The 72,089-nt window shown below is 43.5% G+C and overlaps 1 protein-coding gene across 5 annotated transcripts; it reads left to right on the top strand.

Moving 5' to 3' along the window:
- The first annotated feature begins 18,848 nt into the window (after positions 1–18,848).
- On the top strand, positions 18,849–64,672 carry ZNF41 (zinc finger protein 41). 5 transcript variants are annotated; one of them, XM_058712273.1, is made up of 5 exons: positions 18,849–19,005; positions 35,217–35,463; positions 48,004–48,146; positions 48,407–48,502; positions 58,258–64,672. In XM_058712273.1, exons 2-5 carry the CDS (start codon positions 35,447–35,449, stop codon positions 60,276–60,278), a joined length of 2,277 nt encoding a protein of 758 aa, XP_058568256.1. In that variant the 5' UTR covers positions 18,849–19,005; positions 35,217–35,446; the 3' UTR covers positions 60,279–64,672. The 5 variants fall into 5 exon arrangements, with proteins under 5 accessions (XP_058568256.1, XP_058568251.1, XP_058568253.1 ...); XM_058712268.1 differs by having other exon boundaries at positions 18,850–19,005; positions 48,020–48,146; XM_058712270.1 differs by lacking the exon at positions 18,849–19,005 and adding an exon at positions 19,537–19,634 and having other exon boundaries at positions 48,020–48,146.
- The last annotated feature ends 7,417 nt before the right edge of the window (positions 64,673–72,089 follow it).

Below are 72,089 nucleotides of genomic sequence, written 5' to 3'. Positions count from 1 at the left end.
AATCAATCATGCCTAAGTGATGAAGCCTCTATAAACTCCCAAGATGTTGGGAGAGTGGTGCCTGGAGACCGCATGGAAGCTGGGTCCCTAACCAGGAGTTTAACCACTGGTAGAATCCAGAGTCCGCTTGCTGCTCTGAAAAGCAAGCACTGGGGCAGGTGGGTGAGTGGTGCCGGGCTCTGCCCTTTACTGGTTGAGATTTGGGGCCTGGCTTTGGCCTTGGCCTCCTTGATCTCCTCAGCGGAACTGAAGCGGTGAAGGCAGATAAATTCCCCACCCCCAAACCTGGGCAGCTCCCCCAGGCTTCCAGCAGGTCTCAGACGGAGCCCGCAAAGCAGGTGTGATTAATACTTTTTTTTAAACTTTTGTTTTAGTTTATTTCTTTTGAGAGAGAGAGAGAGAGAGCGAGTGAGGGAGGGGCAGAGAGGGGAGAGGGTGGGAAGATCCGAAGCCAGCTTCCTGCTGATAGCAAAGAGCCCAATGCGGGGCTCAAACCCACAAACGTTTTTTAACGTTTATTCATCTTTGAGAGACAGAGCATGAGCGGGGAAGGGGCAGAGAGAGGGAGACACAGAATCGGAAGCAGGCTCCAGGCTCTGAGCCATCAGCCCAGAGCCCAACGCGGGGCTCGAACTCACAAACCGCGAGATCATGACCTGAGCCAAAGTTGGACGCTCAACCGACTGAGCCACCCAGGTGCCCCAGTTCTTTTAATTTTTGAATTCACGGGGTGAATATACAGTGGAGGCACTGGATAGAGACCACAGTGCTAGATACAATATACAAAGCACAGTAAAAATCGATTCTAGGTTTTAGTCACCCCGAAATACTGGAAATACCATGAAATTCTGAGTAAAGCTAACGAGTTTCAGTTTCAGGTCTTCCTCTTTTTAGATGTGAAAATAGAAAGAAGGTGATTTTCACTTACTCTGTCTGAAAGATGGGTATGAAAATTCCTATCTGTCAATATAAAGGTATTTTCAGACCAAGAGTACAGAGAATTTACCATCAATGTTCTGGGCTTGAGAAAAATATTCGACAAAAGTCTCTAACCTTAGCACAGAAACCTCAAAATAAAGGAAATGGTAGCAAGAAATGACTCTTGTAAATTAGGCATAAAATGAAATCTAAATGGATGACAACTGGGCATTTAATATAAATATTCTCTGCTCTAAGAGAAAAACACAATAGTCAAGGACTTAAATATTTTTATTAAAAAATAAAAGACAGTGGCGCCTGGCTGGCTCAGTCAGTAGAGTATGAGACGCTTGATCTCAGGGTTATAAGTTCGAGCCCCATGTTGGCTGTAGAGATTAGTAAAAAATAAAATCTTTGAGGGCTGCCTGGGTGGCTCAGTAGGTTAAGCGTCCGACTTCAGCTCAGGTCATGATCTCGCGGTTCGTGGGTTTGAGCCCCGCATCGGGCTCTGTGCTGACAGCTCAGAGCCTGAAGCCTATTTCAGATTCTGTGTCCCCCTTTCTCTCTGTCCCTCTCCTGCTCTCTCTCTCTCTCTCTCTCTCTCTCTCTCAAAGTAAATAAACATTAAAAAAACAAAATCTTTGAAAAAAATTTAAATACAATATAGATAGAGAAAGCCATATAATACAAAAGTATAGCTTAAGGGGTTATTATACCAAATGTCCTTATAACCACTGCCAAATTCAAGAAACAACTTTGCCACTCACCCCAGAAGCCTCATCCAAACTGAACCAACCCATCAACCATTACCCTGACTTTATAGCAATTATTTTCTTGCATTTCTTTATTGTTTTATTGCCCGAGGGTACATTCCAAACATTGTGGTTTGGTCTTCTGCTTTAAAAGATATTGTTAGGTGTTTGGGGCACCTGGCTGGCTCAGTTACTGAGTTGCTCACTGTTCCTAGGCCTCTTGGGCAGATAGGGCTAGAAAGTGCATGCACGCACACACACACACACACACACACACACACACACACACTTCTTATTTTAAATACACTATCTTATGACATCATACTGATATTTCCAATTTAAACTCAGGAATACAGATTTTTTGGGTTTTTAACCTCTTGTATATTGTATCTGTGTTTCCTTCTTCCACATCAAAAATAAAGGGTTCTCGAAGATAACAGGGGCTGACAGAATACACCCTAATTACTCATTTATTTTATCCCACTGTGTTAGGGGTTCCCAAGACCAGCTCACATTTGGTGGCTCAGTCGGTCGGGCATCAGTCCTTGGCTCAGGTCATGATCTCATGGTTCATGAGTTCGAACCCCACATCAGGCTCTCTGCTGTCAGCGTGGAGCCCGCTTTGGATTCCCTGTTTCTGTCTGTTTTTGCCCCAGTGGTTCTCTCTCTCTTTCTCAAAATAAATAAATAAACTTCAAAAGAAAGAAAAACTCACAGGTTTGAACATATAGTTGTATTCACAGCTAAGTTTTAATACAGAGAAAGGATTTGCCGCAGGAAAAAAAAAACAAGAGAAAAAGACATAGGCAGAGTCTAAAGGATGCCATGCACACAGGCTGCCTTATGCTGTCTCCCTCCTACGATGGGTCATGCACAGCTCACTATTCCCTAGCAACGAAAATACAGTGACGAATATGTGATGTTTCTGCCCTGGGAAGCCATTAGAGATTCAATGCCCCATTATTGCGGGGCAGGTCACTAGGCACTCTCTGCCTAGCACATTCCAAAATTCTAGACTCTTAAGAGGAAAGCAGATGATGCATAAACCATGCTGTTTGCACAGTCTGGGCACAGTGAACCGTTCTTATCAGTTAAAGGATAGTGGGAGCAGTCCCCAAATCCAAGGTCCCAGCCAAGTGCCAACCTCTCAAGCAGGCCTTTCAAAAGATAGCAGTCTCAGGCCTGCTGTGTTAACCCCTTGGCCAAGTCAAGTTTACAGCAAAATTATCAGTAGGACCGCATGCAGCAGGGTGAGACCGGCCTGTAGTATTGACCTCATTTATACACTCCAGGGGTCCTAGATTTCACCAGTTCAAACAAATTCCAGGGGCACCTGGGTGGCTCAGTCGGTTAAGCATCCAACTTCAGCTCAGGTCACGATCTTGCAGTTTGTAAGTTCGAGCCCCGTGTGGGGCTCTGTGCTGGCAGCTCAGAGCCTGGAGCCTGCTTCAGATCCTGTGTCTCCCTCTCTCTCTCTACCCCTCTCCTACTCATTCTCTCTCTCTCTCTCTCTCTCTCTCTCTCTCAAAAATAAATAAACATTAAAAAAATTTTTTAAAAAACCCCAAATCTCATTAACCATAAAGATCCATCTTAGAAAGCCAGGTGGCTTCCTCCTTACATTTCTATTTTAATCCTTTTTGACCTGGCTCACGGCGTCCATTCAGACACAGCATAGCCTGGTGGGGAAGCGGAAGCTGATCTGAAAGCCTTCCAGGCCAAGACAGTGTGGGGCTAGTCGGTGCACACACAGGAAGTGCAATCCAGAGGGCACACGTGGCACCCCAGGAAACAGTTTACACTTGTTAGGGCCCCCCCCACCCCGAGCAGGACAGACAATAGTCAGGAGGTATGGGTTAACAGGTCCCCAGTGTGGCCTCCCACCCAGTCCAAACCACAGAATTACATTTAGCTCTTAGTTCCAGAGAGACTGCCTGAAGGCAAGCCAGACTCCGTCGGTTCTGCTTGCCTGAGACATATGCCTGAGACGTCTGTCCGCCTTTTCTTTTTTTTAAAATTTCTTTTAATGTTTATTTATTTTTGACACAGAGAGAGACGGAGCATGAGCGGGGGAGGGGCCGAGAGAGAGGGAGACACAGAATCGGAAACAGGCTCCAGGCTCTGAGCTGCCAGCACAGAGCCCCATGCGGGGCTCGAACTCACGAACCGCGAGATCATGACCTGAGCCGAAGTCGGACGCTCAACCGACTGAACTACCCAGGCGCCCCCGTATGTCGCCTTTTCATGAGTGTGGACAACATCTGGAGGTGTCAGCACCCTGGCAGATGTGACTTGGGCTCAGCAGTCACTTTGCATTCAAGGTGCTCACAGCAGCTTGGAAATGAAACACCAAGGGGGCATTTTTCTTCCGGAAGAGGGGAAGCTTCCAGGAACACTTCAGAAAGGCAAAGGGCGCTAATGCCCTCTGTACTCCCTGGCTCCTCCCCGGATATTTACTTATTTCTCCATGGTTACACCATCAGTGTGTCTCACTCAGTGACCTAAGCTTACATTTCCCAAGCATTTTATTCTCCACCAGACCTTATTTGTCTGGAAGGGTTGCGTGCAACAAGGACAGAATCATTTTCCCAAGAAAAACATTGTTATACAGTTTAACCAGAAAGATGCATCACGTCCAGGAACTGGTCAGGAGAAATTCTCAACTTTCGTTTTCTTTTCTTTTTTTTTTTCCAAAATGGGTTTACATAACTCCCACTCTTTTGGTCCCGATCGTGTTCCCAGTGAACAGCCTAGAAAAAAAATGCTGGGGACAGCTGCATTTGATAAGCAAACGGCTGGCAAATGCATGTGTAGCAAGAGGGAGATGAAGAAAAGAGAGTCAGGCTATCAATTCAGGGCTACAAACTGCGAGGAATCTAGAACTTTGAAGACTGCAAGTCAACAGCAGTGAGACATCTCCAAGAGAGGGTCGGGAGTCTCATCTGTAGGGAGTGGGTGAAAGGTTACATTTCCTGTGTGTTCCCTCACAGTCCCCATATCAGTAATCTGAAGCCAATCCGAGAACAAGCTGTCTCCTGTCGGCATCTGTATGATTTTCCAATATATTCATGGGTCTGTTTCTGATTTTTTTGTTGGCTTGCTTTGTTTCTGCATTTCTTGAGAAAAATTGGCAGTTTTCAGAGGGGAGGGGTGGAGGATGGGTGAAATAAGTCAAGGGGGTGAATAAATATATACTACCAGTTATAAAATAAATGAGTCACGGGGTGCCTGGGTGGCTCAGTCGGTGAAGCCTCCGGCTTCGGCTCAGGTCATGATCTCACAGTTCGTGGGTTCGAGCCCTGCATCGGGCTCTGTGCTGACAGCTCGGAGCCTGGAGCCTGCTTCAGATTCTGTGTCTGCCTCTCTCTCTGCCCCTCCCCCACTCATGTTTTTTTCTGTCTCTGTCTCTCAAAGATAAATAAACATTAAAAAAATTTTTTTAATTAAATAAGTCACAGGGATGAAAAGTACAGCGTGGAGAATATAGTCAATAAAGTGCAGTAACGCTATACGGCGACAGATGGTGCCCATACTTATGCTCACACCATGGCGAGCATCACACGATGTATAGAAGTGCGAAATCACCACGCTGTCCACCTGAAGCTAATATAATATCGTGTGTCAACCCTAGTTCAATAATAAAAAACACATAATAAAAAAAGCTCAAATATCCTACTCACTTGGCATCCACAATATTTTCTTTCTTTTTTTAAATATTTATTTATTTTGGGGAGAGTGCAAGGCGGGGAGGGGCAGGGGGAGGAGGTGCTGAAAAGCTGTCAGCAGAGAGGCCACCGCGCGCGCGACTCGAACCCTCGAACCATGAGACCATGACCTGAGCCGAAGTCGGATGCTCAACCGACTGAGCCACCCAGGCGCCCCTCTACGATATTTTCATAGCTTATGGCCCCACAGAGGCTGTCTTAAATAGGCGACCGGTCCAGAATCTGAGTTCTTTTCTTTGAGATATGCTTGCAGTCCTGCACAACTCATGGACGGGCTGAAAACAGCTGCAGAAGCCAGTATCAGTTTTCAGCTCAGAGTCGGGCCCAGGCAATTAGGGTCTGGGGAGTCCAGGATTTTTTTTTTTTTTTTTAAGCCAGCAGCCTTTCTTCAGGAGCAGCAAAGCCCAGACAAGGAAGGGGACAGCTGTGTTCCCAAGTCCCAGTGCCAAGCAATGCTTTCCCAGTTGCTCTTTTTATTTTGTCAAATTTTTAGAGTCCAAACAGACCCCCTCAAACATACAAACATACATGTTTGGGGCTGGGACACCAGCACACTAAAAGCTGAGTTTTAAATCTCCTGAAGTGCCATTTTTTTTTTATGTTTATTTTTGAAAGAGAGAGAGCAAGCACGAGCAGGAGAGAGAGAGGGAGAGAGAGAATCCCAAGGCTCTGTGCCTCCCTCACAAAGCCCGATGCAGGGCTTGAACCCACGAACTGTGAGATCATGATCCGAGCTGGTCGCTTAACCTACTGAGCTACCCAGGCGCCCCCCCCACCCCCCTCCCCTGAGGTGTCCTATGTGGAGATTGCCTCTTTTCACATCCTCCCTTTTTCCACGGTCTTGTTCTGTCTCCAGTACTCAAAGACTTTAAACTGCGATCTGCCCACAGGCAAGACGAACGAGGGGGGTGTGATCCATCAACACTTTTTGTTTCATTTATGGCTTTCCTCTACCTGCCTAGCACTGATGAAACGTCTAATGTCTTCATCAATTGTTATCAGACCCCCCTCCCCCACCACCATGCGGTAGCCCCAGAACCCAAGGTCTTTGGAAAAATCCCTCTTTTTTCCTCAAACCCCCAGCTTGTAAAATCAGCATTTACAGGGTTAACATTACAGCTGCCAGGAGGAGATCCTTGCAGCCCAGTCAGGAGGGGCAGCTGCTAAGCCAAAGAAAAGGCTGACGTGTTTTTTTGTTCTTTTTTTGTTTGTTTGTTTGTTTTGCCCTTTTTGTCCCTCTGGCTTATCTAAAGCCTTGCTGCAGCCCTCGGATCCAATTTAGCTGTTTTTCTTCCAGCTGGAGGAGAGAGCAAGACAGGACTAAACATTTTCCGTCCACCCAAAAATCCACCTGCAGGAATTTGGGGATTCTTTCCCCTCCTTGTCTTTAACTCATGCAAAGCTCATTTTGTGCGTGGGGGAGGGATATTCGGGGCCTTTCTCCTCAACTTGGAGGACAGAACGAAAACCAAAGCCACCTTCTGAGTTGTTCTTTTTCCTCCCTTTAGCCAGCAGGACCAAGAGTAGCCAAGAGAGCCAACAGAGCCAAGTGCAGCCCTGTTACTGTTTAATACTGTAGGTCACTCCACAGCCACCGAGACACCAGGATTTTGTCATCCCCACCCCCGTTCCATTTTCCTAAATTTTCAGTGAGTCCCACTGCTGCCACCACATCCGGTGATTAGCTAAAAGGACTCATAGGACTCGGGGATATAGTTGTACCCATGGCTAAGCTTGATAACAGCATGTAACTATGTGGTAGGATCTGCAAGGGAAAAACAAAACAAAACTGTCTTCCTCCCACGAGGGGTCACACACAGATTGCTGTTCCCCAGAAACAAAAATGCAGCCATACATGTTTCTGCCCGGAGAAGCCCCATTAGAGACCCAGTGCCCAAGATTAGTTATTCTTGGGACTTAGTCACTAGGCACCCTCTGCCAAGCACGTACCAATATTCCAGATTCCCAGCACGAAAGCAGATGTTTGACATACACCACACTGTTTGCACAGTCATGGTGCACATCGTGAGCCATCCCTATCAGTCAGGGAATGGCGGGAAACCTCCCGAAATCCAAGTTATGAGACTCCAGCCAGGGGGCAAACCTTGTGAACAGGACTTTCGGAGGACGGGCTCAGGCTTGCTAGTGCGTGCTCTCCAGTCTCAGAAAAACAATACTAATTGCACCACTGATTTAATTGCCACGAATAGTTTAAAGACATGAGCATATTCTTTCCCAATTGTTTTTATTTTTTTAATGTTTATTTATTTTTGAGAGAGAGAGAGAGAGAGGGAGAGAGAGACAGAGTGTGAGCAGGGGAGGGGCAGAGACAGAGGGAGACACAGAACCCGAAGCAGGCTCCAGGCTCTGAGCCATCAGCACAGAGCCCGACGTGGGGCTCGAACTCAGGAACTGTGAGATCATGACCTGAGCCGAAGTCAGATGCCCAACTGACCGAGCCACCCAGGCGCCCCTCCCCCAATTATTTTCGTGGTTGCGTTTTTATCTACACTACCTGAGCCGCTACATACTCACCTCTCCATTTGAACTACTATTTAGTCTTACTCCTTCGTTCAGTACTTACTGTACCTTAGGTCAAAGACTCCTGGGTCATTGTGGTTTTCTGAAGCTTGTTCTTTCATAGATTCCTCAGAAAGGAATGATGAGGACAATATTCCTTCAGTTTTTGCATGTTGATAACATTTTGTTGAAAAACAGCTTTTCTTGGTATAAAGTTCTTGGCTCACATTTTCTTTCATCCTGCTGTCAAAGTGTGATGATCTAATTTTCTTACCCTGATCTATCACTTGCTCTTTTTCTTTTCTAGCTGCTCAAAGATTTTTTTTTCTCTTTTTCTTTATTTTAAAGTGCAATCACTTACGAGGGTATGACGTAGTGGTGTTCACTCTGGATGGATATGCTCATTTTTCAGTTCTTTTTCCTTTCAGTTTGGATAGTTTCCATCACTATGCCTTCGAATACATGAATCTTTTCTTCTGCAATGTCTAATCTGTTGTTAATCCTGTCCGTGCATTTTTTTTCTTTTTCTTTGTTTTTTTCCATCCATGCATTTTTCATTTCACATTTTATAGCTTTAATCTCCAGAAGTTCTATTTGGGCCTTAATATGCTTAATCTAGGCTTCTGAACATTTGGAATAGAGTTATAAGGACCGTTTTAATGTTCTTCACTATTGATTCAGATTCTCTATCATTTCTGGGTCAATTCGAATCAATTTATTTTTCTCAAAATTATGTATCATGTCTCCTGGTTCACTGGATGCCTGGTTATTTTTTACTAGGTGGCAGGCATTGTGATTTTTATCTTGCTTGGGGCTGGATATTTTTGTATTCCTATGAATATTGTTCAGCTTTCTTCTAAGACACAATTCATTTGTCTGGGAACAGTTTGATTCTTCTGGGTCTGGCTTTTAAGCCATATTGGGCACGAGCAGAGCAGCATTTAGTCTAGGGCTAATTTGGTCTCCACCGCTGGCCTCCTAAATCGTCTACTTGATCCTCTGTAAATTATGAGGCTTTCCACTCTATCTAGTGAGATCAGGAACTTCTGCCAGCCCTCTGCAAACTCCAAGGATTATTCCCTCTAATCATTTCTGGTGGTTCTTTGCCCAGCCTTGGGTGGTTTCCTCACATGCAAGAGCTGAGGAGTATTTAGCCGAAGGCTCAAGCGGGACCCTCTACAGACCTCTACAGCTCAGCTCTTTTCAACTCTGTGCAGCTTTCTCCTCTCTAGTACCCTGTCCTTGAACTCCAGCTGCCTTGGTCTCCTTGGACTCCCGAGTCCATCTCCTTAACTCAGGGAGAGCACCGGGCTCTGCCTGGATTCCCCTCTCAGGGCTGTGATGGGAAACTCTATCCGGGCTGAGATGTCCGTAGAGCTCACTTCATTTGTTTCAGGTGAGAGGGTAAATCTGGTCCCTGTGACTCTGAGTCAGAAGCAGAAGAAAATCTGGCATGCTCTTTCAGTATGCAGGGGCTTTTTTATTCCAGAAAGTTTTATGGAATTATAGTTTTCAGTATTTCTTTTGTTCCCTTAATCTGGTTTTCTTTTCTTTTTTTTTTTTTTAATGTTTATTTACTTTTGAGAGAGAGAGAGAGACACAGAGGACAAGTGGGGGAGGGGTGGGGGGAGAGGAGGGGGACACAGAATCTGAAACAGGCTCCAGGTTCTGAGCTTTCAGCACAGAACCCGATGCGGGGCTCGAACCCACAAACCGTGAGATCATGACCTGAGCCGAAGTCGGACACTTAACCGACTGAGCCACCCAGGCGCCCCGATCTGGTTTTCTTGTTCAGGGACTCTGATGGTGTAACAATTAGATTGTCTCTTTCTAACTTGATGTTTGTCATTTGTTCTCAAATCTTTTTCTTTTTTATTTGAAGAAACACGTTCCTGCTTGTCACCTTCTACTTCTCTTAAGCCATCATGTGTTGTGTGTATTTGCTTTGTGTTCCTTGTAGTTTAATCTTCTATCCTCAAATGATCTTTTTCTTTTATTTCCAAATATTTCCTGAGATCTATCAAGTCATTTCTGAATTTTTCTAGTACTTATTTTATGTTCTCCATTATCTTACACCGTTTCCTCTTTTTTTGAAAGATTTTATTTTCAAGTAATCTCTATACCCAACACGGGGCTCAATCCCACAACCCCGAGATCAAGAGTGGCACACTCCACCCACTGAGCCAGCCAGGCGCCCCCTTCTGTCATTTTCTTAATGTCTCTTAGCTTGTTCAAAATAGCTGGTGATAGCTTTGATCTGTTCTGTTAGCATGTGTTTTTGGCGTGCTTTTATTGTCTCTAGGGATGGTATTCTGCCCCTGATTCTTTAGCCTTCTAGCAACATTGTATGGGATTTCCCCTCTGAACATTGTTGTAGCTCTTTATACAAAATTGATCTTCCTTAACTTTTGGAGGGAGGTGGGGTTCAGGGTTAGCTTCTTAAATGTCAGAGCTCCCTCTTCTGTTGTTTTTGCATAGTGCTAAAAATTATGGCAACCTGTTTCTGAGAACTCTTGGCTCTATTTACCTACTATTATCTGGACATTCTCTTTCCTTATTGAGGTAGGCTGAGTTATGTCTCCCTGAAAGAAACCCATGTTCTAACCCCGGAAACCTGTGAATGTTACCATGAAAGGACTTTGCAGATGTGATGAAGGATTTGCAATAAAGAGATTCGCCTGAACTATCCAGGTGGGCCCTAATTGCAGTGGAAAGTGCCTTTCTAAGACGGAGGCAAAGGCAGATCACACAAAGAGAAGAAAATGAGACCATGTAGGCAGATATTGGAGTGATGGGGCCACAAGCCAAGGAATGCCAGAAGCCACCAGAAGCTGGAAAGAGCAAGGAGTGAATTTTCCCTTAGAGCTCCCAGAGGGAGCATGACCCTGCCAGCACCTTGATCTTGGCCCAGTGATCCTGATTTGGGACTTCTGGCCTCCAGAACTGTGAGATTATAAATATCTGTTGTTTTAAGCCACCCAGCTTTGTGGTGACTTGTCCCAGCCACAATAGGAAACAGAGTTTGGTACTGGAAGGATGGTATAACTATACCAGATTTCTAAAAATGCAAAAGTGGCTCCAGAATGGGGTAATTGGGTAAAAGAGGCTGGAATAATGTTAAAAAGCAGGACAGAAAAGGCCTAGGTTGCCTAACACAGACCGCTGGTGGAAATATAGGTGCTGAAGGTGCTGCTGGTGAGGGCTCAGAAGTGAGGAGCATGGTGGAAAAGCTTATATTGTCTTAGACAATATATATAATATATAATATAGTATAATATATTAATATATGATGTATATTAATATATATTATAATATATAATGTATATTGATATAATGTATGTTAATATAATATAGTATATATTATATATTAAATAAAATATTGGCATAAATATGAGCATTAAAGGTGCTGTTCATGAGGGCTCTGAAGGAAATGTGGAACATGTTATTGGAAACTGGAAGAAAAGCGATTCTTGTTATATCATAACAGAAAATGTAGCTTAATTGTGTCCTACAGTGATATGGAAAGCAGAACTTATAAGCAATGAACTTGGATATTGAGCTGAGGAGATTTTTGCCCCAAGTTTTTATTAACCCCCAGCTTGTCAGCATCCAGTGCAATATTAGTTTCAGGCGTAGAATTTAGTGATTCATCACTTACATACAACACGTGGTGCCCATCACAACATGTGCCCTCCTTCATCCCCATCACCTGTTTAACCCATTCCCCTCACCCACCTCCCCTCCAGTAACCCTCAGCTTGTTCTCTATAGTTAAGAGTCTGTTTCTTAGCTTGCCTCTCTTTCTCCCATGTTCATTTGTTTTGTTTCTTAAATTTCACATATGAGTGAAATCATACGGTATTTGTTTTTCTCTGATTAACTTATTTCACTTAGCACTATACTTTCTGGCTCCATCCACGTTGCTGCAAATGGCAAGATTTTGTTCTTTTTATGGCTGCGTAATATTCCATTGTACATATTTACCACTTCTTCTTTGTCCATTCACCAGTCGATGGCCATTTGGGCTCTTTCCATAATGTGGCTATTGTTGATAATGCTGCTATAAACATCAAGGTGCATGTACCCCTTCGAATCAGTATTTTTGTGTCCTTTGGGTAAATACCTAGTAGTGACATTGATGGCTTGGAGGGTAGTTCTATTTGTAACCTTTTCAGAAATCCCCATACTGTTTTCCAGAATGGCTGCACCAGTTTGCATTCCTACCATGAGGAATTCCCCTTTGTCCACATCCTTGCCAACACCTGTTGTTTCTTGTGTTGACTTTAGCCATTCTGACAGGTGTGAGGTGGTAGCTCATCGTGGCTTTGATTTGCATTTCCCTGATGATGAGTGATGGGGAGCATCTTTTCACGTGTCTGTTAGCCATCTGGATGTCTTTGGGAAAATGTCTATTCATGTCTTCTGCCCATTTTTTAACAGGATTATTCGGTTTTGGGTGTTGAGTTTTATTAGCTGAGGAAATTTTAAAAAATTTAATGTTTATTTCTTTTTGAGAGAGAGAGACACACACACACAGAGTGTGAGCAGGGGAGGGGCAGGGAGAGAGGGAGACAGAATCCGAAGCAGGTTCCAAGCTGTCAGCACAGAGCCCGATGCGGGGCTTGAACTCAGAAACCGTGAGATTGTGACCTGAGCCGAGGTCGGTCACTCAACCGACTGAGCCACCCAGGCACCCCTGGTTGAGGAAATTTTTAAGCAAAGTGTTGAAGGTGCAGCCTGGTTTTTACTTGCTGCTTATAGTAAAAAGTGAGAGGAGAGAAAATGAAGGAAGAACTACTAAGTAAAAAGGAGCCAGCACTTGATGATTTAGGAAATCCTCAGCCTATCAAGATTGCAGAAGGTGCTAAAATTAGGAGATTCACTGTCAGGAAAGCATGTTCTGGAGATGGGGCCAAGGGTGTGGCCATACAACCTTCTACTAGTACTGAAGAGATTAAGCATGTGATTCATGGAGCCCCTCAACCTTCACAGCAGAAGCCAGGAATAGAGAGGGGATTAATGAAGAAAAACCTGTGGACGTTCCTCTTCTCTAATGATGTGAATCCCTGTGACATACACAGGAGACCTGCAAGGTTTTTGAGAATGTTAGACCGTCAGAAACACTGCCAGTGTGGACCAAAAGGGACAAAGATAGAATAACGTGAAGAAAGGCTGTCAGAGTCCTAAAACCAAAAAACAGTTATAAAACTACTCAGCTTATTTTTTTAATGTTTGTTTTTGAGAGGGAGAGACAGAGCGTGAGTAGGGGAGGGGCAGAAGGAGAGGGAGATGCAGAATTGGAGGCAGGCTCCAGGCTTCGAGAGATCAGCACAGAGCCTGACATGGGGCTCGAACTCGTGAACCATGAGATCATGGCCTGAGCCAAAATTTGGACTCTTGCTTTGGCTCAGGTCATGATCCCACAGTCATAGGATCGAGTCCTACCTATGTCGGGCTCTGCGCTCAGTGTGGAGCTTGCTTGAGATTGTGTGTGTGTGTGTGTGTGTGTCTCTCTCTCTCTCTCTGCCTCTCTCCCCAGCTTGCACACACACACACACACACTCTCTCTCTCTCTCTCTCTCTCTCTCCCCCCCCTCAAATAAAAAAAATTAAAAAGAAGATGATTCTAGAAATGCTAGTATGGTTTAATATTTATAAGTCGGTCAACATAATTCATTACATCAATACTTTAGAAAAGCTATATAATGCTATTAATATTTCAAAAGTATATGGTACAATTCAGTGGCCATTACATGAATGATTAAAAACTCAAAATAGCAATAGAAGGAAACTACTTAAAATTCACACAACCATTTTCCAAAAATCACCTGAAAACTTTATACTAAATGGTAAAATGTTTAAATTATTTCCATTAAAATTGGCAACAAGATAGGGATGTTCTCTACTACATGTATTATTCAACATTATTTTGGGTTTGTTTTTGTTTTCTTAATTTTTTTATTTTTTATTTTTTTAGCATTTATTCATTTTTGAAAGGCAGAAAGAGACAGAGTGCAAATGGGGGAGGGGCAGAGAGAGAGAGGGCGACACAGACTCTGAAGCAGCCACGGACCATGAGATCATGACCTGAGCCGAATTTGGCTGCTTAACAGACGGAGCAACCCAGGCGCCCCTGTTTTCTTAATTTTTGTTTAATGTTTATTTATTTTTGAGAGAGAGAGAGACAGAGAGACAGAGAGAGACAGAGTGCAAGTGGGAGAGGGCCAGAGAGAGAGGGAGATACAGAATCCGAAGCAGGATCCAGGCTCTGGTCTATCAGCACAGAACCCAATGCAGAGCTTGAACCCACAAACCATGAGATTATGACCTGAGCCAATATCGGATGCTTAACCGACCGATCCACCCAGGCGCCCCTCAACATTATTTTGAAGGCTGTATTTCAGCATTGTCCAATACCACTGTCCAGAAATGTTTTATATTTAGTGCTGCCCAAGACAGTAGCCACTAGCCATATGTAGCTATTGAACATCTGAAATGTGGCTAGGTAACTAAGAAACTGAATTTTAATTTATTTGGCTTAAATAAATTTAAATTTATTTGTTTGTTTATCTATTTATTTAGGCTTTTAAAGTTTTTATTTTAAGGGGCGCCTGGGTGGCTTGGTCGGTTGAGCGTCCGACTTCAGCTCAGGTCATGATCTCACAGTCCGTGGGTTCGAGCCCCGCGTCGGGCTCTGTGCTGACAGCTCAGAGCCTGGAGCCTGTTTCAGATTCTGTGTCTCCCTCTCTCTGTGACCCTCCCCCGTTCATGCTCTGTCTCTCTCTGTCTCAAAAATAAATAAACGTTAAAAAAATAAAAAATTTAAAAAAAAAAAAGTTTTTATTTTAATTCCAGTTAGTTAACAGAGTGTTATATTAGTTTCAGGTGATTCAACACTCCCATACATCACCCGGCAGTCATCATGACAAGTGCACTCCTTAATCCCCATCACCTATTTAACTCATCCCCCACCCCTTCCCCTCTGGTAATCATCAGTTTGTTCTCTATAATTAAGAGTCTGTTTCCTAATGAATTTAAAGAGCCACATGAGCCACACGAGCTACTGTGCTGAAAAAAGAAGAAATAATCACACCAAATATTGGATAAAAGAGAGAATATTATCTGTATCTGATATCACTATACAATTAGAAGACTTTAGCGACTATACTAAGAAGCTACCAGAATTGGTAGGTAGTTTTGGTAAGGGGCTGGATATAAGATAAAATTATAAAAATAGGTATTTTCATCCTATACTAACAGTATGCAGATAGGATTAGCCAACATAAGCCTTGACAATTACAACGAAGGTATGGTAAATACCTAAGAACAAATTTAACCAAAAAAGACAATGGACTTATAAGAAGACTACAAAATGTCATTGCAGTATATAAGACATAATCAAATAGAGACACATGAAATAAAAAACAGTAACTCTTCCCAAACTATTATATTAGGGTAATAAGCTCCAATCAGAATCCCAATAGTTTTGTATTGTTTATTTATTTTGAGAGAGAGAGAGAGAGAGAGAGAGAATCCCAAGCAGACTCTGGGTTGTCAGCACAGAGCCCGATGTAGGGTTTGCATACACGAACCATGAGATCATGACCTGAACAGAAACGAAGAGTCGGACGCTTAATGGACTGAGCCCCCCAGGCACCCCAACATTCATTTTGAAACTCCATCTCAAACTTCAGAGAGTTCTTAGAAAAATAAATTCGCAAGAAACAAAAATCCTTTGAAATTCGGTTACAGACACAACAGAGTTCAGATCAAGCAAAACATACTTGCAATGTTGTATGACAAAAGTGATATTTCATTCAGTGGGTACAGGGCAGTGTGTCCCATGAACAGTGCCAGCTGATACTGCTGAATTTTTTTAATATCTTTTTTATTTTTTTTTTAATGTTTATTTTTGAGAGAGAGTGAGTGAGACAGAGTGCAAGCAGGAGAGGGGCAGAGAGAGAGTGAGACACAGAATCCGAAGCAGGCTCCGGGCTCTGAGCTGTCAGCACAGAGCCCGACTTGGGGCTCGAACTCACAAACCGTGAGATCATGACCTGAGCCGAAGCCGGATGCTCAACCAACTGAGCCTCCCAGGGGCTCCTACTGCTGAATTTTACCTGAACCTTGTGATCCTGGAAAACAGCTTACTGCAAAGAACGCCCCTTCCCTACGTGACTTAGGACTCATGGATGCTCCTGTTGTTTACCTATGACAAGGACAGACACCTTCCAAATTCCCATTCCTTGCCTCAGAAACACTGATTTAATCAGAACAAGATGCTGGTAGCCAAACTTCAGTTGAGCTCCTCTCTTTCCTACAGGCTCCTGAACTCTGCTCGTCCCCGCCCCTGAGAAAACACAAGAACATGTGGAGCACTGCTCCCTCTTCTCAGCCTCTCCTGGGTGGGAATCCACTGACCACAGTGGGCACTTTCCAGTCAGATTCTACTGGCCATTCCCCTGCTTAAGCAGCTTCTCCTCTTACAGATTCTGCTTAGCTCGGCTTTGCCTCCCCCTTACCCTATCTATAAAGGAGAAGCCTTTTTGTTTGGTTTGGAGATAATTGCAGATTTCTGAAATGGAAGCTTTCTCCCTTTTTGCAACAGTCTTTATAATTAATATCTCCCAATCTAAGTCACGACTTGTTTTTGACGCAGCAAAAACAAAGCTTGACCTTGACCTCATACCGTAGGCCACAGTAAATTCCAACCAGATTAAAGGTTTAAGTAGAAACAGTTAAAGCAATACAAATCAAATAAATGTTAAGACTATCTTTTTAAGCCTACCTGGAACGGAGGAGGAGGACCACGCTAGACAGGAAATACAGAAGCCAGGAAGGAAAGCGTAGACATTTCTGATGAGAGAATACATTTTTCTAATTACATATCAAAGGACACCTATAAAATGCAAAGGAGAAAAAGAGTGAAGGGGGAAATACTACAATGCAACTCACAAAGGGTTGATATCCCTAATGCACAAAGAGTTTCTACAAACGGATAAGAAAACCACAAATCATCGGGGCGCCTGGGTGGCGCAGTCGGTTAAGCGTCCGACTTCAGCCAGGTCACGATCTCACGGTCCGTGAGTTCGAGCCCCGCGTCAGGCTCTGGGCTGACGGCTCGGAGCCTGGAGCCTGTTTCCGATTCTGTGTCTCCCTCTCTCTCTGCCCCTCCCCCGTTCATGCTCTGTCTCTCTCTGTCCCAAAAATAAATTAAAAAAAAAAAAAAAAAAAAGAAAACCACAAATCAAAGTAAATTGGACAAAGGATATGAAGACTTACAGAAGAGAAAATCTAAGTGGTCAACAAACAGGAAAAGATCCTCAGTTGCACTAGTAATCAGGAAAAAGCAAATTAAAGCAAATTAAATACTACTAGCCCCCAGACTGGCAAACATTAAAGACAGCATCAACATCCAGGGCTGAGAAGATTTGCCTCTGTGAACTCATATGTTGCTGGTGGGAGTAGGAATGGTACAGTCTTTTGGGAAAGTGATTTGGCTGTATCTATTCGACAACAAAATATCCTTACCTAAATTTAATAATAAACTTCAAAATATAGGGAGCAAAAATTGACTAGCACAATGAAAACCTGACTTAGCAATACAGTGGGAGAATCTCTCTCCTTTCTAGGAACTCAGCGCACAAAGAAGAAAGTCATCAGGAAGGAAATAACACATTTTTAAAAAGTATTTATTTATTTTTGAGAGAGAGAGAGCAAGTGCATGTGCACTCATGTGCACACAGGGGAGGGAGAGAATCCCAAGCAGGTTCCATGCTGTGGGCTCCATCACAGGACCATCTGGAACCCTGAGATTGTGACCTGATCGGAAATCAAGAGTGAGAGGCTCAACGGACTAAGCCACCCAGGTGAACAAAATAACACATTTTTAAAGACCCAACTAACAAGCTTGAGCCAACAAACACATACGCTAAATGCCACAACTGGAAAATAGCCATTTTTTCTTAAAAAAAATTTTTTTTTATGTTTATTCATTTTTGAAAGACAGAAAGAGAGCGCAAGCAGGGGAGGGGCAGAAAGAGAAGGAGACACAGAATCCAAGGCAGGCTCCAGGCTATGAGCTGTCAGCACCGGGCCATACACTGGGCTCAAACTCACAAACCATGAGATCGTGAGCTGAGTCAAAGTCGGAGCCACCCAGGCGCCCCAAAATAACCGTCTTTTCAATGAAGAGATGAAACATTTTTGAAAACTGGGCCCATACTTGAGCCTTAAGACAAGTTTCAACAAATTTCAAACACTCAACATCATACAGACAATGTTCGCAGATCACAATGCAATTAGGTTAGAAATCAGTAACATTGGATTATCCTGGTGTTTGGGAAAATGAAAAATGGTGTAAGGAACTGTAAAATTTGCTGCACTCCCTCTAAATCCGCTGTGGAGTCATTAAATTTTTAGAGGAGTATGTGACAGACTGAGATGAGTCAAATCGCAAACAGCTCCTTCCGGGCAGCATTTCTTTCAACACGTGTGGACCAAAGCCCACCATACGTGCAGCTGGCACTCAGCCGCTTTTGTTTCCTTCCTCTTATAAAACTCCCCAGGCTCCAGGAAACTCTGGGCTGGGCTGTTCTCCCTGTGGGCAGCAGTCTAAATAAAGTACCCATTCCGTTACCCTGTGTGTCCTGAAGTTTTGCAAGTTGGACAATGGACTTCTCAATAATTCATGGATTAAAAGGGGGGGGGGGATTTACAAATGAGCACTTGAAACCGAACACGGATGGAAATAAATCAAAACTCGGATCTTTGGTACTTTTTAGCCTTAATGCTTATATAAGGAGGCCAGGAAGGTCGATGCCATGATTTTTTTAAACTGGAGGAAATGGCCCACCACTGATGTCACAGGTCCCGCAATTAGTCGCTCCGCAGACACTTGGTCCCTGGCGCTGAATCACCTCCGCTCCCCGCGCCCAGAGTGGTTAAACTCTCGCTGCGGGCGACTTCCGCTTCCTGGCCTAAATCTGACACGTACTATTCCCCCCACCCCGTGGGAACCACCCAGGGTCGGTGACAGTCGAGGAGCCCGGCGATGCCCTCAACCGACGGGGCGGACAGAAGCGCCGGCAGGTGGGCATGTGGCGGCGCCCCGGGCCGTCCGGGGCCTTTTCCGTTCCCCCGAGCGGGGGAGCGGGGCGGAGGCCGGGGCGGGGGCGGGGGCGGGCCGATCTCTGGGCCTGCCGCTCCGCGGTGTCTTGCCAGCGGGGACGGGGCGGCGGGAGACGGAGGGTGGCCCAGCGGCTTTTGAAGACGCCGCGGCTCCCCCCCCCCCCCGGGGGGATGCGGCCCGAGGGCGGGGCCCCCTGAGCGCTGGGCAGGGCCTGCGCCCGGGCGGCCGCCGGGGAGGATGCGGCCCCGCGGCGGGAGGAGTCCCGGCGGCCCAGCGCGCGCTCCGGCCGGCTCGCTCTCCCCGGCAGATCCCGCAGGGGTGGATCGGGCCTGGGACCCGGCGGCCCCGCGGCCGAAATGACCACCCTTCCAAGATGGCGACTCCCGTAGAGACACTCCCGAGGGGACAGCCATGTTAGTTGCCTGACAAAGTCACTAAAGAACACTTGAAAGCCCGCCTCTCCTCCGACACGCGCACACGCGCTGGCACCTCGCGAGTGCACCCCGTGGGGTTGCGGGCGGCCGGCCGCTCCCAAGCTGACACTGAGCATGTGCACGGGGAAGTCCAGACACGGAAGAGTCCCTCAGAGGTAGTTTCAACACTTAGGGGCTCGGGACGGAGTTTAACAGAGGCGGCACAGTTGGGCCAGTAAAGCAATTGATATGATTATGAGGCTGTTACGACATGGATTTCGTACGCAGTGATGGTACTCTTTAGGGCCAGTGATGATGAGGCTTCTCTGAGGTCCCTAGGGAGGAGGTGTGTAGAGGGAGTGACAAGGGTTTGGGGGTGAGTGATGGGGTCAACGGGGAAAATGGGTAGTCTGTGGGATGAGTGATGGGAGAACTGTGGGGTGACTTGGCAGGTCTATGAGGTGAGCGATGAGGAGTCTACGGGGTGAGTGGTGACGACTCTCACAGGTCACTGAGGGGGTCTGTAGAGTAAGTGATGGAGGTCTGTGGAACAATGATGGGAGTTCTGAGGGGTAAGTCATAGTGGGTTGGTGGGGTAAGTGATAGGGGGTCTGCAAGATGACTGATTGGAGTTCAGTGGGTGAGTGATGAGGGCCTTTAGGGAGTAATGAAATGGTCTGTGGAGTAAGTGGTGGAGAGTTTGTGGGGTGAGTATTGAAGAATCAATGAATGAATGAATGATTCCGACCGTGAGGTGAGTGTTGCATGGTCTATGAGGTGCGTGATGGGATTTATTGAGTGGATGGTCAAGGTTTCTGTGGTGTCATCGATGCATTTATTTGGGACTAGTGACAGAGGGGCCAAGGGAATCAGATATGATGCTTCATGGAGTCAGTCAGTGATAGGTGGTCTGAAACTGACATGGGATTGTTTCAGAACCCCACTTTGACTTTGTTGGGCTTCCTGTATCTTTTTCTTCTAAGTCACTAATGTCTCCCCTTGGTTTCATTATTTATCTTCTTTGGTTTTTTTTTTTTTTTCCTTTCATGCGTCTTTTTAAATTCCTGACTGGAATGCTTATCTCGTTAACGTTCAATCATTTTCTTTTATAATATAAGCATTAAGTTGATGAATTTTCCCCTAAGAACACTTTAGCTCCATGTAACGCATTTTGATATGTAACATTTTCACTGTAGTTTACTTCTAACGTTTTCTGATTTGTGTTGCAGTTTTCTCTCTGACCGTCATATTTAGATAGGAGATTTCAGTTTCCCCAAGAGTTGACATTTTGGTTATTGATTTCTAAACTATACTCAAAGGGCTCATTCTAATATCGTCTCCTACACTGAATATTGCTGCTTTTCTTCATTTTCCCCATTCTGAGGGCCAAACAGAATGGTATTTGTCTTTAGTTTCGTAAAGTAAATGGTACCTAGTATCTTGTTTTACTTTGATGTGCATTTTCCTGGCAACTAGTGGTTGAATATCTTCTCATATTTATTGGCCATTGAAATGTATTTTTTAATGTTTTTTTTTTTTTGAGAGAAAGACAGAGAGTTAGTGGGGAAGGGGCAGAAAGAAAGGGAGAGAGAACCCAAGCAGGGTCCATGCCATCAGCACAGAGCCCAATGCAGGACCCCATCCCACCAACTGTGACATCATGACTTGAGCCAGAATCAAGACTCAGACGCTTAACTGACTGAGCCACCCAGGTGCCCCAAAATCTATTTTTTTTAAAGTTTTCATATTCCTTGCTCTTTTTTCCCTTCAGGTGGTTTGTCTTTCTAATTTGTGAATATTAACCTTCTGTCATTTACTGTGATTTTTTTCCCCTCGATCTCTCTTTATATCTTGATTTTTGAAAGATGTCTTCACATAGAAAAAAATAATCATCTGATTAGAGCTCTCTTTTTCCTTTTCATATTATGAGTATCTTGTCTTGCCTACTGAGTTCTTCCTGCTTTGTGCTCCCATAAATACATGCCTTAAAAAAATAAATATATATATGCCTTAAATTTAACATTTTTATTGTTTTAATTTTTAAAGTTAAATTTCAATCAAACTGAAATTTACTCTGGTGTAGGAAAAAAAAATCTGTCAATTTTTCTTTTTCTTTTTTGTATTTTATTTCTTATCCAATGCAATCATTAGATTCTCATATGAATTCTAGTTGCTTTTTATAGTCTCTTCGTTTTCCTAGATAGAATATCAGTCCATCCAATTAACAATGATACTCTCTCTTCCTTCCAAATATTTATGCAGATTACCTTGCCTTCTCTTACACTAGCCAGAGCTTTTGGAACAATGTTAAATGATACTTGATAGAGGGAATCCCTATTTTGTTACTAATTTGAAAGTGAAAGGTGTTCATTCATTCATTTATTCATTCACTCAACAGTTATTGAGTACACATTTGTGTACAAGTTTTTGTGTGGACATACATTTTCATGTCTCTTGGGAGTGGAACTCATTAAGTGTTGAGTGAATGAATGGGAGTGGAATTGCCAAACTGTTTTTCAAAATGGCTGTGCCATTTTACACCCCACTGGGAATGTATGAAGGTTCCAATTAGTCTCACCCTCACCAACACTTGTTACTGTATTCTTTTATTCTACTGGTTTTTTTTAAGATTTATTTATTTTTGAGAGAGAGCACACGTTGGGAAGGGGCAGAGAGAGAGGGGGACAGAAGATCTGAAGTAGGCTCTGTGCTGACAGCAGTGAGCCCGATGTGGGGCTTGAACTCCCGAACCGTGAGATCATGACCTGAGCTGGAGTCAGATGCTCAGCCTACTGAGCCACCCAGGCACCCCTTTCTTCTTTTATTCTAGCCATCCTAGTGGGTGTGAAGTGGTATCTCATTGTGGTTTTGATTTCTATGTCTCTAATGACTACTGATATTGAATACCTTTTCGTGTGTGCAATGGACTGAATGTTTGGGTCCCCCCCAAAACTCATATGTTGAAATCCTAATTCCCAATGTGATGGTATTAGGAGATTAGGCCTTTGGGAAATGATTAGGTCATAAGGGTGGAGCTCTCATGATGGGATTAGCACCCTTATAAAAGAGACCCCAGAGAGTCCTTTCCCCCTTTTTGCCATGTGAGGACACAGCAAGAAGATGGCCATCTATGAACCAAGAAGCAGTTCTCACCAGATACCAGATCTACTGATGCTTTGATCTTGGACTTCCCCATCTCCAGCACTGTGAGAAATGTTTGTTGTTTAAACTGCCCAGTCTGTGGTAGTTCATTATAGCAGCCCATAATCACTGACCATGTGCTTTTTGCCCATTTGTGTATCTTCTTTGAAGGAATATCAGTTCAAATCCTTTACCTATTATTAATTGAGTGATTTGATCTTTTTTATTATTGAGTTGTAAGCATTCTTTATATATTCTGGATGCAAGTCCCTTGTCAGCTATGTGACTTGCATTTGTTTTCTCCCATCTTGTGGGTATCTTTTCACTTTCTTGGTGGTTGACTTTGTAGCACGAATTATTTAATTATATTGGGGCGCTCGTCTAAAATCAATTGACTGTAAATATAAGGGTTTATTTCTGAATTCCCAATTCCATTTCATTTATTTATATGTCTACCCTTCTGCCAATACCACACTGTATTGATTTGTGTAGCTTTGTAGTAAGATTTTTTTAAATGTTTTATTTATCTTTAAGAGAGCAAAAGCAGAGGAGGTGCAGAGAGAGAGGGAGACAGAGGATTTGAAGTGGGCTCTGTGCTGAACAGGAGATCATGACCTGAGCCAAAGTCGGACGCTCAACGGACTAAGCCACCCAGGCGCTCCTGTAGTAAGTTTTGAGATAGGGAAATGTGTGTCCTCCAATTATGTTCTTATTCAATATTTTGGCTATTCAGGGTCCCTTGCATTTCCATATGAATTTTAAGATCCACTTATCACCCTCTGTACAAATTCCAGCTTGGATTTTTACAGGGGTCATGTTGTACCTGAACATCGTTTTGAAGAATATTACCATCCTAATGATATTAAGTCTTATGATCTGGGCATTCTTTAGCATAATGTTTTCTGGTGATTTTTTGGTAGCTATTATAATATTTAAGTAGCTTTTTATGTTCCCATTTTAATTTGTATTTTTATTAGGAATGGCTCCCGAATTGTGTCAGATGCTTTTTTTAAAAATGTTTTTTTTTCTTTTTTTTTTTTAATTTTTTTTTTTAACGTTTATTTATTTTTGAGACAGAGAGAGACAGAGCATGAACGGGGGAGGGTCAGAGAGAGGGAGACACAGAATCTGAAACGGGCTCCAGGCTCTGAGCTGTTAGCACAGAGCCCGACGCGGGGCTCGAACTCATGGACCGCGAGATCGTGACCTGAGCCGAAGTTGGCCGCTTAACCGACTGAGCCACCCAGGCGCCCCTAAAAATGTTTTTTCTAATGTTTATTCTTGTGAGAGAGAGAGACAGCATGAGCAGGGGAGGGGCAGAGAGAGAGAGAGGAGACACAGAATCTGAAGCAGGCTCCAGGCTCGGACCTGTCAGCACAGAGCCCGACGCCGGGCTTGAACTCACTGCGAGATCATGACCTGGGCTGAAGTTGGACGCTTAACTGACTGAACCACCCCAGGCGCGCCCAGATGCTTTTTTTTTTTTTTTTTTTTTTTTTTTTTTCAACGTTTTTTTATTTATTTCTGGGACAGAGAGAGACAGAGCATGAACGGGGGAGGGGCAGAGAGAGAGGGAGACACAGAATCGGAAACAGGCTCCAGGCTCCGAGCCATCGGCCCAGAGCCTGACGCGGGGCTCGAACTCACGGGCCGCGAGATCGTGACCTGGCTGAAGTCGGACGCTTAACTGACTGCGCCACCCAGGCGCCCCCCAGATGCTTTTTGATGTTACTAGTCTTATGGTGTTGTTCTCTTTAATTGACTGTTGTAATGAATTATACTGATATGTAGTGTGGCCCCATCTTTGACTTCCTGGGATAATTCTGTTTGGTTAGGAGGAATTTTTCTTATGAGACATGGTTGGATTTGAGTTAGTAATATTTTATTTAAAAATTTTGCCACTAGAAGAAAACTGTTTATACTTTTCTTGTCTTTGTACTATATTTGCATGTGTCGATATTAAGGTTCTGCCACTTTTTAACAGGAATCCAGGAGATTTATATCTTTTTATATGTTAAAATGGCATAGAGATTATTTTCTTTAAGATTCAGCCATTTTCTTTGTCCATTCATCCATGCATGGACACGTGGGTTGCTTCCATATCTTGGCTATCATAAATAATGCTTCAGTAAACATAGGGGTGCATATATCTTTTTGAATTAGTGTTTTCATTTTCTTTGAGTATATACCCAGTAGTGGAATTACCAAATCATATGGTATTTCTGTTTTTCAGTTTTTTGAGGAATCTCCATACTGTTACCACAGTGACTGCACCAATATACATTCAGCACTGGTCTTTTAAAATTCGAAAATTGTAATTATTTTCTTTTCTCTGGTTACTGGTCTTAACGGCCTTTGGGGGCGGGGGGATTAATTTCGGTAGTCTATGTTTGCTGGGGATTTTATATTCTCATAGAGCTGCGTGCGATACTCACATTATTTTGTTCACTCCCACCTTATTCTTCTCCATTAATACTGCTTTCGCTATTCCAGGGGCTGTGCCTTTCCATAGAAATTCTAGAATATGCTTGTCTGTGGATGTTGAACATATTCTCTGGTGCTTATTTGTGCCCCCTATATCGTGTTTGGTGAAATCTCTTCATGTCTTTGGCCCATTTTCTAACTGGATTGTTTTGTTCCTTCGGTATTGAATTTTGAGAATCCTTCATACGTTGCAGTTATGAGTCTTTGCCAGATACTTTCTCAAAGTCTGTAGCTTGTCATTTCATCCTCCTCACAGTGCCTTTTGCTACAGTTTTTAATCTGGTGAAATCAAATATATGTGCATTTTCTCTTATTGATCATGTTTTTGGTGTCGTATCTAAGACGTCTCACTAAGCCTTAAGTCCTGATGATTTCCCCCCACGTTGTCTTTTAACACATTGACAGTTTTACATTGTGCATTTGAATCTATGATCCATTTCAGGTTAATTTTTTATGAAGTGTGACATTTCAATCGAGATTCATTTTGTTTTTTCCTTATGAATGATCCAGTTACTCTGGCACCATTGTTGAAAAGACCTTCCTTCATCCATTGAATTGTTTCTGCGCCTTTGTAAAAAAAAAAAAAGTTGGCTCTACTTGTGTGGGGCTATTTCTGGGTTCTCTCTTCAGTTTCACTGATGTGTGTGTCTGCCCTTCATCAGTACCACATTGTCTTGAATCCTGTAGTTAAATAAAATGTCTTGAAATCAGGTAGATTGATTTCTCCTGTTTCTTTGTCAGAAATGTTTTAGCTATTGTAGATCCTTTGTCCTCCCACATAAATTTTTTTTTTAATTTTTTTTTCAACGTTTTTTTATTTATTTTTGGACAGAGAGAGACAGAGCATGAACGGGGGAGGGGCAGAGAGAGAGGGAGACACAGAATCGGAAACAGGCTCCAGGCTCCGAGCCATCAGCCCAGAGCCTGACGCGGGGCTCGAACTCACGGACCGCGAGATCGTGACCTGGCTGAAGTCGGACGCTTAACCGACTGCGCCACCCAGGCGCCCCTTTTAATATTTTTTTTAACGTCTATTTATTTTTGAGACAGAGAGAGACACAGCATGAACGGGGGAGGGGCAGAGAGAGAGGGAGACACAGAATCGGAAGCAGGCTCCAGGCTCTGAGACATCAGCACAGAGCCCGATGCGGGGCTCGAACTCACGGACCGCGAGATCGTGACCTGAGCCGAAGTCAGACACTTAACCGACTGAGCCACCCAGGCGCCCCCCATGTATTTTTTAAAAATTTCCCTTGAGACAGGGCACCTGAGTGACTCAGTCGGTTAAGCGTCCAGCTTCGGCTCAGGTCGTGATCTCACGGTTCATGAGTTCGAGCCCTGCGTCGGGCTCTGGGCTGACAGCTCAGAGCCTGGAGCCCGCTTCAGATTCTGTGTCTCCCTCTGTTTGCCCCTCTGCTGCTTGCACTCTGTCTCTCACATTGTCTCAAAAATAAATAAACATTAAAAAAAATTTTTTTTTAAGTTTCCCTTGAGACTTCCTCTTTGGCCTGTGGTTTATTTAGAAGATGTTGTTGAGTTTCTGAGTGTTTGGGGATTTTCCTGTTCCTTTTTGTTTTGATTACTGGTTTCACCCCATTGTTGTCAGCAAGCATACTATGTGTGATTTCAGTTCTTCTACCGTTGTTGAGGTTTGTCATGTTGTCTAGGATATGGTCTTTATGGTCTATTTTCTGTGGACATTTAAAAAGAATGTATATTCTGCTACTGTTGGGTGGAATGTTCTATAAATGTTGCTCAGATCCTGTCGGTTGATGGTGTTCATGAATTCTTTTTTTAACCTTGCTGATTTTCTGTCCAGTTGTTCTGTCAGTTGCCGAAGGAAGGGTATTGAAGCCTCCAACTATAATTGTGACTTTTGTCTATTTCTCCTTTCAGTTTCATCAAATTTTGCTTCATATATTTTGCAATTCTATTGCATGGTGTATACACACTTAAAATTGCTATGTCTTCTTGGCGGATTGACCCTTTTATCGTTATGTAATGTCTCTGTATGTCCCTGGTAATTTTCTTTACTCTGAAGTCTACTACTCTATCCAATATTAATAAGTTCACTCCTGCTTCCTTTTAATCAATGTTTGCATGATACAGCTTTCCTTTTCAATTTTTATTATTTTATTTTTTTTCAAATTTTTATTTAAACTCTAGTTAGTTCAACCTACATATATCATCATATTTGAAGCACATTTCTTGTAGGCAATACATAATTGGGTCACGATTTTTTATTTTTTATTTTTTTATTTTAGAGAGAGAGAGAAAGAGCTCCACACTCAGCATGGAGCCCAATACGGAGCTTGATCCCACAGCACTGGGATCATGACCTGAGCCTGAGCTGAAATCAAGAGTCGAACACTCCACTGACTGAGCCACCCAGGTGCCCCTGGATCATGATTTTTTAAATTGAATCTGCCAATTTCTGTCTCTAATTAGTGCATTTATACCATTTACACTTTATTTAATTATTTATATGTTAAGGTTGGAGCCTGTCATATTTTGTGTTTTCTGTTTGTTCTCTCTGTTTTTGTTTTCTCCTTTATTTTTCCCCTTTCTTTGGGGTATATGGGCATTTTGAAGAATTCCATTTTGATTATCTAGTATTTTCAGGAGGATCTCCTTATGGAGCTTTTTTTTTTGCCAGATGTTTTATGTATTGTGTAATATATACACAACTTATCAATGTCTATTGGTATCATTTTACCACTTTCAGCGAAGTGTGGAGATCTTCCTTACCCCTTTTCTCTTTATCCTCCCCTATTCATTGTCTTAATATAATTGTTATATATTTCCTTTATATGCATTGAGCACCACATTAGATGGGGTTATAATGTTTGCTTCAACTGTCAAACCTATTTTAGAAAACTTAAGAGAAGGAAAGCATATTATATTTACCTATATTTTTTGCTCTTTCCATATTCTTTCTTCCTTACTGATGGTCCATTTTCTTTTATCATTTCCTTTCTGGTTAGAGAACTTCCTATAGCCATTCTTTTATGGTAAGCCTGCTGGTAATAAATTCCTACTTTTCCTTGACCTGAAAATGTCTCAATACTTCTTTCATTCCTGAAGGATATCTTCTATGGGCATGGGATGCTAGGCTAACAAGTCTTTCCTTTTAGCACTTGAAACATGTTGTTCGGGGCGCCTGGGTAGCTCAGTCGGTTGGGCATCTGACTTCAGCTCCGGTCATGATCTCGTGGTTCGTGGGTTCAAGCCCCGCATCAGGCTCTGTGCTGACAGCTCGGAGCCTGGAGCCTGCTTCTGATTCGGTGTCTCCCTCTGTCTCTCTGCCCCTTCCCCACTCATGCTCTGTCTCTGTTTGTCTCTGTCTGTCTGTCTGTCTGTCTCTCTCTCTCTCTCTCTGAAAATAAATAAACATTAAAAAAAATTTTTTTAAAGGGAAGATGTTGTGCCATTTACTTCTGGTCCTAAATGGCACCTTCTTCCAATAGAGGGTTGTTTCGTCTACATTGAAAATCTACTGTTTAGTGTGGCCACCTTCCTTATCTGAGCTAGAGCTTCTGGATAATTTGCTGCAGCTTCTATATCAGCACCCACTGCTTTGCCTACACTTGTATGTTATGGAGGTGGCTTCCTTCCTTAAAATGCATGAACCGACCTCTGCCAGCATCAAACTTTTTTTTTGCAACTTCCTCACCTCTCTCAGCCTTCAGAGAATTGAAAGGAGTGAGTGCCTTGCTGGGGATTAGGCTTTGGCTTAAGGGAATGTTGTGGCTGGTTATATGGAGGTGGCTTGCGGCACCCCAAAACCGTTATTATAATAGTAACGTCCAAGGTCACTGGCCACAGGTCACCACAATAAATATAAGAATAGTGCAAAGGTTTGAAATATTACGAGAACTATATTACCAAAACGTGACACAGAGACACGAAGTGAGCAAATGCCTGTATTTCTTCGCTGAGGTTTTCTATTGTCTCATTTGTGTTAGGCATTCTTCATAATTGCCCAGTGAAGTGTGTTTACGATGGCTGCTCTAAAATCCTTGCCAGGCAGTTCCGGCATCTGTTGGGGTTTCGGTGTTGGCATCTGCTCAGTAATCTTTCCTCCTTCCAGCTGAGGTGTTCCCGGTTCTTGGTATGACATCTGATGTTTCATCGTGTCTAGGACATGTGGGTATTAAATTAAGAGGCTCTGGAATTCATTTAACTCTCATGTTTTCACAGGCGTCCTTTGACAGACCTCCGTTGGGTGAAGGGAGATGTCAGCTCATTACTCCACTTGGCTTCTTTGCGGTGGGGGGGGGGTGTCCCTTATATTGCCCGGTTGGGGTAGGAGTTCATGCTTCCCCCTAGGCCTCTGCTGATGCCACCCTGACTGGGAGGGAGATAAGTGCCTTGTCACTGCTTCCCATTTGATGCCCCTTGACATTGTTGGCAGAAGTGGCCTAGTTACTGCTGAGCCTTGGTGACAGCTCTAGTAGGCCTCCTCTGACATCACTCAGTGGGGAGAAGGGAGGACACTGTGTTAGCTCTGGGTGAGGATGGGAGCCCAGACTCCTCACATTGTCTCCACTGTCACCAACGGGTGGGAGAGGAAGAGGCAGTGGTTACTATTGCCCAGCAAGGCAGAAAGCTCCAGCACCCTAATGGGCTTTCTCTGATACCGCCTTGGCAGGGGGCAAGGGTTGTTGGGCTGGGGGTACTGTAAGAAGTTACAGTTTGTCAAGGGTGGGAATATGGGCTCTCCACTTGGCCTTTGCTGTTAGTGATGGTGGTGGGACCCCAGTGTTTTCTGTGGTGCTTGGCTTGAGTAGAGCCATCATTGTCTGAAAGTTTTCTATCTTCCTAGACTGCCTCTTCCCTGGTCCTTTGACTAGAGAGAGCAGGCTTTTCTTTGGGCACTTTTTGTCTGCACCCATTGGCCTTTCTAGGTTGCTGGCTTCTCCAGCACCAAGTCTAGGATATCTGAGGCTAAAAGAAAACCCCGTACTGCCACATCGTTTTTGGGGTCTCAGGATCCCTAGCCAATATGCCTTCTTCATTTCTTTCAGAATCTTCCTATGTTTTATATATGATGTCCACACTTGTTAGTTGTATGTAGCAGAAAAAACAGTTAAACATATCTACTCCATCTCCACAAGAGGAAGTCTCCATAATTATGATTTTAAAAAAAAATTTTTTTTAACGTTTATTTATTTTTGAGACAGAGAGAGACAGAGCGTGAATGGGGGAGGGTCAGAGAGAGGGAGACACAGAATCTGAAACAGGCTCCGGGCTCTGAGCTGTCAGCACAGGGGCCCGATGCGGGGCTCGAACTCACGGACCGCGAGATCGTGACCTGAGCCGAAGTCGGCGCTCAACCGACTGAGCCACCCAGGCGCCCCATGATTTTTAAGACTTCATGTGGTTTTGGGGTACCTGGGTGGCTCAGTTGGTTGAGCATCCGACTCTTGATTTTGGCTCAGGTCATGATCCCAGGATTGTAGGATTGAGCCCCGCATTGGGCTCTGTGCTGACTGAGCATGGAACCTGCTTGGGATTCTCTCCCTCCCTCTCCCTCTGCCCCTCTCTCTGACTCGTGCTCTCTCTCTAAAAAAAAAAAAAAAAAAAAGACTTCATGTGAGTTCATGCATCTGTGCTAGTTTTATTTGTATATATTGAATGACCACTAAAGGTTTATGCAAAGGTTTACATCCTTCTTTATTGTATATTTTATTATTAAAAATGGCCCCCTTTGTTAATGTATTGAGCACTTTGGGCTTAATTTCCACCTCAATCATCATATTTCTAGATGTGCTTGCATTTTCTTGCACTTGCCTGGTGTGTCATATGTTTTTTAAATGTTTAATTATAATACAGAAAACTGCACAGATTATGCACATTTAGCTTGATGATTTTTTAACAGACTGAGTGAACACGCACAACCACCACCTAGATTAAGAAATAGAACGTGACTAGCACCCAGAAGACACCCCCTTGTGTTCCTTTCCAATCCCCAACCTCCTCCCAACGGGGGACCAATATCCTGCCTTCTAGCGGCAATACATTGGTTTTACATGTTTTCGAAAGTTATATAAACACAATCGTACAGTGTTGACTCATAGCTCTTTTGGGTCTGGCTTCTTTGGCCGATGCATCAGATGAGATTCATGTGTGTTGTCTGTAGTCACTTGTTCATTCCTGTTGCTGTATAGTACTTCCTTGTATGCCTGTAAGACCACTTATTTATCTAGTCTGATGTTGATGGGCGTTTGCCTAATTTTCAGGTTTGAATAAAGCCACCCTGAACATATCCTGTCTTTCAGTGAACATGTGTTCGCATTTCTCGGGAGTACACTCCTAGGAGGATATTGCCTATGTTCAGCTTTCGTAGATAATACCACACCCAACAGCTCTGCAAAGTGTTTGTACTCTTTTGTGCTCCTTAAAAACAACTTACGGGTTTCCGCCCCTCGTATCCTCACCGGGTCTCTTGGTTATTTGCCATCGTTTTCGTTTTAGCCATTTCTGGTGGGCATGAAGGCATGTCTGATTGCAGTTTATATTTCCTTGCTAACTAATGAAGTTGAACATCTTTTCCTCGGCTTACTCGCCACTCGGGTATCTTCTTCGGGAAGTTCCTGTTCCTTTTGCTCTTTTCCTCTGGCTCCTATTGGTTTCTAGGAATTCCTGATACATTCGAGACATGAATTGTTTGTCAGATACAGGTATTGCAGTTAACTTCCCCCACTGTGGGATTTGCCTTTACGCTCAAAGTTTTGGGTTTTTTTTTAAATTTTTATTTATTTTTGAGAGAGAGAGAGACTATGTGTGAGCAGGGGAGGAGCAGAAAGAGAAGGAGACACAGAATCCGCAGCAGGCTCCAGGCTCCGAGCCATCAGCACAGAGCCCGACGCAGGGCTGGAACTCACGAACTGTGAGATCGTGACCTGAGCCGAAGTCGGACGCTCAATCGACTGAGCCACCCAGGCGCCCCTACGCTCTTAATTTCATCTTCTGATGAACAGAGGTCTTTAATGTTAGTGTAGTCTAATTTAATAACCTCTTATTCTACCAGATAGCAAAACCTGATATGAGGCACATTAATTAAGACACGGTAGTGCGGGTCCAAGAATAGACAAATAGACCAATGGAAATACAGAGTTCAGGAATGAACCTCCACATATACAGTCACAGAGCAACATTGAAGAGCAGTGGAGAAAGGGTAGTCTTTTCAATAAGCCATGCTGGATCACCTTGATATCCATGTGGAAGAAATGAATCTTGACCCTAACACATACCATGCACCAAAACCCTTCCCGAGAGGACTATAAATCTAAATGTGAAAGAACAATAAAAATTAAGAAAACATGGGACATCTTTATGACCCTGAGGTAGGCAAAGCTTTCCTAACTAAGACATAATGAGTGCTGACCATAACAGAAAGAATGATAAATAGCACGGCATGTTTCTGTCCAGTGCTTCATCTCACATCTTTGTCTTTTTTATTTAGATGTGTGGCGACTGTATTTTTGTTTTGTTAACCGGTCCCATCGTCTTTACCTTTTATGGCAGGATTCAGCTCATTCAGTTTAGTTGAATTGTAACGTATTAAATTTCAGGGCGCCTGGGTGGCGCAGTCAGTTAAGTGTCCAGCTCTTGGTCTCGGCTCAGGTCATGATCCCACGGTTTGTGAATCTGAGCCCTACATCGGGCTCTGTGCTGATGGTATGGAGCCTGCTTCAGATTCTGTCTGTCCTTCTCTCTGCCCCTACCCTGCCTGTGCTCACTCTCTCTGTCTCTCAAATTAAAAAAAAATAATTTGGGGCGCCTGGGTGGCTCAGTCAGTTGAGCATCCTATTTTGGCTCAGGTCACGATCTCACCACTTGCGAGTTCGAGCCCCGTGTCGGGCTCTGTGCTGACAGCTCAGAGCCTGGAGCCTGCTTCGGATTCTGTGTCTCCATCCCTCTCTGCCCCTCTCCTGCTCGCACTCTGTCTCCCTCTCTCAAAAATAAATAAATATTTTAAAAAATTTAATAAAAAATAATTTTTAAAAGGTCTTAATATCTTGGGCTTCTGAGAGTTTGGAGTTTTGATTATTTTTATCAATTTCTGCTAGTAGTTGCCTTCACCTCTCTTACAGGTATGATGATCTATATTTTCTCTATTACTAGATCCGATAATGTTGTACTACTATTTGGATCTACTAATAGAGGTATGTGATTGATTGGCCTTCCCCTCCTCATTTCACTCAGTAGATTTTTCCAGGGTATTTTAAAATTTCCAGTTAGTAATGATCTTCTTTATTCAAAATGCCCAATTACATTATTTTTCTTTATTCAGATATAACTGTGTATTATGAGAATCATTTCTCAAGACTGCTTTCCTCTGATTTTGAGGTTTCTGTTACTATTCAGTTTATAATTGTTTAGACTACTCCCTGGAGTATTCTCCTGAGATAGGAATATTGGCATAATGCTGTAGATGCTTTTGTGTCTAAAATCGTCTTTTGCGCTGACAGAAGAATGGTATTGAACTAGGATGGGTTTAAAATTCTCGGATCTCAGCCCTTTTCTCTCAATAATTTGTAGATGTTTTCTTCTAATATGATTCCTATTGGTGCCAATAAAAAGTCTAGTGCCATTGTGAGCCCTTTCCGTTGTAAATAATGTGTTGTTTCTTCCTGGAAGTGTTTTGGGTTTGCTTTTTATCCTTTAAATTCAGTGCCAAATCAGATATGGGGTTGATTTGGTTCCTCTGGGAGTCCAGGATTGGGGGGATTTCTGTGGGGGAGGATCAATGAGTTAGGGTCCATTAGGATTAGATAATCTAAAGCCTATAGATGTGATTCATATTGGAGCAGTGAGTGACAATCGGGAAATTCTTGAGGTTTTATAAGAGTTGGAGATGTAAATATCTGAAGGCATCGATTAGCCCATGCGAGTTATTGATTGGAACGTGGAGGTGGTGAATGATTGATTGCAAGCCTGAGGTTACAAATCGTCGGGAGTCAGTTTCGGTGGCCCTATAGGAGTCATTGATTGGGACCTGTGGATATCTGTAAATGCAGGACTGTGCGAGTTAGTATGTGAAGGACTGTTATTGAAGGTTTGATGGGAGTCCCTCATTCTATATATGGGCTGTGAGTTATAGGGTCCTCTAGGAGGTCAGGTTTGGCCCTCAAAGGGCATTGAGTAGATCAGTGATTGGTTTTCTACTGAGGGTCAATTGCCTGTATTGGTGATTATTTGAGGAGCCTATGGAAACCAGTTGATGGTGCCATCTGGGACACGGTTTTGTCAAGCAGTGGGGGTTACAGATTTAGGAGCCTATGCAGACATGCTGGTTTTCTGGACCCAGGTGGGAGATGGGGAAGGGAGGCAATGAGTTTATGTTTTCATCTATGGCAGAAGAGGGTGGGCTTTATAAGTTGCCCAGAACATACACTGAATTATACAGAAACTCAGTTTATACACATGTGACATGATCATCCCCTAGCCAGAGCACTTTAAGGGCAGCAGGAAATGGAAATCATGTTTTTTATGACTCTGCCATGTACAGAACACCATCTGGCATGGTAGTTAAGAAAATGTACTGTAGAGCCCGGCGTACCTGGCTTCGAGTCCCTGTCCTTCCCCCTAATCTGAGTGATCTTGGGGCAGATTTCTTGATATCTCTGAACACCTCTATCTGATGATAAATGGGAATAATAATAGCAGAATTACCTAGTTCCCAGGATGAGTTTGAAAATTAAATGAGGTACCTGATAAAACATGCCTTGCAACCTTGTAATAATAGCAATATTTAGTATCACTGGAATATGTTCCAGGTAGCAAGCAGGGGTGAGTGCTTTAGAGGCTTTATACCATTTATCTCTAACATCCCTATGAGGCCAGTGTTTTCATCCTCAATTTTAAGATGAAGGAACTCAGACCAAAGTGACTTGCCCCAGATTCTAGCTAGAACATAGAAGACCTGGAATTCAAAGCCTCATTCATTTTATACCAAATCCTATGAGTATTTTTTTTTCATGTTATATGCTAATGCTTGGTGTCGGTTTTACTAAACTTCTCTCTTTCACAGTATCCAGCACAGAGAGCTGCCCGCCTTGGTGCCCCCAGGAGGCATCTGTGGGGTGGCTGCTGATTGACGGACTATGTGGACACTGTCTTTCTAGGGTTTCTTGGAGTCTCTGAGGAGCCCCTGGGCCAGACCCCGCATTGAAGGCTGCAGGACCCACCTCCCGGCCCCAGCAGCTCTGATTGAGTCCACAGGTGTCTACCTGACTTCAAGCTCCTGGGAAGAGTGGAGTCGTCAGCAAGAGAGCCTGAGAGCTGAGGCCCGGCGGGAACATGCCAGCTGACCAGAGTTCTCCCCGGTGGTCCTCGGTCCTAGCTCCAGAGGGACATGGCAGCTCGTGTGAGGTGAGCAGGCAGAGGACCCCAGGGGCAGGAATTCATTCAGTGAGGACACAGCCCAGACCTGTCAGCAGGCCCTCAGGGAAGGGGCAGAGGGGCCACAGAAGTGGCAGATTCTAGGCTATCAGATCACCATCCACCTGCTGTCCCACATCCAGAGCCCTGTGTGTTTCAATGGACCTGTGATGTGGCTGATGGAGGAGAGGTGGGATGGGAGGGCCACCCTACATCTGGGGTCCTAGCCAGAGAGAGACGCTTCCCCCGCCGACCCCCGACACAGGCCCTGCCCTCTCCATTGGCTCTTTGCAGATGCTCAGCTGATCCACACTAGACCCTCCTTTTCCCTTTGTGTCTGGAGATTTGCTGATTTCTCCTCTATCCTGATCTAGGCAGAAAAATCCCTTTTCTTTGGAACTGAGAGGATGGCAGGGAAATAGGGTGACAACATTCTCCAGGGTCCTTCTAGGTCTTCCTCCTCTTTTCGAAGATGGTAATGGCCTGAGAAGGGACATGACTTGCCCCAGCCTCTCAGATTGTGAGTGACAGCACTGGACTGGGACCAGGTCTCCTGAATGTGTCCTCCACCCTTGCCGCACTACAGCCAAACCAAGTTTCCCACTAAAAGTTCCCCCTTGAGGGGCGCCTGGGTGGCTCCGTCGGTTAGGCGTCCAACTTCGGCTCAGGTCATGATCTCACGGTCCGTGAGTTCGAGCCCCGCGTCAGGCTCTGTGCTGACAGCTCAGAGCCTGGAGCCTGCTTCACATTCTGTGTCTCCCTCTCTCTCTGCCCCTTCCCTGCTCATGCTCTGTCTCTCTCTGTCTCAAAAATAAATAAACATTAAAAAAAATTTTTAAAAAAAAGCTCCCCCTTGAGAATCTGTAAAGAGGGGAATGTGATGAAAGAGCCAGACCCTGCCCGACAGCCCCCTCCTTCGGACCTTCCTGGATGCTGTCACCTCTGGGACAGGCTCCTTGTCACAGGGGCTCAGGGTCATATGGTCATTAGGATCATAGTAAACATTAAAAAATTATTTTGGTTTTATTATTTCACAACTTCACTATTTCCCAATAAAACGTCAGAAAATGCAGGTAAACAAAAAGAAGAGAATAAAACATTACTTGTAATTCCAGCATTACCCAAAGTAAACCATTGTTAATATTTAGCTATATTTCCTTTCAGTTGATTTTTCCTTTGTATGCGCATACGTGCACGTATATGGGTATATGTGTGGGGCTGTGAGTGTGCATACGTACCATATACATATGCATTATATAGCTCAAGTTTGAAAATGGAATCACAGCATTTGGTTGCCTCCTTTCTATTTATTTTTATTTTTTATTTTTAAGTTTATGTATTTATTTTGAGAGGGAGCAAGAGAGAGTGCGTGAGCAGGGGAAGGGCAGAGAAAGAGGGGGGGAGGGCGCCTGGGTGGCTCAGTCGGTTAAGCAACCGACTTCGGCTCAGGTCATGATCTCACGGCTCATGAGTTAGAGCCCCGCGTCGGGCTCTGTGCTGACAGCTCAGAGCCTGGAGCCCGTTTCAGATTCTGTGTCTCCCTCTCTCTCTCTGACCCTCCCCCATTCATCCTCTGTCTCTCTCTGTCTCAAGAGTAAATAAATGTTAAAAAAAAAAACCTTTTTTTTAAATAAAATAAAATAAGAAAGAGGGGGGGAGACAGAGAGAGAATCCCAAGCAGGCTCCACACCGTTAGTACGAAACCCACCCAACCAAGGGCTTGATCTCACGAACTGTGAGATCATGACCTGAGCCAAAACCAAGAGTTGGATGCTTAACTGACTCAGCCACCCAGGCGCCCAGTTGCCTGGCTTTTAATTTGACAGTTTAACATAATTTTCTAGGCACTAAATACTTTTGTCTTCACGTACACATAACACACCGCATTATGTCCTTTGGATAAACTTTAATTTAACCCCTCCACTGTGTGTGCATTTAGGGTGTTTCAGGTTTTCTGTTGTGATTAACACTGCTGTGGTAAAATTCCTACGCTTAAATCTTTTTGCCCGAGTCACCAAAATTATATTTGGGTCAAAGGAATAAGGGCGTTGAATGGCAAATGAAATGCTGCCTAACTGCAGTGCACTTGTACCCGTGGAGGCGTTTAGGCTCTGCTCCGTCATCTCCATCACAGACCCACAGTTTGGGGCCACAACAACGTGGTCCTCCCCAGTCTTTCTACAAGTGGCCTCTTGGCCAGCGGGTGTGTGGGAATTTCTAGATGAATGATTCTGGGCTGTACGAGGCACATTTCTCCACTCATCTCTTCCTTCCCAAGAACAGGACCAGGAAATAGTGGCTGGAGCTGGAAAAACAGGCAGAAGGGTCAGTGAGAGAAAGAGGGATGCGGAATAGCCCCAGGCACCTGCTGAGGGAACCATGGTGCACTTGCTGGAGACAGAGGATCGCCAAGGGGCCCCGGGCACAATTGAGAACGCAGTGGAACAAACAGAGGAAACGGGAAACAGAAGCCCAGAAGCCAGGGGCAGCAGAGAAACCAAGAAACAGTCACTGGGGCTGGAGAAATGGAGAGCAAGGAAAAGGAAGCTGGTCCGAGAACAGTAAGAGGGGGCTCCAGATAGGAGCAGGGATCAGAACGTAGAGGAACCAGGTAGCAGCCACAGGGAGCAGGGACCATCCAGAGGGATGAGAAAACAGAAGATTTGGCTCTAAAATGGAAAAAAAGCAGGTGGGTATGGTGTTCTGGGCAAGAGCCTGTGAGACAAGCAACTTCTCAAGGCACCAGGGTTTAGAGGGGAATCTGAGGGGATGGGGAAAGGCAGAGGTACCAGGGAACAAGGAATAGGAAAGAATGGGAAGGGACTAGATAGCAGCCAGAGGAAGCAGGGACCAGCTGCTGAGGCTGCAGAACAGGTGGAGGGGTGGGGAAGGGACTGACCCATGGGACAGTTGGAAGGACAAAGAAAGGCCTCCCAGGCTGAGGAGTAGCTGAGGAAACCAGGAGCCACATGGAACAAGGAATAGTCTGTGAGGTTGGGGAACAGCCAGAGGGAACAGCAAAGCTGTGCTGGGCACTGGGTGTCTACTAAGAAGTCCCAGGGGCTAACCAGAGGACAGGGACACAACGAAGTGGGCATTCAAAGTTTACCTGGTGTTGGAGAGCGACTCGAGTGACCAGAGAGCAGCAAGAGGGACTAGAGAACAGCTGAAAGGCATAGTAGCCATTCCTGAAGCTAGTTGCCAGCCAGAGGCCCCACGCAACAGGCACTGGGGTGAAGGGACAGTCGCAGAAGCTGGAGAGAGGCTGAGGAACCACCAGAGTTCCCTGGAATAAGGTGACAGGGATTTCCTGGGACGTGGGACTTCACTGCTAAAACAGAGGAAGTCCTAGACAACTGGAACAGTTGGTCACCCTACCCAGGAGGCAACCAGAGGAACCAGCAAATAGTCAGACATGATGGAAACGATGGACAAGGTGAAAGTACAGAATCAAGCATGGTGCAGAGTGCACAGAACCAGTAGACTTTGGTGGTCAAGAGCCTGGGCCAGGAGCCAGGTCGACCAGCTCTCCGCAAAGTGTGGTCCCCGAACCAGATGTGGGAGCATCAAGTGAGGGTGTCTGAGAAATGCATTCCAGGACTGCCCAAGGCACAGGAAAGAATTGGGACTGGGCGGCAGTCAGAGGGCTCAAAGGGCAGTCAATCTGTGTCAAACAGAAGGAACAAGTAAGGCTCATCAGGACCAGGGAACAGCCAGATTGACTAGGGCACAATCAGAAGAAATGTACCACAGACTAAGGATCAGCTCAAGGGAAAACTGTCCAAGGAAAACACAGAACAGTCAGGGGCAGCAGGAAGCAGTCAAAGGGAAGAAGACACAGGAGGCGTGGAACAGTTAGAGGCATCCAGGGGCAATCAGGAAAGAGGCCAGGGACAACCTACATTAAGAGGGAACAGGAAACAGAGGGACCAAGGAAGAGTCAGATGGGGACTATGCAGACGGAATAAGGACCAGCAGAGGGAGCAGCAGGGAGAAGTGAGGCACAGTAGTGGGCAGGAGAAGCAGGGGAAAGCCAGAGAGAGGAGCATAGGGGCACCAGGGAACGGGAATAGCCAGAGGGAGCAGAAAGGATCCGAACAACCCCCGCCAAGGGCAGACACACAGAGAGGCTGGGTATCTGCCCTCTAGGGAGGGCACAGTGAGCCAAGAGGTCACCGCACACTTTCAGCCGGCTCAGCGAACATGCTGGAAGCCCTTCTGCTAGGCTGGGACGGGGTGTAGAAAGGCAAGATCATATATCACAGGAGGTGATACAGAAATGTTCTCGGGCACGAGTGAGGGCAGCCCCCAAAGTGGGAGGACCCAGCCCTAAGCCAGCTGCAGGGTGGGACAGAGAAGGTGGCAGGGACACAGTGGGTAGTGAGCGGGCAATCCCGGCAGCCCAGCACGCCCTGGGGATGAGAGCGCACAGTGTGCCGGTTCCAGTGATCCCGAAGGGAGACATTGCTGTGTGGGTCGCTGGAGAGCCATGAGGAGCTGGAGTGGGGACCCTCACCTAGGATGAAGAAGTCCTTGTAGGGGTCCTGGTGGTGATAGGGACACATGCCATCCTCCATGGTAGAAATGGGCCAGAAAATCAAACCTTCTCATATGTGGCAGATGAGAATGGAATCTGGGTGAATCTGTACCAGCTACTTTCTACCCAAATTCCTAGTACCAAAATGCCCCCTCCCAAAGCTTCTATTTTAGTGGGGAAAGGATCAAAGAGGGGCAGCTGTGGGCAGCGTACCTTGCGTGTATTCATCTTGTGTCAATGCTCGTAATGCCTATCATGGTCTTTGTACACTTTCCCTGAGAATGTGGCCTTAGTGACTCCCAGGGAGGGGAGAGACAGATGAGGGTGGTCTTTCATCCACCAGCTTGGGCCACTGGAGTTGTTAAAATGTTTGAGAGTGTAAAATGATGGAACATCTTCATTCATTCCTACTGGTGGGTAAATAGCCACTCCTGTCCTGCTGCTTGAGGCTCCTCCCCTGTGTTACCCACACACCTGTGGGCCTGTCCTGGATAGCCAGCAAGCTGGTGGGTTGGATGGGCAGGCAAAATGAGAGCTTCGCTCAAGCCTGACCCCGGGGCTCTCCCTGGTTGACTGCTCTTGGGTGAAGAAGGGGGCACAAGTCAGGGGGTGTTGCTAGGGGCCCAAGTGGAGGTCCTGCTCTCAGTAACCCTCAGGGCCGTGCTCAGGAGAGCTGGTGGGTGGAGAAGTGCTGGGCATGTTCTGGTGCCTACGGATCTGCCTCCAGGAGCTATTGGTGGTGGAGAACGTACTGTGAGTTCCCTGCCTGCTTGGTGCCCCTGAACATTCACCAACAAAGGGAGGGTGACCCAGGCCCCCAAAGTGAATAAAGGCTCCTCATTTCCTCATAGTCAAATCATTGGATCTCTTCTTTGATACTTAGCATGTTTTCTGTCTTGTTTAGGACATCCTCACCTACCCCAAGGCCTGAACAAACATTTACCTAAATTTTATTTATTTATTTATTTATTTATTTATTTATTTATTTATTTATTTATGTTTTAGAGAGAGAGCACGCAAGCAGGGGAGAGGGGCAGAGAGAGAGAGAGAGAGAGAGAGAGAATCTTAAGTATGTTCCACACTCAGTGCGGAGCCCAACTCAGGGCTCGATCCCACGACCCTGGGATCATGACCTGAACCAAAATCAAGAGTCGGATGTGCAACCGACTGAGCCGCCCAGGTGCCCCTCACTTACATTTTCTACTAGGAGTTTCAAAGCTTGGATTTTCTTGAAACTTTTGATTCTTTGGAAATCATTTTAAAATTAAGAGAAGTTACAAGAATAGTAACATCTTGCCACATTTGCTTTTGCTGTCTCTTGACTTATGCATGTATGTTTGTGTGTGCGTGTGTATATGTTTATACACACAGATATAGTTAAAACTTTATTTTCTGAACCATTTGAGAGTAATTTGCAGACACAATTCCCCTTTACCCCTAAATACTTCAATGTGTATCTCTCGAAACCAAGGACATTCTCTTCCATAACCACAGTACAGTTACCAGAATCAAGAACTTTCATACTGATGTTACTACATACCATGAGGGTACTAACATACCATGTATTATCTAATTATCTGACATCTCATGTGTAATATACAGTTTTCCCAGTTGTCACAATAAGGTCCTTTGGAGCATTTTCCCCTGATCCAGGATCCAATCCAGCTGCCTGCATTGTGTTTAATTGTCATGTCCCTTTAGTCTTTAATCGGGAAAAGTTCCTCAGCCTTTCCTTGATTTTCGTGACACTGAACATTTGGAAGAATGTCCCTCAATTTGGATTTGTTCCTGCCTCCTCATTTGATTTAAGTTATTCATTTTTTTTCTCAGAAATATCACAAAAATGATGCTGTGTTCCTCTCAGGGCTTCATGTCAGCAGGCATTCAATATCAATGTAACCTTTCTTGATAATACTAACTGATTACCCACGACTACAGTGGTGTCCGTCAAGTACTATAACATGACCATCTTTCCCTGCGTAATTAAAAACCATTTTGTGGGGGGATAATTTGAGACTACATAAATGTCCTGTTTCTCATGTTCTCTGATTTTAGCATCCTGTGGTGATTCTTGTGTGTAACAGTTAATTACTGTACTGTTTCCCTAATGATGTTCTAATCCCATCATTTCTCCTACATTGATTAGTTGGCATTCTACTATAAGGGGAAAATATTCCTCTCTCTGACCGCTGGAAGTATAATTACATGCCAGGCACAGTGAGCACACCTCGATTTGTCATTAGTCACCAAGAACTAGAGCTTTTTGGAGAAAAGACAGACTCCAGGGCTAGAGCAGAGAGAGTACAAAATGATCCTGGAAGAACTCATTGTTCCGGAAAGTAATGAAGTGCTCAAAAGAAGGGGACGAGTCGACAGGACACAGGAGCTACCTTGAAGGAACTCCCTCTGGTCCAATTTGGGACAATTTGAGTAGCAAAGTATAATAAAGATAGCAATAAGTTATAATCCACGGCATAAAGTAGGAAGTCACCAGTCCATTTAATGGGTAAATAGGTTTGTAGGTAGGCAGACAAGGGAGAACTGAGTGCTTCTTTTTAATAGCATTCTGATCTTTTCTGGTGAGTGCTTCTTTTTAATAGCATTCTGATCTTTTCTGGTGTGTCCATTCCTCCGGTCCTTCTGAGGCTCATATTGGTAGTTTGGTATTCTTTGGAAATAATTACAGATTTACTAGAAGTTGCAAAGATAGTAGAGAGAGGTCTCATGTATCCCTTTACCCAGTTTCCCCCAGTGGTTACATCCTGAATCACTAGGAAACTGACATTGCTACAGTGTGTGTGTGTGTGTGTGTGTGTGTGTGTGTGTGTGTGTGTGTAGTTCTCTGCCAACCATGCATTGATCCCTGGGCAATAATACACATACAGCACTATTCCATCACCAAACAAGTCTACTGGTGTTAAAATTTTACCAGTTAAAGTATAGAAAACTCAGCTGCCTTTAAATCCCTTTACCCTCAAAAAAAAAAAAAATCCCTTTACCCTCACCAGTTTATATTATAATACAGTTGTCTTAAATATTTCCCTTACATAGATGGAGATCCACAATAGACAATGTTAGACTTTTTGGTTTGGCCCTCAAACATAGTTTAGGAAAAAACTCAAGAGGTGGGGTACTGGGTGGCTCAGTTACATGTCCGGCTCTTGATTTTGGCTCAGGTCATGATCTCATGGTTCGTGGGATCGAGCCACATGTCAGGCTCTGTGCTGACAGCATGGAGCCTGCTTAGGGTTCTCTCTCTTGCTCGCTCTCTCTCTCTCTCTCTCTGCCCCTCCCCTGCTCACACACACTCTCTCTCTCAAAATAAATAAATAAAAATTAAAAAAAGAAAGAAATCTCGAGAGGAGAAGCAAATATCTACTGTCTTTACTCATAGTTTTGCTTTTTCCATTTTTTCTTCTTTCCTGATGTTCCAATTCCTTCTCTTATTATCTCCTTTCTGTTTTGAGAACTTCCTTTAGCCATTCCTTCAGGGTAGGTCTGCTGGCAACAAATTTTCTTAGTTTTCCTTCATCTGAGAATATCTTGATTTCCTTTTCATTTCTTCTTAGTAACAGTTTTACTGAAATAATGACTTCCATACCATACAATTTACCCATTTAAAGTGTACAACTTACTGTTGTTTATATTTATGGGTAGGAGCAACCACCACCACAATCAATTTGACAACATTTCCATCACCTCAAAAAGAGGCCCCATTTCCTTTAGCCATCACTCCTCCCCACCCCACCCGTGTTCCCTGCCTCCCTTAACCTTAAGCAACCACAAATACACTTTCTGTCCTCTAGACTTCACTATTCTGGACAGTTCACATGAATGGGATCATATAATCTGTGGTCTTTGTGTCTGGCTTTTTTCACTCAACGTAATGTTTCAAGGAGCTCCCTCTGGCCAAATTTGGGACAATTCGAGTGGCAAAATAAATAATGATAATCATCGATTATAACCTGATGAATAAAGTAGGAAGTCACCATTCCATATGATAGGTGGGTAGATTTGTACATAGGCAGACGGGGAAGAATGTAGCATGTTGTGCGTGTACATGTTGTAGCATGTATCAGTACATCGTCCCTTTTTATGGCCGAATAATATTCCATTTTATTGGAAATGTTGATGGGTCAACATTTTGTTTATCCGTTCGTCATCTGATGTACATGTTGGTTGTTTCCACCTTTTCGCTATGATGGGTAATGCCACTATAAACATATGTGTACACATTTTTATGTGGACATATATTTTCATTTATCTTGAGGATACATATACCGAGGAATGGGATTGCTGGGTCAAGTGGCAACTATGTTTGACCATTTGGGGAACTGTCAGACTGTTTCCCCAAAGCAGCTGTACCATTTTACACTCCCCCAGCAATATATAAAGGCTCCAATTTCTCCACATCCTCACCAGCACTTGTTGCTATCTGACTTTCTGATGCTAGCCATTCTCGTGGGTGTGAGGTAGTATCTCATGGTAGTTTGGATTCATATTTCCCGCATAATTAATGATGCCAAGCACCTTTTCATGTATGTATTGGCCAGTGCCACTTCATTTCTTAAGGATAGTTTTACCAGAGCCAGATATGGAATTCAGAGTTGACAGTTCTCTTCTTCCAGCCCTTGAAAACTGTTGGGCCACTTCCTTCTCTCCCCCATGGTTTCTGATGAGAAATCCACTGTCACTTTAATTGTTTTTCCCCAATAGGTAAGTTGTGGTTTCTCTCTTGCTGATTGCAAGATTTTTTTCTTTGTCTTTAGCTTTCCGGAGTTTGATTATAATGTGTCTTGGTGTAGATTGCTTTGGCTTACCCTTTTGGGGTTCGCTCAGCTTCTCGAATCTCTAAGTTGATACTTTTGCCAAATTTGAGAAAATTCCGGTCAATTTCTTCAAATACTCTTTCAGCCCCACACTCTTTCTCCCCTCCTCCTGGGACTCTGATGACACCAATGCCAGATCTCCGATTATAGTCTCACAGGTCCCTGAGGCTCTGCTCATTTTTTTCCAGCCAATTCTCTTTCTGTTCATATTGGATCATTTCCATTGTTCCATGGTCAAGTTCTCTGAGTCTTTCCTCTGTACTGTCTATTCTGCTGCTGAGCCCACAGTTGAGTTTTAAATTTTTAGTCATTGTATTTTTCAGTTCTGAAATTTCCATTCAGTTTGTCTTTATATCTTTTCTTTCTCTGCTGAGACTTTCTATTTTCAAATTTAAGTGTATTGAAACATTTTTATGATAGCTGCTTTAAAATTCTTGTCAGATAATTCTAACTTCTGTCTCATCTCAGTGTTGGTGTCTGTTGATTATCTTTTCTCGTTCCAGTTGAGATTTTTCTGCTTCTTCACATGATGCCTGATTTTCAATTATGTCCTGGATATTTTGGAGAACTATGAGACTTTGATATTATTTAAATCTTGTGTTTAATAGGCCTCCTCTGACACTGTTCTGCTAGAAAAGGAGAATCTTTTTCTGAAGAGAATTCGGAAGAGGATTCAGAAAAATCCTCCTTACTGCCACGTGGAAGTGGAAGTTCAAGTTCCCCACTTGGCCTCCTTTGACACCCCAGAAGGGGCCAAGCACCTTGTTGCTACTGGGAGGGGGTGGGTAGAATTTCAGGCTTTCCACCAGACCACCTCTGACACCACCCTGGTGGGAAGACAAGACTGACACCTCGTTTTTTGAGTCAGGGGTGGAGTCCAAGATCGCCACCTAGCCTAAATTGACGCTGTGGGGGAAGGGTCCCATTACCCACAGGCTGGAATGAAAATCTAGCCTCCCCATTCAGCCTTTACTGATAAGAATGGAAGTAGGGGGCACAGTTATTTCTGTGATGCCTGGCTGGAACAGGGCAATATGATCTAGGTTTTTCTCTCTTGCTACGTTGCCTTTTTCCTGGTACTTGAACTAATGAAAGCAGATTTCTCTGGCTGTTCCTGCCTGTGCCAGTTGGCATTCTAAGTTGCCAGTTTCTCTAGCACCTGAGGATCACGACAGGTTTGCCTCCCTCTCTCCAACGGCCAGAGTATTCTTATCTTTGTTTTATATATAATATCCAGGGGTTTTAGCTATACTTAGCAGGAGACCTAGGAAGAATTATGTCTATTCCATTTTCATCCCATTGGTAATTTTTAACTTATTTTTTTTAAGTTTTTAAATGTTTGTTTATTTTTGAGAGAAAGAGAGAGACAGTGAGAGAGAGTGAGCGAGCACGAGCAGGGAGAGGCAGACAGAGAGGGAAACACAGAATTGGAAGCAGGCTCTAGGCTCTGAGCTGTCAGCACAGAGTCCGATGCAGGGCTCAAACGCACGGACTGCAAGTTCATGACCTGAGCCAAAGTTGGACCCTTAACCGACTAAGCCACCCAAGCACCCCTAACTTAATTTTTGAATAGGTAATACATTCACATGGTTCCCTCCTTCAACTCCCCAGATCTCTCTAGCAGAAAACCGGTCTTGGTTAGTTTGTGAGTGGGTGGGGTATACGCTTAGAGATTATGCAAATGAAAGCAACTAAGAAACTATTCTTAATATTTTTCACAGAGTAGATATTGTTACTATTATGTTGAACGCTGATTTTTTTAATTACTAATTTTTAACTTTTTATCATGAAATATTACACACATTTGAATAATGCTGCCATAAATATTCTTGACCATGCCTCTAATTGCACATGTATGCATATTCAGATTGGGCATATTTCCATGAATGGAATCACTGTGTCCTAGTGTATGCATGTTTCAACATTACCCAATAAAGAAAAAATGCCTTCTAACGTGGTTGTGCCAATTTACACCATCAACAATATGAGAGTTCTCATTGCACCATATTCTCCTCAACACTCCATTCTATCAGTCTTTTTTATTGAGGACATTCTAGAAGTCATATAGTGGTGTCTCACTGTGGTTTAAATTTACATTCCCTTGGGGCGCCTGGGTGGCGCAGTCGGTTAAGCGTCCGACTTCAGCCAGGTCACGATCTCGCAGTCCGTGAGTTCGAGCCCCGCGTCAGGCTCTGGGCTGATGGCTCGGAGCCAGGAGCCTGTTTCCGATTCTGTGTCTCCCTCTCTCTCTGCCCCTCCCCCGTTCATGCTCTGTCTCTCTCTGTCCCAAAAATAAATAAAAAAAAAACGTTGAAAAAAAAAATTAAAAAAAAAAATAAAATAAAAAAATAAATTTACATTCCCTGGTTACCAAGGTTAAGCCCTTTTCATGTTTATTGAAACCTTGGATTTCCCCTTTTGTAAAATGCCTGTTCAAATGCTTTGCCCACTTTTCTACTTGGTGCTCTCTTTTCTTCTTATTGGTTTGTAAGAGTTCTTTACATCTTCTAGATATGAACCCTTTGACAGTACTATGTGTTGCAGATATCTTCTCCTTTTCCGTGGCTTTCCTTTTGTTCTCTTATAATGCTGTCTTTTAAATAAATAGAAGTTTTAAAACGTGTTGTAGCCAGACATCAATCTTTCTTTATGGTTAATGTTTTTTGCATCTTGTTTTGAGAATTATTTTCCTAATCTGAGATCATGTCTTTTTTCTGCATTTTTTTTTTTTTTGGTGCCAAAACCTGGGAAGGAATTTTCTGCATTAATTTTAAAGGCTTTATTGTTTTGCCTTTTCCCCTACGTTTCTTTTTAGTCAATTCTAGTTCATTCAATTCTATGTTGCCATGGCTGGCACATAATCAAGCAGTAAATGTATATAGTGCCCACATTAACTAGCGGATTTAAACAAAGCCTAATTTAATCCTCATTTTTGAAAAAGAATGACTGCATAAATCAATGAATAAGTGTACTACATACGTAATGAATGCTAAGATACTTCAACAAGTTTTTTTTTTTCCTCTCATAAAATACAAAACCAGACACTGAGTGCAAACCCTGTGTGATACATTATGTCATTATGTCATATACAGATACGTCATTGAAAACAACTTCCTATTTGCCTTCTATCCAACCCCCCAGTGCTGACCATATTGCCTTGAACAGGATTGTGTTGTTACAGGTCTCCGTGTCATTCGAGGATGTGACCGTGAACTTCAGCAGGGAAGAGTGGCAGCATTTGGACCCTGCTCAGAGACGCCTGTACCGGGATGTGACACTGGAGAACTACAGCCACCTGCGCTCAGTGGGTAAGCACAGCTGCCCTGTGTGTCTGCCAGGGGCGTCAGTGTGCTATTTCCATTCTCAGCTGCTGAGTGTTCTGGAACATCTTAAGTGTGTGATGGTGTCATCCTTGATTGGTCCAAGATTCTTCATTCCCTTTCCATGACTATTATTATTACCCTGTTCCCGGTGCAATGCGTGTTCTGAAGGGCAAATGGAAATGTCACTGAAAGTCCCCTGAAACCCAATTAGCTGGACCCAATCCTGTATCATGTCCTGTCAACAGGGTACCAGGTTCCCAAACCAGAGGTCATCTTCAAATTGGAGCAAGGAGAGGGGCCATGGACATTGGAGGGAGAAACCCCACATCAGAGCTGTTCAGGTGAGTGTGATCAGAGCAGACGGGGGACACAAAAACAAATCGACTCTTTCTAGAAGAGGCTGTGACGATAACTGGCCTTGAAAGTTCTAAACGTTGGTCGTTTATTGGAGATGCTTGACAGAAGCGTCTTTGATACCTAAACAACGTCTCTAAGTACAACCCTTGCAAGAAGCCATTGTCTTGGTTGTTTGGCTTTTTGACAGGAGAGCTGTCTCTAGTCTCTGCACCCTGGATCACATACGTGCCGCCTTATCTTATCTAAGGCCTTTTTATTCTTTCTACTCCACTCCCACCCCCTTTATCTTAGACTCTTTCCTTGTACGTTCAGGTATTCTAAAATGTCTTCCCTTGGGCGCCTGGGTGGCGCAGTCGGTTAAGCGTCCGACTTCAGCCAGGTCACGATCTCGCGGTCCGTGAGTTCGAGCCCCGCGTCAGGCTCTGGGCTGATGGCTCGGAGCCTGGAGCCTGTTTCCGATTCTGTGTCTCCCTCTCTCTCTGCCCCTCCCCCGTTCATGCTCTGTCTCTCTCTGTCCCAAAAATAAATAAAAAACGTTGAAAAAAAAAAAAATTTTAAAATGTCTTCCCTTTTATGCCAATTCCACATGCTCCTTCCCTACATGTCCTCCCAGGGGCAACTGACCTACTGCGTCTGGTCTTTGAATTTGTGCGGTGGTCTTTAAAGCCTAGAGGGTTGGTGTGTGAGTAGGTATTCTTAGTGTATGTAAATTGTGTTGTACCACGTGTCTTAATTCTGTTCCTCTTTCTCACTCATCCATGAGGTCTGTCCATACTGCAGTGTATTCCGCTGGCTTCCCTCCTTCAGACTGCTGCAAAGCATCCCCCCTGTGCCAGCAGCACATCTTAACCATTCACCCTGTGGCGGAACCTAGGGTTGTTGCTAAATGAAGCTCCCAGCTAATACAAACAGCTCTGCGAGAACTTTCTACAGCAGTGTTCCCTTATGGAGGGTGAGAATGTCTCAGGGGATGTTTACAGAAGAAGGGATTTGCCTGATCATTGTATATTTCCATCCTGAATTTGACTGAGTGCCACCATATAGTTCTCAGGTTGACTGAACAAGTCTATACTAGCAACAGTTTCTGCCAACGATTAGTAGAACCAAGCTTTCTCATCTTTTGGCCAACAATGGGTATAAAGTGGCATCTCATTTTTTTATTGCACATCTCTCCAATACCTAGTTTCAGCCTTTCATGACTGATCTGTTGTGGTCTGTTTGAGTTTCCCCTTCTATGAGTGACCTTGTTCATGTTCCCCGTGTTTTGCTTGAGTTTCCTGTTTCTTTTTTTTTTCTCTTCAATTCTATATGTTCAAATTTTTATTGTTAACTTCTTTTTTCCTCTTTTTTCTTTTTTTTTTAAATTTATTTTAATCCAAGTTAGTTAATATATAGTGTAGCATTGGTTTCAGGAGGAGAATTCAGTGATTCATCACTTCCATACAACACCCAGTGCTCATCATAACAAGTGCCCTCCTTAGTACCCATCACCCATCTAGCCTATCCGCCCCTCACCCACCTCCCCTCCAGCAAACCCTCAGTTTGTTCTCTGTATTTAAGAGTCTCTTATGGTTTCCTCGGTTTCTTACTGGTTTACATCCAATTTATTACCTGCCCTTTCTCCCAGTCTTCTCCTCTTCCTTATCCCCATACGTGAGGTTGCCCTAGGGACCCTGCCTACTATTCACCAGTCTTTCCTTCATATACATGCAAGGATTCATCCATACTGAATTCTGATGACTCTGCTTTTGACATCCCCAGTCCGGTTTTCTCTGGCACTTTATTTATTTACTTACTTATTATTTAAAATTTTTTTCATGTTTATTTTTGAGAGACAGAGAGAGAGACAGAGTGTGAGCAGGGGAGGGGCAGAGAGAGAGGGAGAAACAGAATCAGAAGCAGGCTCTAGGCTCTGAGCTGTCAGCACAGAGCCCAATGCGGGGCTCAAACTCACAAACTGTGAGATCATGACCTGAGCCTAAGTCCAATGCTTAACTGAGCCATATGGATACCCCTATTTACTTATTTTTATGGTTATTTATTTTGAGGGGGGAGGAGAAAGATAGAGAGCAGGGGAGGGGCAGAGAGAGAGGGATAGAAAGAGAATCCAAGGCAGGCTCTGTACTGATGATGCAGGGCTAAAACCCATGAACCGCAAGATAATGACCTGAGCCAAAACCTAGAGTCTGATGCTGAATGGACTGAGCCACCCAGGTGCCCCGGTACGTTATTTTTTTAATTTACTTTTTAATTTTTAAATTTTATTTTAGAGAGGCAGGCATACGAGCAAGGGAGAGTGGCAGAGAGAAAGAGAGAATCCCAAGTAGGCTCCATGCTCAGCAGGGAGTCCGACACAGGACTCGATCCCACGACCCTGGGATCATGACTTGAGCCAAAATCAAGAGTCTGAGACTCAACCAACTGTCCCACCCAGGTTCCCCTTCACTGGTACTTTAGTACTAGATTTAGCTTCCTAGAAAGTTTCCTTGAGATGTTTCTCTTGATCCTCAGTACATAAGAAATTTGAATCGTCATCTCACGCATTACCTTCTCACCTTCAAATTCTGTCACAGTCTGTCAGTGCTTCTTAAATCTTTTAGTCTTTTTTTTTAATTAATTACCTGCAGTTCCTAGTGCCTTTCCATTTTTGCAAATATCATTTTTGGATCTCAGCTCATCTTCTCAATTCCCAGTAATACCACCTAAAACCAGCTTCTTATTTTCTTATGCTTGGATTACGATGATTCGATTCCTGATTGAATTTGCTGATTCCATTCTTTTTATTAGTTCACTTTAAGTGCTAATGACAGATGTCATTACCTAAAACATTCCATTTATGTTGTCAGCTTTATGGAATAAACCCAACAATTACTCCCCATTACTTAGTATGTCATAATTAAACTCTTCTTTCAAAGAGATAAACAATATGGCCACATATTTCCAATTCAAACTTGTATCTGTGTATTTTCTATAACCTCTACTCATCTCCATTTTAAACAGTTTTATGGTTTATTGATATTGCTATCAGTAATTGATATTAATAATTTATCAATGTAAATAATTCTATGTGTTTTGATAAATGTGTACAGTCCTATAACCACCACCACCACTGTCAAGAATATAGAGCAAAAAATTACACACACCCCTTTGTTGTCACTCCTTCCCACTACTTCTGGCCCTGAAAAATACTCATCTTTTTTCTGTCCTTATAAGGTTTGCCTTTTCCAGAATGTCATATATATGGAATCATATAGCACGAAGCTTTTTGAGCCTGGCTTCTTTCACTTAGTATAATGCATTAAAAACTCATTCATCCTCTTGTATGCTTCCATTGTTTGGTATTTTTTTATTGCTGAGTGGTATTCCACTGTATAAATGTACCACGGTTTGTGTATCCACTACTTTGGATGGTTTCCAGTTTGGGTGATTATAAATAAAAGTGCTATGAAGTCTATTTACTGATTTTGTGTGATGAGAAGATTTCAGTTCTCTGGGGTAAATACCTAGGAGTGGGATTGCTGGGTTGTACAGTAAGTGTATGTTTGATTTTATTAGAAACTGCCAAACTGAGTTTTAAAGCAGCTGTAAAATTTTACATCCTAGCCAGCTATGTATGAGAATTCCAGTTGATCTACATCTTTACCAGCATTTGGAATTGTCCATTTAAAATGTTTTTAGCCATTTTAGTAGGTGGGTGGTAGTATCTTACTATGGTTTTAATTAGCACGTTCGTAATGTCTAATAGTTAACATCCATATATCTTCCCTGATGGAGTATTTGTACAAATATTTTGTCCAGTTTTCTATAGGGAACTTTGTGTTCTTATTGAGTTTTGAAAGTTCTTTGTATATTCTGAACACAAGTTATAGGATATGTGTTTTGCAAATTTTTGTTTTTATTTTATCAGTGTCTTTCATGAGACATTTTATTTATTTTTTTTTAAGTTTTCATTAAAATTTTTTTAATGTTTATTTATTTTTGAGAGAGAGAGAGAAAGAGAGAGAGAGAGCATGAAGTGGGGAAGGGACAGAGAGAAGAGAGAGACACAGAATCTGAAGCAGGCTGAAGGCTCCAGGCTCCGAGCTGTCAGCACAGAGCACAACGCCAGGCTCGAACTCACGAACTGTTAGATCATGACCTGAGCTGAAGTCGGATGCTTAACCGACTGAGCCACCCGGGCACCTCTCATGAGACATTGTAAATTTTGACAAAGCCTAATTTATCTATTTTCTTCTTTTACAGAGTGTGCTTTGGGGGTTGTATCTATGAACTCTTTACCTAATCCAAGGTCACGGAAAATTTAGATTTTATATTTAGTTCTGTGATCTCTTTTCTGTTAATTTTTTATGTGATTCAAGTATGGATTGAAGTTCACTTTTTTACACATGGCCATCCAATTATTCCAGCATCATTTATTTTTTAAAAAATGATGCTGGGGCTCCTGGGTGGCTCAGTTGGTTAAGCGTCCCACTTTGGCTCAAGTCATGATCTCGCAGTTTGTGTGTCTGAGCCTTGCATCAGGCTCTCTGCTCTCAGTACAGAGCCTGCTTCGTATTCTCTCTCTCTCTCTCTCTCTCTCTCTCAAAAAGTAAACATTTTTTAAAAAGATTAAAATAAACGATCCTTTCTTGGGGCACCTGGTTGGCTTAGTCAGTTGAATGTCCAACTTTGGCTCAAGTCATGGTCTCTCAGTTCATGAGTTCAAGGCTTATGTCAGGCTCCTTGCTGTCAGCATAGAGCCCGCTTCAGATCCTCTGTCCCCTTCTCTCTGCCCCCTCCCACTTGTGCTCTCTCTCTCTCAAAAATAAATAAACATTAGAAAGAAACATGATCCTTTGTCAACTGATTTGCCTTTGCACGTTTATTGAAAATCAGTTGCCATATGTGTGTGGATCTCTTTCTGGAGTCTTTACTCCATTCCTGTGATCTATTCATTTATCTTTATACTATTCCACACTGTTTTGATTAGTATATAATAAATTTGAAATCATGCAGTGTTAGCCCTCCAACCTTGTTCTTCTCTTTCAATTGTTTTGGCTATCTAAGTACTGTGTATATCCATTTGAATTTTAGAATCAGTGTTTCAATTTCTACAAAAGTGAATTTTGACTGGGATTATGTTGACTCTGTGGCTCAGTTTGGCTCAGTTTGGAGAGAACTGACATCTTAACATTATTGAGTCTTCGAAGCCATGAATAAGTTATACATTTCCATTTATTTAGGCGTTCTTTACTTCCTCTCAGTGATATCTTCTACCTTTCAGTATAGAGGTTTTGTGCATCTTTGTCAAATTTATCCCTAAGTATACCACATTTTTACTGTTTATTTATTTTTGAGAGAGAGACAGACAGAGTGCAAGTGGGGGGAGACGTAGAGAGGGAGGGAGACAGAATCCGAAGCAGGCTCCAGGCTCTGAGGTGTCCGCACAGAGCCCAACACGGGGCTCAAACTCACAAGCCATTGAGATCATGACCTGAGCCAAAGTCAGACACTTAACCAACGGAGCCACCCAGGCACCCCCTAAGCATACCACATTTTATGCTATTTCCCCCCAGCTTTATTGAGATATAAGTGACACATAACATTATATAAGCTTAAGGTATACAATATGTTGATTTAATACCTTTATGTATTGCAAAATAATTAACACATAGCCTTCGCTAATATCTCCATCCTGTCACATAGTTACCAATTCTTTTTTGTGGTGAGAACATTTAAGACTTACTCTCTTAACACCTTTCGAGTGTTTGATACAGTATCGTGAGCCCGAATTACCAGGCTGTATCTTAGATCCTCAGAACTCATTCATCATAGAACCTAGAACTGGCAGTTTGTACCCTTTGACCAATACTTCCATTTCCTTCACCCCCAACCCCAGGTAACCACCACTCTACTCCGAGTTTGACTTTTTTGAGATTCCACATACAAGTGATAATACCATACAGTATTTGTCTTTGTCCGACTTATTTCATTTAGCATAATACCCTTAAGATTCAGCCAGGTTATAACAAATGGCACAATATTTTTCTCGTGGCTGAATTATATTCCCTTGGGGGTGTGTGTATGTGTGTATATATATATATATATATATATATATCCTTTATCCATTCAACGTTGACTGACAGATTGTGTCCATATCTTGTTATTGTGAATAATGCTGCAATGCATACGAGAGTGCAGATATCTCTACGAGATCCTCATTTCTGTTCTTATGGATATATACCCAGAAGTGGGATCGCTAAATCATGTGGTAGTTCCGCTTTTAATTTTTCAAGGAAGCTCTATACTGTTTTCCATAGTGGCTGTACCAATTTGCATCACTACCAACAGTGCACAAGGACTCCCTTTTCTTCACACCCTCACCAACACCTCTTCTCTGTCATCTTGATGTAGCCACTGTAGCAGGTGTGAGGTGGTATCTCATTGTGATTTTGACTGGCATTTCCCTGGTGATTAGTGATGTTGAGCACCTTTTCATGTACCTGTTGGCCATTTGGATGTCTTCTTTGTGTTTTTGTTTTAAAATGTTTATTTATTTATTTTGAGAGAGAGAGAGAGCGCGCCAGAGAGAGTGAGAGTGGGGGAGGGGCAGAGAGAGAGACAGGGAGAGAGGGAATCCCAAGCAGGCTCCTTGCTGACAGCATGGAGCCTGACGTGGGGCTCAGTCTCACAAACCGTGAGATCATGACCTGAGCCAAATGAAGAGTCTGACGCTTAACCGACTGAGTCACCCAGGAGCCCCATTTTGATGTCTTCTTTGGAAAACTGTCTGTTCAGTTCTACCCATTTTTAATCGGTTTATTTATTTTTTGCTATTGAGTTGTATGAGTTCTTTATATTAACTCCTTATCAGATATATGACTTGCAAAAACGTTTTCACATTACAGAGGTTGCTTTTTCATTTTGCTGATTGTTGTTTTTTTTTTTTTTTTGATGTGCATTTAAGAATTTTTACTTATGTCTACCATATGTGTTAGTGTTCTATGAATCAGACTCTTTATTCTGTGCTCTGTCTATTCAGTGATACATTTTCACCTGGTGATCAGATTTCGGTGTTCCATGACATGGCTCAGTGACTCTAGCATATGTGGCTCTTTCCTCTTTCTCACCTTTCTTTCCACAGGAGCTCAGAAAGAAAGCACAGACTTTAGACTATGTGGTAACTGAGGCTTTTACCTCTCTGTTTTTAGAAAGTTCCCAGAACTAAGAGCCTGTTTCTTCTTGTGTAACTCAGGGGCTGAGCAGGAGACAGAAACGACCTACTAATTTGAACAGCGAAAGTATAACATAAAGAATGATTGGCTACGGTGAGATTGAAGTGACGAGAGATTAGCTAGTAAAAGTAAAGAGAAATCTAAAGAATAAAGGAATAGCAGATAAAAAGAACAGCTGGTACCTCTAGGGCTGTGATTGAACACCCAAGGAAGGGCCTCCCTTGCTTCCCGGGGATGAATCCAGAGCTTGATGGGAGGCGCAGCCATTGGCTCACAGCACGGAAGAAGAGTGGAACTCGCTGGAAATCTGCTCTCTGGGGTTCCAGAGAAAGCTGATCATGCGGAAGCTTCTCAGCGGAGGCAGCCCCCTACGAATCGTCTGAGAGGGGTGCTAGGGTAAACTGCGGAGTGCTGCTGGCCACGTCGCACTGCACAAGCCTGGAGCTAGAGAAGCTCCCAGAGTTTACGGGAGCTGGGTGCTTGGGAAGCCGTATGAGCCACAGGAGGTAGGTGCTCGAAAAGTCGTCCCCACCGCAGGAGCTGAGGTCTAGAGAAGCCACCCACACTGCAAGACCTGGGCGCCCGGGGAGCTAGAAGTGCATCAGCAGCGTGGTGGTGGCGAAGCCACAGGTGGCTGCAGGAAGCCCGGTGGCGGACGGGCTGCCCTTGCTGGGACGGCAGGGGGGCTGCTGAGTGGGCCCACCGGAACCAGGAAGCAAAACCCCTTCCTCCTGCAGTGTTTCTCCATCACCCGGTGCTGAAAAGGCCCAACATCATGCCAGTTGGCAAAGGAAACATATCTAAAGAGACTCACATCCATTTTTGTAGAGCAGGCAAAGGGGAGTGGATTCAGAGCCGAGAGGCAATAGGTTGGTACCTGGCACGTTTATTCTTCAGTTCACTGAGGCAGAGCCTGGAAAATGTTTGGCAAACTTCCAGTTATTGAATTTGGGGAGATAGGCAGCGGAGGATATCTTGTTCTCTTTCGGCAGGATTTTGCAAGTGTCTGCTCAGGGGAATTCAAAGGACCATACATCATACTTGGAAAGGGAAGAAATGTTAACAAGCTCAGCCTTTCTGTTGGAGCAGAAAACTGGGCCAAATTAGGTATCAATATGAGTGGTACCCTGTCGGCTTTCTACACTCACAGCAGATAGAATTTTGAATAGGCAGAGAAACCAAACAACAAACTCAGTATAAATTCTCTCGTGTAAGAATTCGGAGGTGAACGGATGCAGTCAACAGGTCAACTCTACCCCTGACGGGTCATTCAGGGGCCATGTTCCAAGTCATTGCCCTGCCATCCCCCAGGGCACCATGGTCAGCTACGTGGTTAATGTTGGGTCACTGCTGAGTCCAGTGGGAAGGAGAAAGGGGAAGAGAGGAGTTTTTCCCACTGACTTCAGGCCCGGCTTGGAAGCTGCACATACCTCTTCTGCTCATACTTTTCGCTGGTGAGGACAAAGTGAGGCTGGTAAATGCAAGTGCAATTAGTTGTGGGTGGACGGCTTGTACTTTCTGCCTCAGGTGGCTTTTCCTCTCCTATCTGGCTCTTGTTGAAAGCGTATATCCCTGGGACCAAGGAAAACATGCAGCTGGCTATAGAGTTGGAGCACAGATACCTATTTACTATTTGGATGGTTGATGTTGCAACACTGTTGGGTATAGCTGCAGAGGAATGGATCTCTGAGGCACAGAAATTTAATGTTGGTGCTCCTATGGTTCAGAGGAAAAGCAAGATAAAGCAGAGAGGTTATAAAGGTTCAGAGCAAGGGCGCCTGGGTGGCTCAGTCAGTTAAGTGTTCGACTCTTGATTTCGGCTCAGGTCACGATCTCACGGTTCATGAGATCGAGCCCCAGCGTCAGGCTCGCAGAACCTACTTGGGATTCTCTCCCTCCCTCTCTGTGCCGCCACCCACTCCGCTCACGTGTACACTCCGGCTCTCTCTCAAACTAAATAAATTTAAAAAAAAAAAAAAGAGAAAGGTTTAGAGCTGATAAGTAATAAAGACATATAATCTGAAATATTTCTTCCATGCTAGGATTCCCCTTAACAGACTTAGGTTTCTTCTTCTGGTTAGTCTCATTATCAAGACCTCCTACATAACAGATATGAATTCCCAGGGTCACAGCCCATCTCCCTCACTTAATTAGCGATTTGGTCTTCAGCAAGTTACACAACTTCTCTGTACTTCTGTTTTCTCATCTGACTGGTCATGACAGCTGCCTCTTAGGGGTTAGTGAGGACTGAATGAGCTATTTATGCATAAAGCACTTGGAACAGTGCCTGGTGCATCATAAATGCTATAAAATTATTTTGTACATAGTAAGTGCTTTAGAAGAATTTTGTATTACTACATTATTACTATTTTCATTATTGTCATATGGACCCTTCCATTTCTGTGTCCACCTTGTACCCCATCCACGGCCAGACCACCCCAAACGCGCCCCATCTCGTCAGAACTACATGTACCCTCGGCTGATTGCCCTTTGAGTCATTTTTATGTTCTTCTTTTTCGTTTTAGGTGAGGATATTGGGAAAGTACAACAACAGAGAATTTCTGGAAAAGTTCCACTCCCCTGTGAGAAATTTGGTCAATCTATAAGAAAAGCTCCTTTGTGTTCCATTTTAGAAGAATTGTGGCAAAATAATAGCGAACTAGAGAGATATCCAAGAAGCCAAAATAACCCTTTAAGTCCTGTGAAAGTGCTGAGCTGTGAATGTAAAAATATTGAAAAAATAATTCACGTGAGTTCCAAGCTTGTTCCTTCAATTAAAAGACTCCATAACTATGACACATTTGGAAAGAGTTTGAAGCACACTTTAAACTTACATAACCATAATAAAAGCAATTCAACAAAGAACCTTGATAAGATTTTTGGAAATGATAACAATTTTGCCCACAGCTCTTCCTCCCCTGAGAATGCTGCCACAGGGGCAAATGCCTGGAAAATTAATCAATGTGAAAAGCATCTTGGCAACAAACAAGTTCTCATCCCCCAGCAGCAAATTCAGACCGGGGAGCAACTTTATGTTTGTACTGAGTGTGTAAAGAGCTTCCCCCAGAAGTCACATCTCTTTGAGCATCAGAGAATGCATGCTGAGGGAAAATCCCATGAATGCAATAAAAGTGAGAACGCCCTCACTCAGAAGCCACAGATTAATGGACCTCAAAGTGTTTATACAGGGGATAAACCCTATATATGTACTCAGTGTGGGAAGGCCTTTACTCTCAAGTCAAACCTCATTACACATCAGAAAATTCATACTGGGCAGAAACCGTATAAGTGCAGTGAGTGTGGAAAAGCCTTTTTCCACAGATCATATCTCTTTAGACATATGAGAATTCATACAGGAGAAAAACCCTATGAATGTAGTGAATGTGGAAGAGGCTTCTCCCAGAATTCAGACCTTAATATACATCAGAAGACTCATACTGGAGAGAAACACTATGCGTGCAGTGAATGTGGGAAAGCCTTTACAAGAAAGTCCGCGCTCAGAATGCATCAGAGAATCCACACAGGAGAGAAACCTTATGTATGCACTGAATGTGGGAAGGCTTTCATCCAGAAATCACATTTCAATACACATCAGAGAATCCATACCGGAGAAAAACCTTACGAATGCAGTGAGTGTGGAAAATCATTCACTAAGAAGTCACAACTCCACGTGCATCAAAGAATTCACACAGGAGAAAAACCCTATATATGTACAGAATGCGGAAAGGTCTTTACTCATAGGACAAACCTCACTACACATCAGAAGACTCATACTGGAGAGAAACCCTACATGTGTGCTGAATGCGGAAAGGCTTTCAGTGACCAGTCAAATCTCATTAAACACCAGAAAACTCACACTGGAGAGAAACCCTATAAATGCAATGGCTGTGGAAAAGCCTTTATATGGAAGTCACGCCTCAAAATACATCAGAAGTCTCATATCGGAGAGAGACACTATGAATGCAATGAATGTGGGAAAGCCTTTATCCAGAAATCAACACTTAGTGTGCATCAGAGAATCCACACAGGGGAGAAACCCTACGTTTGTCCTGAGTGTGGGAAGGCCTTCATCCAGAAATCACACTTCATTGCACATCACAGAATTCATACTGGAGAGAAGCCTTATGAATGCAGTGACTGTGGGAAGTGCTTTACTAAGAAGTCACAACTCCGTGTGCATCAGAAAATTCACACAGGGGAGAAGCCCAACATATGCGCTGAATGTGGGAAGGCCTTCACTGACAGGTCAAATCTGATAACACACCAGAAAATCCATACCCGAGAGAAACCCTATAAGTGCGGTGACTGTGGGAAAACTTTCACCTGGAAGTCCCGCCTCACCATCCATCAGAAATCTCACACTGGAGAAAGGCACTATGAATGCAGTAAATGTGGGAAAGCCTTCATCCAGAAAGCAACGTTGAGCATGCATCAGATCATTCATACAGGAAAGAAACCCTACGCTTGTACAGAATGTCAGAAGGCCTTCACCGACAGATCAAACCTCATTAAACACCAGAAAACGCACAGTGGAGAAAAGCTATAAAGGCACTGACGGCAAACGCCTTCAGCTGGACCTCACAACTCGGTACGCGTCAGATGTCTCGTAGACGGGAAGAGGAGTGACCGTGACACTACAGCTTCCGTGAACAGAAGGCAGGCAAAGCCAAGTACCCTTCAGTCAACGGGAAGTACAAGTACCTGCATCGCTGCAAGCTGACGCGCAATTAGACGCGCAGGGAGACGCTTTGATAAAGCATTTGAGCAATAGTCCTATTTGGGTGCATGATTCATCCACAGACCCTCAAGCTCCTACAAGCGGTACAAATAGAGACCCCAGGAGATGACTTGGAACCTGTTATGTTTCACTTTTTGGATGAAGGACTTGATAAATTCGGTACTGATGAGTTCTTCGTCCCCCGGGGTGTAAAAGTACTCGATATTGGCCACTTCTTTTTCAGATTCCTAGGGCGGGGAGAAGAGTTTTTAGAGCACCAAGGTCAAGGCAGAAAACTATGGGAACGCAGGTCTGTGAGTAGAAGCCACAAGTTTTTGTGATCGTTGACATTTAAGACACAAAAAAAAGATTGCCATGAGGAACTGTTCTGTCTCTTCCCTTCACGATAGAATTTTAAAAATGTAATATTTAAAAAAAATTTTTAAATATTTATTTGTGAGGGCGGGGGAGGGGCAGAGAGAGAGGGAGACACAGAATCCAAAGCAGGCTCCAGGCTCCGAGCTGTCAGCACAGAGCCCGACGCGGGGCTCGAAGTCATGAACCCTGAGATCGTGACCTGAGCCGAAGTCAGACGCTCAGCCGACCGAGCCACCCAGGCCCCCCCAAAATATAGTATTTTTTAAAAATGAAATAGAATTTTTAAGCTGAAAGTCTCGCTTTAGGTTTAAATTGGCAACTTAGGCACGGCTGTAGTGGATGTTACAGAAATATAGTTGTTAAGCCTTACAGACCTCTGAAGGTGGCAATTGTTCCCTCATTAATTCCATGCTGTGGCAGCAGGCAATTCACATCCAAAAAAGACGTGCATGCGTTCTAACCTGTATCCCAAAAGCTGTCATTTATGGAAGCTGGCAGACCACAGACTTCTCATCCCCTTAGACGCTGACCCTCATCCACTGAGGCTTCTGCTTTCTTTGGGATTCCTGTTTGGAAAGGAGTGGTTGACAAATTGGGTTTCAGTACCTAAAACTTTGATTTGGTTTTCCTTTCAATTTGGATAAGATACATTCACTTTCTACACGCACGTTAAGAGCAGTTTTGTGTAGATTGCTACAGGATAAAGTCATCTCGCACTGTATTTGGTTAGTCTCGGATATGATTATAGTTGAATAACTGCGAGACTTCTCTAGAAAGAGCACTGCTTTTTTTTAGGCACTGATGTACAGACACTTTCTCATTTTGCCTTAAATGGTTTTTTATGACACTCATAAGAAAAGGGACTTGCTTTCTTGCATGCAATTTTATTTTGTTTTTAAACCTTCTTATTAAAGTATAATGTACACAGAAAATGCAGATAGCATGAGCAAACAGTTCAGTGATCTCTCACAAAGTGAACATACTCAGATGAAGAAGGAAAACATCCCCAGCACTCCAGAAGCATTCCAGGCCTTGTCCCCCATCCCCAAGGTAAACACTATCCTGACTTGTAACAGCACAGATGGTTTTGTCTGTTTGGTATCTTATATAAATTGAGTCCAACAATTATATTTCCTATTTTAGTAATATACTCTTTGGTGTCTGTCTTCTTAAATTCACATTGTAAATGTGAGATTCATCCATTTGGTCAAATGTAGTTGTAGATAATTCATTCTCATTGTCACGTTATGTTCCATTGCGTGAATATACTACAATATATTTATCTATTCCTCTGTTGATGGACATTTGGGTTGTCTGCAGCTTGGGGCCATTAGGAATAGTGGTGCTATAAATATTTTAGTGCCTATCTATTAATGAACATATTTACGAATTTCCATTAGGTATATGTATCTAGGATTTGAACTGCCAAGTCATACGGTATCCGTATGCTCAGCTTTAGTTTCTAAAACTAGTTTTCAAAAGTGGCTGTACCAATATACACTCCCACCAGCACAGTATACGAGTTCTACTTGTGCTCCACGTTCTTGCCAACACTTGGTGTTTTCCGTCTTTTTCATTTTAGCCCATATATATACATATACATATGTATATGTATATGTATAGCCCCCCCACACATATATATATATAACCATTATGGTTGGTATATAGTGATATCTCAATGTGATTTTAATTTTTATTTCTTGTCTTCCAATCTCAACGTAGTATCTCTCCAAGACAGTTAACTGAGATCTGAGACCTCGTCATGGTCCTCGCATGGCTGCACCATTTATATTTCAGCAACAATAGTAAGCCATTAGTAACTTTAAATCTTCCCACACAAAAATGCCTAAAGCCAGATGGTTTCACTGGTTAATTGCATTAAACATTTATAGGAGAAATAACACTGACACTCCACAAAATCTTTCAAAAAGAGGAAGAAGGAACACTCCCCAAGTCTGTGAGGCCAGGATTACCCTGATACTTAAGCCATACCAACACATAACAACAGTCACAAAGACTACAGACCAATATTCTTCATGAATATAGATGTGAAAGTCTTCAGCAAAATACTAGCAAATTGAATCTAGCAACATATAAAAAAATTATATATCATGACCAAGTGAGGTCTGTTCTGTAACACAAGGCTGCCTCAACATTCAAAAATCAGTGTAATCTCCCATATTAACAAGCTGAAGAAGAAAAATCACATGACCTACAGATTCAGTACCATTTTATCAAACTTCCAGCAGCCTTTCTTCCCCCAGAATTGATAAACGAATCCTTAAAATATAGAGAGAAGTAGAAAGGACCAAGAATAGTGAAAAGGAATCTGCCAAACAAAGTGGGAGGACATTTACCTACCAATTTCAGACACATAGATTAACAGAACAGAAAACAGTCCGGCAACAAGCCCTCATACTATGATAAACATGTATTTTCCCCACAAAAGTGTGAAGGCAATTCAATGGGGAAAGAAAAACCTTTCAACATTTGGTGCAGGGATCATTGGATATCCACATGCAAAAAGATAAATTTAAATCTTGCTTCATGCCATTCTAACAATGAGCTCAAAATAGATCACAGACACAAGTATAAAAGCTACAACTATAAAAGTTTTAGTAGAAAACAGGAGAAACTCTGTGACCTTGGTTTAGGCAAGAAATTCTTAGATAGGACACCAAGAACATGATCCATAAGGAAAAAAATCATAAACTGGACTTCCATCAAACCAAAAACCAAAAAGGTTTGTGCTTCAAAAGACACAGCTAAGGAAACGAAAAGACAAAACACAGACTGGGAGAAAACATTTGTAAGGCCTGTATCTGATAAAGAACTTCTATCCAGAATATATAAAGAACACTTACAGCTCAATAAAAAGACAAACAACCCACTTTAAAAATGGACAAAAGACTTGAAGAGACATTTCATCAAAGAGGATATGATGCAAGTAAGCACATGAAGAGATGCCCAACATCATTAGGGAAATTCTAATGAAAACCACAATGAAATAACCACTTTACATGCGCTAAAATGGCTATAATTAAAAAAGACCATCCTAACAAATGTTGGCAAAGATACAGAGGATTAGGAACTTTCATACATTTCTGGTGTAAATGCACGAAAGTGGTATAGCCACTTTGGAAAAGGGGCAGTTTCCTTAAAAGTCGATCATAAATTTACCATAGGACCCAGCGATGTCACTCCTAGTATCCACCCAAAATGTATGTAACATGTGCTCACACAAACTTGCCCTTATTGATAATAGCGTAATTTGTATAAGGCAATAAAGTACAGACAGTCCAAATGTCCATCAACTGGCAAATGGATACACCAAATGTGGTAGTCAGCAATAAAAAGGAACAAATGCTAATAAATACTACAACATGGATGAACCTCAAAAATAGTATAAGTGAAAGAAGCAAGACACAAAAGATCAAGTATTGTATTTGTATATTGTATTTACATGAAATGTCCAGAAAAAATCTATAGAGATCTGTAGATTAGTGGTTGTCTGGGGATGAAAATTGGAATGGTCATGAATTATAAATTAGTACAAGGATTTTTATCGGGGTCAGAGAAATGTTCTAGAACGTGATCGTGGTGACGGTTGCCCCACTAGGTATAAGTTTAATAAAGGTCACTGAGGCGATCCTTAATTCCATTCCTTTTTAAACACCTGGATCCCCTGCCATAACATCTGTTGCCGCCTATAGCTAGAATGAACTGTTGTCTTGGAGCTTGTTGTACATTGAAGAAGAAACTTTTGTTTAAAAAAAAGTCATTGACCTGTACAATTTAAATACAGAATGTAAATGATACCAAAATAAAGTTGTTCCTTTTTCTGAGTTGCTTTGCCTATTCTGGGTCCTTTACATTTCCATATGAATTGTAGAATAGGTTTGTCCATTTCCACAACAACAAAAAAGCTGCTGTGGTTTTTATTGGAATGACTTTGAATTTGTAGATCAATTTGGGGATAATTGAAATCTTAACAATATTGTTTTCTGACTCATAAATAAGGTCTATCTCTCCGTTGCCTTAAGTATTCTTTAATGTCGTTACATTTTGTTACATTTGCAGCTTTCAGCGTATACATCTTTTGTATCTTCTGACAAACTTCCCTAAGCATCTCATATTTTTGATGCTTTTTTACTTGGTGTTGTCTTGTTTCCACTTTATTGTGTGGTGTTGGTTTTCGATTTAAATTTCTTTCTTGGGCACCTGGGTGGCTCAGTCAGTTAAGCATCCAACTTCAGCTCAACTTCGAGCCCCGCATCAGGCTCTGTGCTGACAGCTCGGAGCCTGGAGCCTGCTTCAGATTCTTTGAATCCCTCTCTCTCTGTCCTTCCCCCGCTCATGGTCCCTCTCTGTCTCTCTGTCTCTCTCTCAAAAATAAATAAACATTAAAAAAAAAAAAAATAGGGGCGCCTGGGTGGCTCAGTTGGTTAAGTAGCTGACTCCGGCTCAGGTCATGATCTCATGGTCTGTGAGTTTGAGCCCCGCATCGGACTCTGTGCTGACAGCTTGGAGCCTGGAGCCTGCTTCGGATTTTGTGTCCCCTTCTCTCTCTGCCTCTCCCCCTCTTGCACTCTGTCTGTCTCTCCTTTCTCTCTCTCTCTCTCTTTCAAAATAAAGTAAAAACATTAAAGTAAATAAAGAAATAACTTTTTTTTTTAATTTTTTAACGTTTATTTATTTATTTATTTTTTTTTTCAACATTTTTTTAATTTATTTTTGGGACAGAGAGAGACAGAGCATGAACGGGGGAGGGGCAGAGAGAGAGGGAGACACAGAATCGGAAACAGGCTCCAGGCTCTGAGCCATCAGCCCAGAGCCTGACGCGGGGCTCGAACTCACGGACCGCGAGATCGTGACCTGGCTGAAGTCGGACGCTTAACCGACTGCGCCACCCAGGCGCCCCTAACGTTTATTTATTTTTGAGACAGAGAGAGACAGAGCATGAACAGGGGAGGGGCAGAGAGAGAGGGAGACACAGAATCTGAAACGGGCTCCAGGCTCTGAGCGGTCAGCACAGAGCCCGACGCGGGGCTCGAACCCACGGACCGTGAGATCATGACCTGAGCCGAAGTCGGATGCTTAACCGACTGAGCCACCCAGGCGCCCCATTCTTTTTTTTTTTTTTTTAATTTTTTCTTTTTTTTTTAAAGTAAACTCTATGCCCAATGTGGGGCTTGAACTCAGGACCCTGAGCTCAAGAGTCTTATGCTCTACTCACTGAGCCAGCCACACACCCCTTTAATTTAAAATTTTTATTGTTAATCACCAGTATATACAAAGTCAGTTGCTGTTTATATGTTTTTCTTGTGCAGAAGTTAGAGGAAACAGTCCCCACACAAGACTGTCCTCACTTATGACAGCAACTGCAAATTCAGAAGTCTCCAAGACCACCCTCAGTTTCAATAATTCACTAGATGGGCTCTAAGAAGTTACTGAAAGCTGTTATAACTCACGGTTATATTTATTACAGCTAGAGGACAGAGATTGAAATCAGTCAGGGGAAGAAGTGAACAGAGTCCAGGAAAATAAACTTCCAGTTGGAAAGAACAGCTTCTAGTTGTCCTCTCCCCATGAAATCAAGACATTACTCTCCCAGCATTGATATGTGACAATGACATGGAGGGAGCACTGGCAACCAGAGAAACTCACTCCAGCCTTGGCGACCACAGCCTTCAATGGGGCTCCATCGTGTAGGCATCAGATGACTGCTCACATGGCTGGTTTCAGTTTCCAACCCTCAGGAGGCTGAGCTTCACAAACCAAAGCCCCCACACTTCATTATGTTGTTCATATGACTCTGAGCCCTCACCCTAAATCACGTAGTTATGATCTGAAAGGCATAAAGACCCCACGTAAACAAAGACATTCCAAGGGCCTAAGAGATTATTTTCCAGAAGCTGAAGGCAAAGGCCAGGCTTCTCTTTGAGTAAGGTTAAATTATTTACTATACAGGCCACCCCCCAGACCTTTGGCCATGGCTCTTTCGCAGCAAAATATATTTGGGCATCTACGTTTAGCGTTTATATGACATCAGCAACAGTAAAACATCCATCCCATAAGGCCATTATATACATTTTCATGTTTTTATGCTTATTCGATTACTCTTCCCCTTTGGTCCATCTCTATTTGTACCTTATTAAGAACTTTTGGGGGGCGCCTGGGTGGCTCAGTCGGTTGAGCATCTGACTTCAGCTCAGGTCATGATCTCACGGTCTGTGAGTTCGAGCCCCGCGTCGGGCTCTGTGCTGACAGCTCAGAGCCTGGAGCCTGCTTCAGATTCTGTCTCCCTCTTCTCTCTGCCTCTCCCCAACTCATGCTCTCTCTCTCTCAAAAGTAAATAAAACTTGAAAAAAAATTTTTTTTAAAAAAAGAACTTTTTGGGGCACCTGGGTGGCTAGTCGGTTAAGTGTCCAACTTCAGCTCAGGTCATGATCTTGCAGTTCATGGCCTGGAGCCTGCCAATAGGCTGGTGTTTAAAAAATAAGGCAACCTGTCATCAAAAGTCATAAATAAGTTATACAATCAGGTGGGTATTTAATACAGATTTTATATAGAATTTTTTATATTCTATATAATATATTTTCTATAATATACATATTTTATAGAATATAGATTTTTTTCAAAGGGCAAGCAACAATGGGGTATGTATTATGAGGGCTATCGATAAAGAGATTTTGGGGGGCGCCTGGGTGGCTCAGTCAGTTGAGCATCCGACTTTAGCTCAGGTCATGATCTCACAGTTTGCGGGTTTGAGCCCTGTGTCAGGCTCCGTGCTGACAGCACAGAGCCTGGAGCCCACTCGAGTTCTGTGTCTCCCTCTTTCTCTGCCCCTCCCCCGCCCCTGCTGTCACACTCTCTCTCTCTCTCTCTCTCTCTCTCTCTCTCTCTCTCTCAAAAATAAACATTTAAAAAATAAGGAAACAAAGAGATTTTTAAACAAGAGTGTTGAATAAGAACTATGCCAATGGGTGTTTATGAATAGTATTTCTTAATGGCAGACATCTATGGGTGATATGTCAATGGTTTTTATTTCTCAGGGGGGAGACTTGTCAACAGGGGTCATGAATGGAAATATTTTAATGGGTATTTTTGAATGGAGTTATTTTTTTCCCCCAAGAGGTTAATGAATGAAAGAGTTGCCAGTGGGTGGGTATTTATGAAAGGGGAGATTTACCAATGGGAATCATAAATGGAGACATGCCAGTGGGATATTTCTGAACAAGCAGATAGCACAAAAGTGGCTACAGTAAGCAGAATTGTGGGAATGACCCCCAAAATTCCAATCCCCCTTACATAAGCTCCTCCCCTTAAATGTGGGTGGAACTTGTGAAGAGGATGACAGATAACTCCATGACTGTATTACATTAAGTAGCAAAAGGGATCTTGCAAATGAAAATAAGGTTAATCAGTTGGTCGTAAAATAGGGAGGTTATCCAGGTGAGCCTAATCTAATTAAGTGCAGGAGGACTTCAAAAATGCAATTTTCTCCTGCTGGTGGCATAAGAGGTCATCAGAGAAGTTGGAAGCATGAGAAGCATTTGGCACATCCTAATAGGCTTTGAAGGCAAAGAGGCCCCTGTGGCGAGGCATGCATTTGGCCTCTAAAAGCAGAGAACCACCCCTGGCTGACAGCCAGCAAAGAAACAGGAACCTCAGTACTACAACTGCAAGAAGCTAAATCCTGCCAATAACCTGAATTAGGTTGGAAATGGATTCTTCCTGCGAGCCTCCAGATAAGAGTCCAGTGTGGTCAACTTCGGTTTTGTGAGACCATTAATTAAGCAGAGTATCCAGCTAAGCTCACTTGGACTTTGTTTTGTTTTGTTTTGTAACTTTTTTTTTTTTTTTTTTTTTTTTTTAACGTTTATTTATTTTTGAGACAGAGAGAGACAGAGCATGAACGGGGGAGGGTCTGAGAGAGAGGGAGACACAGAATCGGAAACAGGCTCCAGGCTCCGAGCCATCAGCCCAGAGCCTGACGCGGGGCTCGAACTCACGGACCGCGAGATCGTGACCTGGCTGAAGTCGGACGCTTAACCGACTGCGCCACCCAGGCGCCCCATAACATTTTTTTTTTGAGAGAGAGGGCGAGGGGCAGAGGGAGAGAGAGAATCCCACAAGGGGCAGAGAGAGAGAGAGAGAGAAGTTGGGGGTCACCCAGGGCTCCTGTCTTACCCAAAGCAGTGCTCGAGCTCACCTGATGTGGGACTTGAATTCACAAACCATGAGATTATGACCTGAGCCGAAGTCAGATGCTTAAGGACTGAGCCACCCAGGCACCCAACTCACTTGGACTTTGAATCTACTTTCTGTCTCCACAGTTTTGCCTATTCTGGACATTTCTTATAAATGGAACCATACAATATGTAGTCTTTTGTAACTGGCTTCTTTCAAGTAATATTTTCAAACTTCGTCCATGTTGTAGCAGGTATCAGTACATCATTCCTTTTTATTCCTGAAGAATATTCCATTGTATGGATATACCATATTTTGATTATCCATTCATCAGTCAATGGACATTTGTGTTGTTTCCACTTGGGGGCTACTATGAATAATACTGCTGTGAACATTTGTGGCTTAGGTTTCTATATGTGGACATGTTTTCATTTCTCTTGGGTGGCTGCCCCACTTTATGCCCTACCAGCAATGTAAGATGGGTCCAATTTTTCCACTTCCTTGCCAACACTTATCGCCTATCCTTCTTATTCTAGCCGTGCTAATGAGTGTTAGGTGTTATCTCATTGTGGGGTTTTTTTTTCATTGTGGTTTTGATTTCCATTTCCCTGATGCCTAATGATGTTGAGGAGCTTTTCACGTGCCCTCTCCCATTCTGTGCGTTTTCACTGTCTTGACAGTGTCGTTTGTGGAAAAGTGTCTCTAATTTTGATGAAACCCTATTTATCTCCTTTTGGTTTTATAGTGTGTGCTTTTGATGCTGTATCTGAGAAACCATTAAGGGATAGGATTGGAATACAGATTTGGCTCCAGTATCTATGTTCTTCATCATACTACGTTGCCTGTTGAGAACTTACATCACTGGTACTAATAGTACACAGGAAGTTATTATGAGTTTCATGTTTTGACCTGAAAAAAATACCCATTAGTCATCCCCCAACCCTAGTACAGACCTCAGGATTCTGATCATGTACTGTGAGGCCCATGTTTTAGGGAGAAGTACTGAGGCTCAGGTGAGGGAAAGGCTGGCCCCCAGGCTACCCACTGAGCTGTACCGCCCCCCCAAGGCTGCGCATGTCACAGGGCTGACACCCCTCTGCATGCTTCCTCTCAGTCATCGGTCTCTCTTCTAAGCAGAGATTCACACCCAGGCACGTAGAATGCTGGCTTTGGGGGGGGTGGGTAATTGACCTTATTCACGTTAGCGGATTTTCTAGAAGGGTAATGGGAGGAAATGGAGTGACCTCAGGACTACAGATCTCCTACCAGGAGCCACACAAGGACTCTGGAGTAGGAAGCTTGTCTGTAGGGTATGTTTCTTCATGGCAGCCACAACTAAAGGAGGCAGGTGCCTGGGTGGCTCGGTCGGTTAAGCATCCGACTTCGGCTCAGGTCATGATCTAGGAATCTGTGAGTTCAAGCCCCGCGTCGGGCTCTGTGCTGACAGCTCAGAGCCTGGAGCCTGCTTCAGATTCCGTGTCTCCCTCTCCCTCTCTGCCCCTCCCCCACCCACGCTCTGTCTCTTTCTCAAAAATAAACATTAAACAATAAATAAATAAAGGGAGCTACCTGGAAGGAAGGTGCTCCCTCTGCAGGCTGACACTCTTTGCTGTTTAACACCCCCAGCCACATCCTGTGTATGCAACAGTCCTTGGTGCTGAGAAACAGTTGGATACACCAGAAAATAAGCAGGTGCGAACACACCCAGGATTGAGGGAACAACTGGGAGAGGAAGGTAAATTATTCCAGGCATTGGGGAACACCCAGAAGCAGCAGGAACAGTCTGTGGCTCCAGACAAATAGGCCAGGGCTGAAGAACTATTCCAGGTCACTAGAAAACAGCTTTAGGGCAAGGGATCAGTCACCGCAGTGATGTGCAACAAAGAGGCTATCAAACAGCCAGAGGGACAGAGACTCTAGAACAGCCAAATGGAAGAGGAAACCATTCCTGAATGGCATGTGACAGCCAGAAATACCTAGGAGACAGCCCCGAGAGATAAGGGAACAATCTCAGGCTGAGGGAACAGCCAGAGAAACAAGGAAACAGCTGGAGGGACAAGGAGACAGTGTCTGGACCCGAAAAACGGTAGGATCAACAAATATCTGGAGAGACCACAAAATAATCCCTGTATGTGGAAGACAATCAGAGGGACTGCAAAACAACCAGAGGAACAGGGGGTAGACCCTGAGGATGAGACCACAGCAAAAAAAGACCAAGGGATAGTCTCTGAAGTGCAAGGAACAGAAAAATCAAATAGTCTGAGGCACTGGGGAACCACCAGAGTCTAAAGACTGATCACAAGGATTGAAACAGCCAATAAACCGGGATACAGAGATCAGGGAACAGCGGCTGGTCCTAACATAGGTTTATCAGAAACGGGAGTAATCACAGAGATTAAGGACACTGTACTTATAACTAATGGGAATTCAACAGACACAGTCATGGGAGCTAATATAGTGCCAGCAGATACAGCCAGGGGGACTAACGGGGGTCAGACACTATACTGGTGACTAATACAGGATCATCCGAACCACGAAGGGCTCTAATGTAGGGTAGGCTCTAATGAGTCCCAGGCATTATACTGAGGCTCATGAGGCAAATACGCCGTACTAGCGAATAATGAGGGACCAGCAGCCACAGGGATGCGGGTGGTAAATGAACTGATGCTGATAGAGACAAAATCACTTTAGTGATGGCTAATGGCTAATCAGCAGAATGACGAAAGGCTAACGTGAGGTCAGCAGACACTGGGCTGATTTTTTACGACCAAAAACACTGTATTTGTGGCCGGTATTAGTAGACATAGGGATGGCAGTAATACGGTGTCAGCAGCACATGTCATGACTGAGAAGCGTGAGGCAGAGACTGAACTAGCGAGCAGTCACAGTGTTGAGGCTAACATGGGGTGACGAGCACTGTGCTGGGGGATCGTTGCATTCTGACACTGTATTAGTGGCTAATGAGGAAGCAGAGTGATGAGGGTTCATGCAGTCACAAACACCATGATTGGAACTTCGGAGGGTGAAAGCATTCTACTCGTGGCTAAAGAGTGATCGGCAAGATGGGGC

This window comes from Neofelis nebulosa, chromosome X, assembly GCF_028018385.1.
Source record: "Neofelis nebulosa isolate mNeoNeb1 chromosome X, mNeoNeb1.pri, whole genome shotgun sequence".
In the NCBI taxonomy this organism is placed as follows: Eukaryota; Metazoa; Chordata; class Mammalia; order Carnivora; family Felidae; genus Neofelis; species Neofelis nebulosa.
This window is presented reverse-complemented; position numbering and strand designations above follow the sequence as displayed.

Coding starts and splice junctions, on each gene's coding strand:
- ZNF41 (XM_058712268.1), top strand. CDS start 35,392: ATGCCAGCTGACCAGAGTTCTCCCCGGTGGTCCTCGGTCCTAGCTCCA. Junction 35,464..48,019: donor GACATGGCAGCTCGTGTGAG/GTGAGCAGGCAG, acceptor GTGTTGTTACAG/GTCTCCGTGTCATTCGAGGA. Junction 48,147..48,406: donor CAGCCACCTGCGCTCAGTGG/GTAAGCACAGCT, acceptor TCCTGTCAACAG/GGTACCAGGTTCCCAAACCA.